The sequence below is a fragment of the Vicia villosa genome, linkage group LG4, assembly GCF_029867415.1.
Source record: "Vicia villosa cultivar HV-30 ecotype Madison, WI linkage group LG4, Vvil1.0, whole genome shotgun sequence".
NCBI lineage: Eukaryota > Viridiplantae > Streptophyta > Magnoliopsida > Fabales > Fabaceae > Vicia > Vicia villosa.
Genome location: NC_081183.1, coordinates 183,063,619 through 183,135,707, shown reverse-complemented (window position 1 = coordinate 183,135,707; position 72,089 = coordinate 183,063,619). Strand labels below are relative to the sequence as shown.

The 72,089-nt window shown below is 32.9% G+C and overlaps 1 protein-coding gene and 1 long non-coding RNA gene across 4 annotated transcripts in view; one reads left to right on the top strand and one right to left on the bottom strand.

Annotated features, from left to right (window-relative positions):
- Positions 1 to 45,026: 45,026 nt before the first annotated feature.
- LOC131600493 (uncharacterized) lies at positions 45,027 to 49,469 on the bottom strand. The gene is made up of 3 exons (XR_009283157.1): positions 49,173 to 49,469; positions 47,300 to 47,380; positions 45,027 to 45,426 (listed from the first exon to the last, which is right to left on the bottom strand). It is a non-coding gene; the product is annotated as an uncharacterized LOC131600493 (long non-coding RNA).
- A 19,698-nt stretch (positions 49,470 to 69,167) lies between these two features.
- Positions 69,168 to 72,089, top strand: part of LOC131596304 (glyceraldehyde-3-phosphate dehydrogenase B, chloroplastic-like) — a 6,490-nt gene continuing 3,568 nt past the window's right edge. Inside the window, exons 1-4 of one of the 3 annotated variants that reach the window (XM_058868917.1) lie at positions 69,168 to 69,413; positions 69,508 to 69,713; positions 69,810 to 69,927; positions 70,080 to 72,089. The exon at positions 70,080 to 72,089 is cut by the window's right edge and continues 2,163 nt beyond it. The gene's annotated coding sequence lies outside the window, so the exon portion shown is untranslated. Of the gene's footprint in view, positions 69,414 to 69,507; positions 69,928 to 70,079 lie in introns of all 3 variants that reach the window. The other 2 variants (XM_058868916.1, XM_058868915.1) reach the window with 2 other exon arrangements.

The window sequence follows — 72,089 nt, the reverse complement described above, 5'->3', positions numbered from 1 at the left end:
TCCAAGAAATAATATTCATGAAAACATTGTGGTGGAACCAGAGATTTTGCATAGTATGAATAAGCTTAGAGGTAAAATAGGCTACTTTGCTATAAAGGTGGACCTAAGTTTACAATAAGATGAACTGGGAGTTTGTTGAAGAAGTGCTTATAGAGCTTAACTTTCCTCAACATCTAAGGAAAATCATCACGGCCTCCATTACTTCTGTCAGCATGAGAACCAATTGGAATGGGAAAAAGGGAGAGTATTTCAAAACCAAGAAGGGGCTCAGACAAGGAGACCCTTTGTCGCTTTACCTTTTTGTCTTATGTATTGAAAAAACTCTCCCATATGATCATGGATGTGGTGGATAACAAAGATTGGGAGGGCATGAATATGAGTAGGAAAGGACCTCAAGTATCACATCTAATGTTTTTTGATGACCTGCTTCTCTTCGGGAAAGCAACAGTGAACCAAATAACAAGCATAACTAAGGTTCTGGCTAGTTTTTGTGGTGCCTCTAAGAAAAAGTTGAATGTGTAAAAATCCAGCATTTTGTTTTCTAAGAACACACCTATGCATATCAGATTAAGTTATGCATGTCTATGGGCTTAGAGAAATAAATGATATGGGCAAGTACTTGGGAGTGCCTCTGACAGGACAACAGCCAAAAGCAAAACACTATCAATACCTAATAGAAAAGGTGAGTTCAACATTAGCTTACTATAAAGGAAAATAGCTCTCCTTTGATGGGAGAGTCACACTTGCAAAATATGATGAGCAATAGAATTCCATCCAGCTGTCTGAAGGAAATCCAAAAGATTCAAAGAAATTTTATCTGGGGTCACAATGATGATGAGAAAAAAATGCACATAATAAGTTGCAAGGAGATTGCAAAACCAAAAAATATTGAAGGGCAAGGTTTGAAAAATCTCAAAGACATGAATGATGCTTGCATTGCTAAGCTTAAGTGGAAAATCAAAACCAAGGAAAATTCTTTGTGCTGTAAAGTTATGTATGGAAAATATGATAGGAAGAACATGAATGCTACTGAGATGTCGGCTCAGGTCTATGACTCAAGCTTATGGAAGCAAATTGTAAACATATGGATTTTCTTGATAAAATATCCAAGTGGAAATTTGGAAGTGGTAAAAATATTCATGTGTAGAAAGATTGCTGGATAAAAATAGGTGTTAGACTTTGTGATCATCTTACAAGCCCAAGTGTCAACTTAGATTGCACTGATATTTCGAGTATCATGACTAGTGATGGAGACTGGGGCTGGAGGCTGATACACAGTATCCCGCCTCATGAGCTATTGGAGAGCATTACAGCAATTGAACCTCCGAATCTAATAAGCAACCAACATGATTTATGCACGTGGGGGAGGAACTAACACAGGATATTTTACAATATCCAATGCTTTTGATCTTATTGCAAGAATAACCAAAGAAGATATTATGGAACCATGGTGGCACATTTAGAAGTTGAACGTCATTGAGAGAATTAGAAGCTTTATTTTGATGTTCCATAAAGGCATAAAAACCAATAAATGCCTTAGTCAGTTAAATATAAAGGATCCTTATTGTGATGAATGTAATGGAGAAGAAGAAACAATTTTGCATGTTATGAGAGACTTCAAACATGCAAAAATAGTGTGGCTGCAAACGTTGAAAATGCATGATAGAGTTATCTTCTTCGAAGCAAACCTTTCAAATTAGCTACATATGAATTGGCAAATGCCACTTGGAGGAATTGACAATTGGTACAGTTTGTGGGCGATGACGTGTCACCAGCTCCGGTATTGGCATAATCAAAATACTTTTGTGCCAAACTTTATTGCTCTGTATAGCTTAGTTGAGGATATAAAGGAATCAATTAGGTGCTACAACCAAAGCATGGTGCTGCAGAAGAAGGCCATTAGTATATAAGCTATCAACATAGACACGAAGTGGGTGAAACCCGATAAGGATTGGATTTGCATTAATACTGATGGAGCGGTAGCAAAGAACAACGCCGCTGGATGTGGAGGATTGGCTAGGAACAATGAAGGTGTTTGGTTGAGTGGTTTTCCCAAGAGTATTGGTAAATGTAGTGACCTAACTGCTGAACTTTAGGGTGTACTGGAAGGTCTTAAGCTAGCTCTCAAGAAAGGTTATAAGTGGATTGAAATCCAGGTTGATAATCAGAAGGTGGCTACAACATTTTACGAGAAAAGGTAAACAAGTTAAAGGATATGCATTTACTTCGCAACATCAAGAATGTCATGGCTGCATTCACAGGGGTCTAAGTTGCAAAAATTCATAGGAAAGCCAACATGTGTACAAACACCCAGGTTAAACACGGTTTGAAGTCTCATCGAAAGGGCATACAATTTTTTTAGAGTGTTCGAATTTTAGGCTCCAAGTCTTGTTTAGTGACTCCATTAGCATTGGTTGAATTTTGTTTGTTGTTTTGGACTTAGCACAAAACAATTAATGATTTTCTTTGACTTTGTTTATATTCTGCATCTAATTTTTATATAATAAAAATTTGTTTTTTATAGTTTTTTATTTCTCCATGGCTGTTGGCCATAGCTGTTTTAAGTTTATGTAAATTAAACATCTATAATAATACTATTTAATCAGCCGACAATGGTATATGGACCCAGGACCCATAACACATTGACTCTAAATTTAAAAGGACTCAAATGGTTGCCAATAATTTAAGAGTCCAATAAAAACAGTAAGCTTCACAATGTCAATCCACGCTTCATCTTTGGTCCCAATGTATAATTTTTTTTCCTACTTTACCATTTTCTACAATTTTCATTACAACATCTTTCCTCAACAAGTTTGGCCATTCATGGGAAATTATTATAAGTTCTTCTTGAAGCAATAATAGATCATGTATGACAATACTGACCAACTCAATTTGTTATTTTGTTCATGTGTTTAATTGGTTACTTTAGTTTATAATTAATACAAGTTGTTGATAATTCATTTTAATGAATTTAAAATATTAATTTAAAGCTTGAATATCTTATAAAGAAGATTTTTGTCGCTATACATGAATCTTAGCAAGGAATGAAACATTTTTTTCCTTTCAAAATTGGCCATGACACTTGTCATAGAATTAATTAGAAAATATTGTTGTCAATGTCAAAATGTCCTTTTTAGAGGCTTTTTTAGGAGAAAAAATTACTCTAAATTTATTTGTATTTATTAAAATTGAGTACCTATCATTTAAAAAATATATATCAGCGGTCCCATATGACTTTATGTATTATATGTAGGCAAAAGTGTGTAAAACGTACTTTACATAAATATTTTATGCATGTTATAATCATTTAATAAGGTTTTTTCTTCACCCACCTCCTAACCTTCTTGCCCACCCCTGGTGAATTTACCACAATACCCCTTGTTTCGGAAGTTCATTTCCGAAACGGTACTTTTTTTTGGAAAAAAGGTATTTTCGGAAATGAACTTTCGAAAACGTGTTTTTTTTAATATAAAATATTGATTTCGGAGATGCATCTCCGAAATAAAGTCACTTTTCAGAAAATGTGGTGTTTCGGAAGTTCATCTCCGAGCGCACCCCCCTTGGAGGAATTCGGAAATGCACTTCCGAAAATAGGTCTGGACAGAAGAAAATGAACAATTCGCTTTATTTAATCGGGTGAAAATTACAACGATAATATTACATAAAATTAAAGTTACATATTGTTAAACACGGGTAGGTGGGGATGAGAGAGTGGTGGGGAGAAAAAAAGGCTTCCAAATTTCAAAAGGTTTATTTATTATTTTAATAAAAATACGTACAACTGAAAGTAACAAATGACGGAGGAGGTGTAACCGGTGCCGAAACATATGACGGAGGAGGTGGATGTCCGGAGGAAGAAGACCCGGAGGTACGTCCACCGCGAGACAAAGGAGCCAATCAATGTAAGCTATAATTTATCATTATCATCAGGGGACGTCATTACAAAAAATTGGAAAAAAAATCTTATTATTTTTAATCTTGATTTTTTAGAAATGACGTCCCCAGATGATAATCATAAACTATAGCTTACATTGATTGGCTCCTTTGTCTCGCGGTGGACGTACCTCCGGTTCTTCTTCCTCCGAACATCCACCTCCTCCGTCATATGTTCCGATCCCGGTTACCACTTCCAAAAACTAACATGATAAATCCAATACAAAAACACTGTGCGATACAATCCGAAATCAGAACAAAACAAAACAAAAACATGTTATTCTGCCCGACGAGCGTTACAAAATACACATCAAACAAAAAAAAACACGTTATTCTTCCCGACGAGCGAACTCCTCCGAATGAAGATAATTATACCAATCCTCATCCCACTCAGTCTCAGAACCATCAGCGTTGATCACGACTCTCACGCCTGAAGACTGAGCTTGAGCATCCGGGCCCCGGGCCCCCTGGGAACGAGAAGTAGAGCCGGTCGAAACCTTCTTCTTCTCCTTCACCTCCTTCACCTCCTTCACCTCCTTCACCTCTTTCACCTCTTTCTTTGAAGAATCCTTTCTTCCCTTAGCGCCCTCTCTAGAAGACATGTTCCTGTAAACAATTGAAATCGATTAATATGCGAGACAAAATAAAAAACAAAAAAATTTGAACTTCTGATATATTTCCTGCAACTTCCATGGCAGACCCCTAAATCAACCTTCAAACCAAATCAAAATGCTTCTAAACAACCTAAATACTACTAACAACCTAGCCATATGTCATTTATGCAATTAAAACCCTAAATAACATGCATTTGAATAATAGATCTAAAAATTTCAAAGCTTACAAAGTGTTAGGATTGAGGGCTTTTGAATGTTGTTTAGCAGTGTGATTGGAGCCTTGATGCAGCTTTGGAATTCTGTTTGCACAAATTTTCGCCTCTGCCACTTTTTGTTTTGATTTAGGGTAAATGATTGGGGGAGGGGGAGTGTTTTGATAAATCTGCAGAAATCGCAGTATTTCGGAAGTGAACTTCCGAAATAATTGTTTCGGAAATGAACTTCCGAAGTAAGTCAATTTTTTTAAAAAACACGCTTTCGGAAATGAACTTCCGAAGCAGGGGTAGTTTTGGTTTTTCGCAGGAGGTGACCACCCATAGGGAGGTGGGTAAAGAAATTTTCTTTAATAAAGTTATATGTTTAGATCAAAAATCGAACTTTACCATTATTTTCCTTTAAGAAAAAAAATTGTTAAGAATCTGTAAATGATCCTTAAACCAAACTCACCAAAATGTTATTTGATCAAAATAAAAAGAAAAATACTACATATCCGGAACGGTTTAAGGGCTAGGCAGCCAAACCTAAAATTTTAGACCTTCAAGTTTTAAGTTTTTATTTCTTTTCAAAAAGTATAATTTAGTTATAAATATAATGTATTATAATTTTGATAAATGTTTTTTTTAAATGAATTGATAGAAAAGAATGATTCAAAATTTTTATATTTTAATAGTGGATGATTTGACCCATGCTTTAAAATTACGACCATTTATAAATCGGTTAGTAGATTATCCGATAAGATTATAGAACTGTAGTTGCAATTAATTTGGCGAAAATCGGTGGAACCTAAACAATTTACCGGTAAGATTAGTGAATATGTGAATTTTTTCGACAGGTTGATATTTATCACATATCACAAACTGTCATACAAATATGATATTTATTCATAATAAGATAGAGCATTGAAATAGTTTTTTAGCATATTCAACAACATCTCATTTTGAGTTATGGAACTCAGGATGCTTATTTCAATGGCAACGCAATTTTGTTCGCATCTACAGGTTTCTCTAATGGTATGTTTGGATCATAAGAGAAAGTGAAAGGATAGAAAATGAAAGGAAAGAAAGTATAGGAAGAGAAAGAGAGTGGAAAGTGGAATGATTATTTAGTTGTTTGTTATAAGAGAAAGTGAAAGGAAAGAAAGCTACATAATGACAAAATTAACCTTAATTTTTTTTATAATAGTTATTTACTTAATAAATTTAATTAAATTTTAAGTGAATCTTTTTAAATATTATTCAAACAAAATTGAAAATTGTTATTTTCAAATAAAGTCCGATATTTTTTTTTATAAAAAATAGAGGTAAATGATAATTTAATTTTAAAAAACACAAGAATATGTTAATTTAATTTTTTCTTTACTTGAAAAAAAAACTTGATTAATCAACTACATTTTAATCTTAATGCACTATATGAATATTTGGCTTAAATCTATAAATATGTCGCTGTTTTAAAAATGATATGCTGCTATAATATTTATTTTTGTGGCAACATATATATAATATATTATTAATTAAGGTTCTTTTTGTCTTTTCAAAAAAAAATTGGCCAAAGATTCTTGTTTCCACTCAATCTTGGGCGGAAAGATTTTTTGTGTGGGTCCCAGCTAAATCTTTCCTTCCTTTCCTTTTTGCAGTGCTTCCAAACGGTAGAAAATGGATCTGTCTGCTCATTTTCTTTCCTTCATCATGTCTTTCCACAAATCCAAACATGGTGTAAGTGAGTCAAATTTTGCTAAGCAAGAATGACAAACTTTCACGAAAATTAGCATTCTAACATCATATTTAGCACTCCAATCCATAACATATCCATTCTTACCATGTACTACCATATTTGAGGAACCAAAGCACATAAAAATCAACACATACAAGTTAAATAATCATACCACTATCATGTTATTACAAAACCCCACATGAGCACACATATTCATAACATATTATGATATCCTAAATTTAACTCACTAAAACTTGTTTCTCCTTATTTATTTTCATTGGCACGTCATTTAAAATACGTCTGTATGTAAGTGTGATCAAGATTATAAAATGCATGTATATTTCAAGTTAATCTTTTAGGTTTAGCATCCATAAGATGTGAGGTCATTAGGTTTCATTAATTAAATGGGGGTATACATTAAATAAAAATGTGTATTTAATTGAGCTTATTATTCATAAAATATGAGGCCCCATTTCAAAATTCAAAATTTATTTTTAAACATGGGTTTTATAAAAGATTTTTTCTTTACCCACCTCCCTATGGGGGCCACCCCCAGCGAAATTCCCAACTTACCCCTGCTTCGGAGATTCATCTCCGAAGTTTTTTTTTTTAGATTTTTTTAGATTTCGGAAATGCATTTCCGAAATGCATCAAAATTCATTTATTTTTTACAATCAGGTAAGAAAACCATTACAGGACAAAAATTGTAATCAACCTGATTTGAAATTTCGAAGTGCCTTTTCTTCCCCCCCCCACCACTCTCAGACGGTTACCTTCTAAGAAATATGGTAACACTTTCCTACTTAAAAGCCTACGTAACAAAAATTGGGAAGCTCCACAGCCACGCGCTAATTCCATTTTGTTACTTACAGTACGTAGTACGTATTTTTATTAAAAGAATAAAAAAACCTTTTGAAATTTCGAAGTTCCCTTTTCCTTCTCTCCACCACTCTCAGACGGTTAACTTCTAAACACTTTCCTATTTAAAAGCTTCTCACCCATTTTTCTTTCAAAATATCCCAAATCATTTTCGATCCTAAGTCTTCTTCTTTGCTTTAACGTTTTCTATCTCTTGTTACTGCTTTCATCACAATGTCTCGTCGCGGTGGAGGAAATCATCCCGAAAATCGCCGGAGTCAACCATCTCCTGCACATTCTCAACAATCATCCGTCAATGCTGCAGGATCAGGCCGTGGTGGTGGTGGCCGTGGCTCTCGCGGTGGACATACCTCCGGTTCTTCTTCCTCCGGACATCCACCTCCTCCGTCATATGCTCCGGCCCCGATTACCTCTCCTCCGTCTGTTGTTGCAACTCCGGTTGTTCGTCCATTTGTTTCAGCGCCGTTTGTTCCATCTGTCGCAGCGCCAGTTGCTTCCTTGAGTTCGGCTCTGATCTCCATCGAGAGCCTGACTGCCGAAGTTAAACAGAAGGCTACTCTAGAGTCGGCTCCGTCATCTCAGAAGGCGGTTAGGTTCCCTAACCGACCTGGTTACGGTCAATTGGGAAGGAAAATTCAAGTTCGTGCTAATCATTTTCAGTTGCGAGTGGCTGATAAGGATCTACACCACTATGATGTAAGTATAGTTTGCTCATAAGTTTTTTGTTGTTGTTTATTATGTTGGTAAGTTACAATGTGGTATGGATTTCTAGAGGATCAGGACTTTCTAACCTGTTGCAGCGTCTCCTCCATCGTCTTCATCCGATTAAATAAAGCGAATCGTTCTTGTTTGTTATTTTTCTTCTGTCCAGACCTTTTTTCGGAAGTGCATTTCCGAATTCCTCCAAGGGGGGTGAATTCGGAGATGAACTTCCGAAAACACCACATTTTCTGAAAAATAACTTTATTTCGGAGATGCATCTCCGAAATCAATATTTTATATTAAAAAAACACTTTTTCGGAGATACATTTCCGAAAACACCTTTTTTTTCATAAAAAAGTACCTTTTCGGAAATGAACTTCCGAAAATAGGGGTATTGTGGTAAATTCACCAGAGGTGGCCAAGAAGGTTAGGAGGTGGGTGAAGAAATCTTCTTATAAAATTCCTTGATTTATTTCCAATATTTTGGATTTTGTAATTATTTGTTTCTATTAAAAATATAATAATTTATTTTTAAATTATTTATATTTTAATAAATAGAAAATATTTTCTGATGCTTCATAGACTTTTAATTGACTTTTTATTTCAAATAAATAACATAGAACAATTGGTAAAGAAGTAAGACTTTTAAATAAAAGATCAAGGGTTTGAATATTGCTTGGTGCAATTCCGTTATTTTTTGGCTATTTTTCTTAAACCTTTTTCAACCTTACAAATAAGATCTAAAGACTAAATGAGTCCCCTTATAAATAAGATCTAAAGACTAAATGAGTCCCCTTGAATACAAGAGAGACAAATCGTGTCTAACACCTTTTCTTGCCTAATTATCCTATTTACCCAAAATCTCAATTTTTAAAGTTTTACGAGTTGAACTTTTACGCATGCATGATCACATAGAAAACTCTCACGAGTCTTAACCCTTAAACCCCCATCTAATCATTCCCATGCATGATCACGTTGCAAACTTTCACGAGTCTTAACCCTTAAACTCCCATCTAATCATTCCCAAGTTCCTACCTAAGGAAGACTAACTGGGAGTCACTTTTAAAATGCACATTATGAATTGAGAATAATAGAAGGTGGAAGGAATGATGACTAAGCTCTTCATTCTTGCTATTACTCTTCATTCTTCAAGAATCCACTACAAGTACTTGAGATTGATGAAAAAGATGAACTTCCTCTCCTTCTCCCTCCAAGGCCCAACTTCTCTCCCTCTCCATGCTCTCTCTAAATTCTGATTTTTCCAATGCTTTCTCTAAATTCTGATTTTTCCAACCCAAGTGAGAGAAGTGAAATGGAAAATGAGAAAAAATTCTCATTCCTTAGTCTTATATACATGTCTTGCACTTTTAACCATTTTACCCTTGGCACTTAGAAGGATTTCTAATATGCGACTCTTAACTAATTAAGACATTTGACATACTAACTCATTAGTTAGTCTCACTAACACACCATTGGTATGCTAACTCTTTTAGTATTAGAAACAGAGGCATTAAATTAGGGTTCAAAACTTTGGAAAAAAAACAGAAGCTAAGACATTTTGATGTCTATGGTGCAATTCTCACCCTTGAAAGCAAGATTGACTTTCAACCTAATTTTTTAGTAAATATTTTGAGGTAACAACTCATCGGTAATATTTATTCTTAAGATGAGTGACTAAGTTTCTAAAGATTAGATAATAGATGAACCTCTTATGAAATTACTTGTATGTAACATATTTGTGTTATTTATAGTTATTAATTTATAAGTTGTTGAAGTATTTCTTGTGTTCATTATTTTTATTTATTGACTTATAGATACAATTTATTTTAAGAAACAACTGAGTATTGAACACAATTATTGTGGCTATAATTAAGATTATTTTTGGGTATGTAATGAGTTTTGAAATATTCACACTAGTGTAAAAATAGTAATATAATTTTAAAATTTACACCCGATATACTAAAAACGGGTGTAAATAAGAAATATAGTGGCAATTTTGTAAATAAAATATCATTTAAAATTTATCACGTAATAATATATACCCGATTTTTAAAAAACGGGTGTAAATTAAAAATATTATTATAACAAAATCTCTATTTACTCCCGTTAAACTTAAAACGGGTGTAAATTTAAATAAATTAAAAAACTAATTTATACATTAAGTGAACATTAATGAGCGTAAATTTATTAATTCAGTATTCTGAAAATAAAATATTCAAAACATATTAACAATTACAGCAATATTTTCTCATTCTCTCGTCGCATCCGTAACCTCTCCTCGCATCCGTAACCTCTCCGAAACCCAAATCTTCATCGCTCATCACACTCACAACCTCTCTGAAACCTCAACCATGACCTCTCCGAAACCCAAATCTTCATCGCTCATCACACTCACAACCTCTCTGAAACCTCAACCATGAAATCATCTTCATCGCTCTTCTCATCTCACATTCATTCTCTCTACTCTCGTCGCTCGACAATTTGCTCATTTCACAAGGACATTGCACAGGTCAATGAATGTGGGTAGCAGTGATGACATACACGATGAAGAAACCTGGCAAAATTTTCAGTGCTGAGTTTGGATTCGACCAGAGCTTTTTCGCGGTTAAGATTTTGCATTTGAGCCAAATTTTTGGTACATGTTTGTTTTGATTTCAAATTGACTTTTGTTTTAGTTCAGAATTTGAACTACGTTTTATGTTCAGAATTGGTTGCGTTTTGGAATTTTTGCATTTTTACAGTTTCGATTCAATTACGGGTTCTACTACAGTTTGATTGTGATTTGATTTCGGTGCAAATTTTATTTTAAATTAAAATTAAAAGTATACATCATCATAAAGCTAAATTAGATGAGCACTTACTAGAAGAAAAATATAGATTATGTCCTAGTCGCAAAGTGTTCGATGAAATGTCTCAACCGGATTCATTCGTTTTTTTGCTTCAGTTTTGATTTCTTATGTTGTGATGTTGATGATTAAGGAGCTCTTTATTTCAAGTTTTTTATACTTTATGGTGGTCATGTTATACATCAAGGAGTTATATCTTTTGTTTTTTTCTACAATATCTCAGTTTTCTTTAGTATTAGATACACTATCCCTTAAGGTCACGGAGAGAATGAATACATAGGTGAAAAGTTTCTATTGAAAAAGAAATACATCAGAAATGTGAAGTTCCATAAATACCTTTTTGTTTTTTTAAATAAAGCTTTCTACTTTTGTATTATTAACAATAGTCCTGAGGGCTGATGTTAATAGAAGAAATTTTCTTATCATATTTATATACAGAATTTGTTCATTAATGGTGTCTTTTTTTTACTACTTCAGGGTGCACTTCTTGCGAATTATCCTTGGGACGGTACCGATGATAAAAGGTGGTAAATTATTCTAGTATAAGATGTTCAATGACCTGGGCTCTTGTATTGAATTTGTCTATATTTGTATGAATAAATTACAGGACGTTCTACTATGGATGTCCCGACGATGAAGCATTTCGATTCTTGGCAAGTATATATAGCCACTCCCACTATAACATGTCTTCAAGCAAGGAATTTGTAGATGGGATCACAAAGGGAGCAGCATGGTATGATTATTTGAAAGTAATGCGTAGAAGTTCATTATTGGAGTCTATGTTCTTTCAATATATGTTCATAATTACTAAAGATATCATTGCAGGTGCCCTTTATACGAAGGAATGCAAGACTGGAACTATATACATGCTGGCTGTTTCGAATTGACCTTGGAAGTTAGTGACAACAAATGGCCTATTGCTGCAGAGGTCTGTGAGACCTTCGAATCTGAGCTACAAAATGAATTGCAATTTCCTACTATTTGGAAATACAACAAAATGAATTGTGTTGACTTCTGTTTACTTATATGAATTGCAGCTTCCTATTATTTGGAAATACAACAAAGTGAGTATGCTTAATCTTGTTGTAAGCCCCGTGAAGGTATTACTCTGTTTCTGCATTTCTGCACTGTATTTGAGTTCTATTGTTTTGTTTTCTTAGCTGATTAGGTAAAGATTTTTTCGGCTGTATTGGTTTTTGTTGCAGCTAGCATACACTAAGAAATCACGGTACTGGCCAAAATCATGTTATCATAATACAGTTAATAAATCTAGTGATGATGAACAAATGGATATTATATTTACTCTAGGTACATTTCTATGTAACCTATCAGTTTTTCTAAAGAGCAAAACTTGTATTTGTGTTGAGTTGACTTCCATTGTTTTTTGGCTTTGCCAATCAAGGTGGGACTGGCTTTACCTCACGAGATGTAACAGGGACGCACAATCTTGGCCCAGGCTTTGCAAAGCTATGTTAACGATGTAGCTTACTATTTGGTTAAACTTGATAAACCCAATAAACATGAAGATTTCATATTTATGTTTTTGTCACTGATAATCCATCCCCTTGTAATTTCCCTCACAGGTTTTTGCAATTGACATTCATCCTGGTATGTTGTTTTCATCTTTGTTTGAAGGATGTTAGTTTCTCGGCTTAAGATATTGAAAGCTCTTTGTTTATTGGTTATTGCTTAGTTATTACTATTGTTGAACTTTATATTTTATGGTTTTTTATACAGCTGCGAAAATCGGGGAAGGGATTTTATTAGATCATGGGACAGGCGTGGTTATTGGTGAAACTGCTGTTATTGGAAACAAAGTTTCATTTATGCAAGTGAATGTCTTTCTCTTTTTTTGTACTATTTATTATCCAATTATTTGAAGCCTTTAATAATCGTAAATAAATTAGTACTTTCAGAATTTCATAAACCACACGTTTGATGAATTGACTCTTGCATAAGAGGAAAATAGAACGTACCATTATATTTTTCATAATGGTCATGTTAACTTATATTCTACTAATGATATATATTAATAATTTAAAATAAATTGAAAATATAAAACTTTAAAAATATATTTTATATTAATTTTTTAACATATTCCATAATGTTTACATATTTTTTGGATCACTTTGATAAGATTAAGGCGATAGAAGATTGATTAACTGTGGGAATTATTTGGATAGCAGTCATGTGGAATTTGTGGGTGATGAGAAATGCCATCCTTTTTAAAGGCGAAATATTTAATTTCGACGAGTGTTTCTCTGCCATCGTTCTTAGTTCCTGAAAATGATTTAGAGTAGTTAATGACTCTTCTATAGCTTGTAATTTTCACATTTGGAACATCCTTCCTCTATCCTGTGTAAAGAGGTAATGGGTTGCTTTTGTATCTTGGTTATTTGTGATTAATACCTTTATTTAATGAAAAAAAAACTAACTTCTAAATAGATTTTAACTAACAGAAGTAACACCTAACAAACACTTTAACATAAATTAACCACAACTGTTAATTACTTTGAATGGCTTGATCTTGCTTTGTGGCTTGAACTTAAGACTCTAACACTCCCACAAGATCAAGGGGTTTACAATAAATGACCTTGAATTTGTTCTTCAAATCTTGAAAGACTATTTTACCAAGGGGTTTTGTAAGATAAGTAACAAAACCCTTATGGCTTTTTCAATAATAATAATAATTTGAACGTAGTAGGTGAAATGTTCACACACACTACACTTGAGTCTTAAAAAAATGCTTCGAGAAGTTTTATAGTATATTTTGAGAAATGAGAAATGTTTGTTTTTTCCTCCCTGCCTAATTCCTTTGATTCTCACTTCATTTTAACATATTATGGCCGATGTAGGTTTTGAACTCCCATGCTGCGAACAATGTTCCCACATCCACATTAGCCATGGTAGGTGTCAGAGGAACATTCAAAGGAACATTCAAAGCCACCAAGACTGAAATTACCGGGACATCCCAAGCTGATTGCGCTGTTCTCATCATTGATTCCACTACTGGTGGTTTTGAGGCTGGTATTTCAAAGGACGGTTAGACCCATGAAGATGCTCTCCTTGCTTTCACTCTTGGTGTGAGGCAAATGATTTGTTGTTGCAACAAGGTAATTTTCAGTTTCAGCTTTTGAATAATTCTATATTCTCATAACTAATTTATAGAAATACTTATTTGTTATTGCAAATAGATGGATGCCACTACACCCAAGTACTCCAAGAATAGGTATGAAGAAATTGTGAATTACATCCAAACATATATCTTAATTACATCCAAGTTATACCCTAAGGTGGCTTTTACATTGTACCATAATTTGTTATTTTTCAACACATATTTTGTCCTTTTTCTATTTCTTCTTGCCCTCTCTAGACTCAAATCCTGTACATATTAGTTGGTCAAAAAGGGACGTATTCTAGAGTAATCTGTAGGGACAACATCCAAGTTATTTCAACCTGGACCCAATAGCAAATTTCATCTACATGATTCTGGAAGTAAATAATTTAACATTATGAAAAAATATATATATATATATATTATTTATAAAAAAAAAACTAATTGTATATAACTAATTTATAAGGTCTTATCAATCATATTGTGTATGAATGTGTCAGTAGTAGTCATATATGAGTACATTGAATGGGATACTGAACTCTTTTAAGTTTGAAAAAGTTTTTGAATTTGAAAATATTTGGCAATGTGTTATTTATATTAATGGAAAAGGGAAGAGAAGGTACTAGTAAAAGGTAAGTTCCTTTGAATTAAAGTTGCATAAATTTTGAGTGGGATCACATATATGCTGCTTCAATTGTCTGGTTAAGTGATAAGATTGCACATGCTTTGCGTGAGTGGGCTGACACGGCGACACTATAAATGTTTGGTGCTTTCATTTCAAGACTGATAACTCCAAAGACAGACTTAGATTTTCTCACCATTTTGTAGGTATTAAACATTTACAAGTTATTGGTAGGCTTAAGAATTTGTTCAAGAGGTATTGCAAAATGTGAGCTTCTTAAATGGTATGTTCAAGAGGTGAGTGATTTGATTTGATGTATGCTTTTTTCAATGAGTTTTATGATTTGATGATGTCTGATTGATTGTAATGGTAGGGTGATTTTGTTGAAGATTTTCAACCGTTGTGTGAAGTTCAAAGTGATAAAGCGACTATAGAAATTACGAGCCGGTATAAAGGAAAAGTTTGTAATATTCTTCATGTTTCAGGTGACATTGTGAAGGTGAGATATGAAAACTTGTAAATCTGAAAGATTTGATCATATAGGCTCTTAAAGAGGCTTTTGAAGTCTTTTGCAACAAAGGTGTTGCTGGAAACTCTAGTGCAGAACTTCTTGCCACTTTTTGTGATAACATTCTCAACAAAGGATGTTTTCATTATATTATGGACTTTGGCAGTATATGTTCAACAAGTTAGAGCTTCATGTACTCATTTTAGGGATTGACAAGGCTGGCAAAACGGTAAAACATTTTGCAACCTCGTAGTTTTTAAGAAATTAGAGGTTTGTTGTGTGGCTCTGAATTGCTATATAATGAATAATTTTGTAGACTTTGCTTGAGAAGATGAAGTCGGTGTACACGAATGTAGAAGGTCTTCCTCCGGATCGTATTGTGGAAAGCAATTGCTTCTCCAGGGCGTGGTATTTTGGCCAAGGATGAATCCAATGCTACATGTGGAAAGCGGTTGGATTCAATTGGACTAGAGAACACCGAAGCTAACCGTCAAGCATGGCATAAAACTATATATGAAGAAAGTGTTATGACTTGGTTAAAATATAATTTTTATGTGTATGATTTTATAGTACTTGAAATATTATGAATGCACATGATTTTGTATACTTTTTGGTTAATATTAAAAATATTTTGACTTAGTTAAAATATGATTTTTATGTGTATGATTTTATAGTATTTGCAATATTATGACTGAAAATGAAATATAACTAAATGGTGTATATGAAATAGGGTGTAAATATATTTAAATATAATATAATTGTTCATTCATAAATGGCATATTTACACCCGATTTTTATTAAAATAGGGTGTAATTAAGAACGTATCTACACCCAATTTTAGTTAAAACAAGGTGTAATTAAAACGTAATTACCCCCAATTACACCTGATTTTTATTAAAACAGGGTGTAATTAAAACGTAATTCGCCCAATTACACCCGATTTTTACTAAAACAGGGTGTAATTAAAACGTAATTACGCCCAATTACACCCGATTTTTACTAAAACATGGTGTAATTAAAATGTAATTATGCCCAATTACACCCGATTTTTACTAAAACAGAGTGTAATTAAAATTGTAATTACGCCCAATTACACCCGATTTTTATTAAAACAGGGTGTAATTAAAAACGTAATTACGCCCAATTACACCCGATTTTTATTAAAATAGAGTGTAATTAAAAACGTAATTACACCCGATTTTTATCAAAATAGGGTGTAATTAAAAACGTAATTACGCCCAATTACACCCAATTTTTGTTAAAATAGGATGTAACGTAGAACATATTTACACCCGATATTTTTAAAATAGGGAGTAATTACGAACGTCTGTGGATATACACCCGATTTTTATTAAAAATAATGGGTGTAAATTTAATAAAAAACGTAATTCATCGTCGTTATCTTCTATAACATAAACTCAACAAATTTATTTCGGGGTTATTGTTCCCCTCAAATCAAATAAATTAGATAAATTTTAAATTCAATTTTTCATCAATTAAGTCTTTTTAAGACTTCTTTGTATTCTGTTTTCAGAACCCCCTATCCCTTCTGGCTGACTGGGCACTTGAAATCCTCAACCAAGAATCGAACCTGCTACCAGTATGCTAATGATCAATACCACAACCAACTGAGCTACACTTTTTCGTTGTAACTATACGTTTTTTACTTACTTTTCTTATTAATCTTTTAACTGAATAATATTAATTACTAAATTTTTTATAAACTATTAATATATATATATATACTTTTATATAAAATATATTTATATTAAAACTGTATATATAAAATGAATAATTTTAAAAAAAAAAACTGTACATATGAATATTTTTTTAAAAAAACCGTACATTTTTATAATTTTGTTTGTTTTTATTTAACTTATTTATTTAACATTTTTATTTAACCTTTAGAGTTTTTTATTTAACGTTTTTATTTAATTTTTAAATTAATTTTTTTAAATGTAATAACTAATATAAAAAGTTAGTATAACTAATATAAATTATAAAAAGTTAATATAACTAATTTTATATAACTAATATATTATAATTAACCTTTAAATTATAACTAATTTTAATATAACTAACCTTTAAATTATAACGTTTTTATTTATTTTATATAACTAATATAACTAATATAAATTAACTAATTTTTAATTAATGTAAATTATAAAAAGTTAGTATAACTAATTTTTTTAGAAATTTAGAAATTTGAGAAGTTAATATATTTTATAAAAAAATAAAACGTTAATATTTGTTAGGGATTTATTAATTATTGCTCAGTTTTATATATACAGTTTTAATATAAATGTATTTTATATAAAAGTTATATATATATATATATATATATATATATATATATATATATATATTAATAATTTATAAAAAAATTTGTAATTAATATGTACAGTTGGGAAATATATTAAGTATATATACCTTAATATAGTTTATATACAGTATTAACTTATATAAAACTTATAGTATATATTATTAACTTAATAATTTATAAAATGTATTAATATGTACAGTTGGAGAAATTTTGGAAAAATTATAATTTGTAAGTTTTACAAACTCCACATGGATGTCACCTTGCAAAATATCCCTCGCCCAGGCAGCCAAACAAAGGAATCTGTGTTTTATAAGGGGAATTGTGTACTAAGTCTTCATGATAATGTAATTCCTTTATTACATGGATGTCACCTTGCAAAATATCCCTCGCCCAGGCCAAACAAAGGAATCTGTGTTTTATAAGGGGAATTGTGGGTTCGATTCTTCTCATTGACAAAATTTTGGAAAAATTATAATTTGTAAGTTTTACAAACTCCACATGGATGTCACCTTGCAAAATATCCCTCGCCCAGGCAGCCAAACAAAGGAATCTGTGTTTTATAAGGGGAATTGTGTACTAAGTCTTCATGATAATGTAATTCCTTTATTACATGGATGTCACCTTGCAAAATATCCCTCGCCCAGGCAGCCAAACAAAGGAATCTGTGTTTTATAAGGGGAATTGTGTACTAAGTCTTCATGATAATGTAATTCCTTTATTACATTTATATAAATGGATACGAAATGTAAGTATTATTTATAAATTATTATTAATTTTGACTATCAAATATTGTGAAAATTTACAAAGAGGAAAAAAAAAAAACACACACACACACATATATATATATATATATATATATATATATATATATATATATATATATCATAAAAATTATCACATTCAATTACTTTTTAATTATTAAAATAAATTCATAAAATTATATTAATAATACATAGATGGTCGGTTGAAACCAATACATAGTTAAATATACATATAAAGCAGCATATATTGCAGCGGTGTTTGAAATTTTGTAAAAAAAAAAAAGAGATATTAGTATAATGAAATATTAAATATACCAATAAAAAGTAACATAATAACAAAATAATGTTGCTAAGAATAGAGGCGGTAAAAGAAACACTACAAGAAAACTGACCTATTGTGACACCAGATTTAATGACGCTTAATTTTTGTCACTACATGTTACTTTTACCTACAGTCATATTACTTTTACCTACAAATATATCTTATTTTATTAATTTTTTGAATAATTTTATACATTACTTTTACCTACACCGATATTACTTTTACCTACGACTCTATTTTACTTTATTAAATTTTTAAATAATTTTATATTATAAATAAATAATAATTTTTTATAAATTATAAAATTATTATTTTCATTAAAAAAACGTAAAACTTAAGGTTTTTTTTTTCATTGTCAAAACTCACCTTTATTAATTACTAATTATAAAATATATGTTTTTATACTAATTAGGACAAACAGGGTAGTATTGTCATTTTCATTTCAATTTCAGCTTGCAACTTGCTGGTGAAAGCGATGTAAATCTGAAATCGTAGAATCCACCGTCAACTCTCTGTTCAATCGCCGCCACCGTGAACTCTATGTTTAATCGCCGCCACCGTCAACTCTGTTCAACCGCCGCCACCATCAACTCTGTTCAATCGCCGCCACACAATTCGACTCTTTCTTTCTAAGGTTTTCTCTCGCCCTCTCAAATTGCACCGAATCATAATTGTTCAATTGTGTTATCGTAATTGAAATCATTGGAAACCATAACTATATGTATTCACGATTGTTTTCAATTTATTGTGTAGTTAATTTATGTATCCTGAAATCAATTTACGATTTCGATGGTTTTTATTTTCTTCATCATTGACATTGTAGTGGTTGTTGTTGTTTGATGATTTGTGAAAGATGAGAAAAATGATTAGAAATTTTTATTAGGTTAAACCATAGTGAGAGTATTCTAAAAGTCATGTCTTATTATTCAGCTATGTCATTTGGATTCAATTCCTACATCTCTGCTTAATTTTCTTCGGCTTCTGGATTTTACTTTTGTGGGTATTGGTATCAATCATAATTTGGTTAAGCTTGAAAAAGAGTATGGGATTAGATGCAGAAATGCTGTGGAGCTTGGACCTTTTGGACCTCTGGTTGTTACTCTCATGAAAATACCTCGTTTGAGTTTTTGTCGTGTTGATGAATTAGCTTTTGCAGTTAATAAGCATGATCTTAGGAATTACAGGCCTTTAATAACTCTCTATAAAGATTGGGGTCAGAGTAACTTTGGTAAAAAACTTGCTACTATTAATGTTTATTCTTATTACATGATTAGGAACACATTGTTTAGTGCTGATAGTTAATCAAGTTTTCCCTTATCTTGCAATGGTTTAGTTGCTTTTTCTATTCAATTTGATTGTTGTTGGATTCCAATACTGTTTATCATCAATGATGATTTTATCTTCTATTAGAATTGTTTGAGTTGGTAGTACCTTATATTAATCTCAACAAATTAAAAGACAAGCAATAAAAGAACTTGGTTAAGTTCTTTAGGATTTTGAGTTTTTAGAATGTACTACTATCTCTGATTGGTTATAAGACTGTCATGTTGCAACATCCAAATAAACGTTATAATCCTTTCAAGTGTCTTAAGCCTCCAGATCATGTTCCAAATATTAGAATATATGTTGGCATTGAATTTATATCAAAGGCACTAGAAACATTGAAGTTTCCACTGCTAGTGCATGTCCACATACAGACATCTTTCCCATAAACTTTAGTAGAAATTTTTATTAGGTTAAACCATAGTGACAGTGTAGGTGTCGGTATCTGACACGGTATCATGTGATTATGTTAAATTTTTCATTTTTTAAAATTATTACTGATATCGACGTGTAAATATAGTATCGACGTGTAATATTGGTGTTAGGGACTAAATTGGGCCTTACTATTATAGCTTACTATTAAGATGTTAGGTACTAAGTTGATGTTTTTTTTAATACTTTAAAGCTAAATTGATGAGTTTTATATACTATTTTAATCCAACTGTTGACGCAAATTTGGTCCAACTATTTTAATCCTAAGCTCTCAAATAGGTTATTAGCCATAGTAAACGTGGAGTTTCCCTCTCTTTTCTTAATCACCACATCAATATATTTTACAATTTTATTGTACATTAAGTTATGGTATACATGAAAAATTGCTTCAATGTGTATCAGAATTTTTGCTTGCCGGATCCATGAGTGGTTGTAATTGGTTGAGTTTATTTTGATTGTGAGATCTTATAGAATTCACTTGGAGCCTCCTTTAATGGTGTAGGCCGCAAGATATTCAGATCCGCGTGATGCATATGCTGCCATTGCTGGAGAGTCTTTGATTGAGATCAATTTAAGTACTGTAACAAAGGTCAAGAAAGGAAAGGGAACTTCTGGTGTATCTGCTACCAACGGTCTAGATGTTCAGCTGAAGGAGTTCTTCTCTTGGACTTTTAGAAAGCATACTTTCTATCTTCAATGTTTTGCTAATTCTAAGTTAACATGTTATTTAACTACAAAGGTGCAGTTCAGAATACACTTAAACTTAACTACATCTGTAAAGATCCAAGTAGGGGAGCTACAAAATGAAAAGAACATGTACCTACATCTGTAAAGATCGAATTGATTCATAAACTAGCTTCTTCTGGATTATCTGTTATCGAGGCAACGAGTTTCGTATCGCCCAAATGGGTTCCACAGGTACAATGACTATACATTATGTGTCGTATACTGATGTTTTTCAAGAATCCTTTCTGTCTGATTTTCTGTCTTTTATTTCTCCGCCTTTTCTAGTTGGCCGATGCAAAGGAAGTAATGCAAGAAGTTCGTCGCCTGAGAGGCGTCGGATTGTCGGTTCTGACTCTGAATCTAAAGGTATGTATATCTCGACTAACCATAAAACGAAAGGTTTTTATTCAGAATGTTGATTGATTGGTTACTTTTTGTAGGGTTTTGAAGCTGCTATTGCAGCTGGTGCAAAAGAAGTAGCTGTTTTGAAGCTGCTATTGCAGCTGATGCAAAAGAAGTAGCTATTTCAGCATCACCAGATCTGGTAGTTACCGCGTTGTAACTTCTTGGTAAATTCTCGAACCTTCCAGTAGAATCTATTGGGTTGGTGTAGTTGAGGTTGTTACCGCACTTTGTTATGCTTCTTACGTACATGTCTTTGGCTCTTCCTAGTAATATCGGTTTTGTTATTATTCTCACCATCATGTTTTGTTTTTGTTCTTTCCCACTTTTCCTCGTGGCTTCAATTCTTCAACTGAAAAATATAAAAAAAACAAACAAAGAATTTGTGAAATAATGAATAAAATGGATATAGGAGGAGTTGGTGAAATAAAGAGAGGATTTATTTATTTGTTTATTTAATGAATGAATGAATTGTGTTACTAATTTGGAAGTGTTAGGAGGGAAGGTGGGTATGAAGACGTGAATTATATTCAGAGGATACCTGATAAGATCTTACATGTTAGCATTTTACTATTAATAATAAGAATGATTGGACTTTATGTTATATTATATTAAGGTAGGTGTTGGATTAGATGGAACGCTAATGTTACTTGAATTCGTAGTATTTTGTTTTGACTTTTTTGTACAAGGATACGTAAAATTAACCTGAATATTCATTTATTACTATTAACAAAGTTAATGTTCTGGTATGAATCGTCATTATATTTAGAAGAAAATTCATGTTATATTGTGAAATAGTTCAATAGACCATTTCTGAGATTGATTTATCACGTTTCTTAATTTTGTAGTATGTGTGAATTTCTTAAAGGGTCTGAAAAGAGAGAACGGGTGCGTTGTTCTGGCAAGCTTCCCCGACATGCCAGTTTTAGCTCCAATTCTGATAATAGAGTTGCAACATTAGAGAATTTGCTTGGAAATCTAATTTCTATTCTTCAAGTGCGATTTTCTGAAGATCCACAAGTTAACGAGGTTTTACGAGCTATAACCGAAGAGGTTTGATTTCGTGTCACCTATTGACCACAATCCGGTGAAGTTCATCTCAAGATACTCTTCACCTCCCTTTGTCATACTGATGTTTACATGAAAGTGAAGATACAAGAATATTAAAATACAAATATATGTGATTTAAGTATATTGAATGAAACTTTCTACGTTGAAATATTTGAATTTAATGTAAAATGGGATAATTTTTTCATTTTAGTGATTTAACTATGCCACGGTTCTTAATATATTTTAAAATATTTATAATTAATCATTCAATTTTAATATTAGTAATATAATATTTGTCAATGTAAAATTATAAATTTATTATATTTTCATTTAATAAAATTTTTGTTTATCAAAGTTTTAGTGGTAGCAAAAATAATATTTTTATTTAAAAAAAATGAAAATTTATATAAGTTTTAGTGACACCTAAAAAGTCGTAGGTATAAGTTTTACTAATTATAATACTAGGATAACATATAGTGACAGTCTATAGCTGTAGATAAAATTTTGTCTGTAGCTAAAAGTTACAGTGACATCCAAATTAGCGTCACACCACACCCCCTTAAAGTTGACGCCAAAGGAGGGTGTCACTAAAAGTTTTGCAGACATTTAGCTACAGATTATTGACTTTTAGTGACAACTTTTAAGTGTCACGGAAAGTCAATTTTCTTGTAATGAAACTATAATAAATATTTATAAAATAACATTATATGCTTAATATATAAGTTTTTTAATATATTATTATTATTATTATTATTATTATTATTATTATTATTATTACCATTAATATTATTATTATTATTTAAAATAAAAAGAACAAGAGATTTTAAAAACTCATGTTTGTCCTATATTAGGTAGGACTAACAAGGTCTTAGTTAAAGACTTTACTATTAAGTTTAAAGTACTTAGGCATTCTTTTCTTAATTATGTCTTTGGAACTCGAACATATTCTTGCCATAATTTCTTTGCTAAATGTTTCTTATAATTTATTTTGATGTATGAACAGTTTAAATGACTGTTAATTTATTTTTTTATGACATAATTTATTTTAGTATTATTTTATTTTTATTTGTTCCACTATTATAATATGTGAAAATACTTTATATATTAGAATAAAGGAGTACAATATAAAATAGAAATATCTTTCGCAATTTCTTTTGACCCAAAGACACAAAAGAGAAACAGTTTTTTATTCACACAAAATGTAAAAAATAATTAAAATAATAGCTAAAGCTTTTTGTAAAAATAAATAAATTAAAATAAGAAAACATGAGTATTAGGGTTACAAAAGATTGGAAATGACTCCTAAAACATAGTTATTTTTTAGGAAATTAAAGTTGAAGTCCATTTCATTCAATCAAATATATTTTATAGGTTGAGGATTAGTTAATTTAGAGAAATCAATAGTGTTATACTTTTATTTAAAACAATTCAGAGAGTTATATGCATCAATTACATCCAAAGGTGTGTGTAAAAACAAGAAATCAAATTGAAATATGAAGATGAAAAAAAAAACAGAAAAGAAGAAGAGAGGAAAACATGATTGTTGATTGTGAATTATTAAGCATAGTAGAGATGCAAGATATTATAAATGCTTTTGAAAAATAAGTGAAACTACAAAATAAAATGAGGTATCATGCTTTAAAAATGAATAATTTTAACTTAAAGTCATACAAGTAGTTTGAGGATAAAAAAACCGATTCTTATATAATGAAATAAGTATATTGTTTGTGTAACTTATCAAACATAATTATAATATGTGTTGAATACGAAATAAATGCTTAGAAATAAAATGAAAGATGACATACAAAATGCATGCATATAAAAAAGAAAGAAGAAACAACTGTGATTTAAAGACGTGAATCCAAAGGATATAAATCGAATAACACAAATAAGGTTATATGACTTATAAAGATTTGATGTGCCAAGGAAGATTGTTGTCGTTTTATAAATTATATTATATTCGATTACACATGCTTATTTTTAATAATTTGTGATTGATTTTATGTTAGTAGCACTGACTTTATGTTAGTAGGACTTATACACTACAATGGGAAAGAGCTTTAAAAGTGTTTTTTTTTTTTGGCTTTAAGAACGCTTAAAAGCGCTGCCAAAGCCAGCGTTGTCGTAGGTGACGACAGCGCTTTTGAAAATCCAAAAGCGCTCTCGTAGTCCCTCCTATAGCAGCGCTTTTTTTAGAAAAGCGCTCTGGTATCCCCCTATAGCAGCGCTTTTTCCAGAAAAGCGCTCTCGTAGCCCCCTATAACAGCGCTTTTATACAGAAAAGCTCTCTCGTAGCCCCCTATAGCAGCATTTTTTCCAGAAGCGCTTTCGTAGGTTGCGCTTTTTTTATCTTTTATGTTTTTTTTATCTTAGGCAGCGCTTTTAGTTATAAAGCGCTTTAGTAGGTAGCCCTTTAAGAGCGTTTTTGAAAGCGTTGTCGTTGCTAAACGCGGTATTTTAAAGTGCAACCTGTAATTTAAGCCTCCCTGTTCGACCTGTAATTTATATTTATTTTCAACCTGTAATATTTTCGACCTGTAATAAATTTTCAACCTGTAATATTTTGAACCTATATTTATTTTCGACCTGTAATATATTTTCAACCTGTAATATTTTCAACCATAGGTAGGACAATATATATATATACTAATATAATACCATTATAATCCAAAATAATATATATATATATATATATATATATATATATATATATATATATATATATACTGTAAGTACAAGCTTACACTCACCAAGGAGAGTTTTTGACTCATGGCAAACAAATACAAAAGCACAAGTGTTTGACTCAAGGAAAAGCAAGCTTTGGCCACCTTTGCATCTGTTAGGTCGACCTAGCTCATCATCAGGTCGACCCAAACTGATGTAGAAAAATGATATCTCTGCTAGGTCGACCTAGCCCACAATTAGGTCGACTCAAACTGAAGCAAAAACCATATGTCTCTGCTAGGTCGACTCACTCACTATACCAGGTCGACCAAAACTGTAAGAAAGTATCAAGAATGGGTTTTAACTGATTTTAGGTCGACCTAAGCTCCACACAGGTCGAACTAACTGACAACAATTTCAATCTTGCTTAATATACCTCATTTAGGTCGACCTAATCATTGAAGCAGGTCAATCTACTTCCTCAAAAAGTGCCCAATTGGATGTTTGCTCTGCACCAACATATCAGCTCCTTATATATCCTTTTGTGTTAATTATTTCTGCCGAACATTCACAACTGAAAGAGACACAAAGGCTTCTCATCTTCGTTCTTATTCTCATCTCCGACACAACTACAGACAATCATTTTTGCGTCGAGGGTTTGCGATCAAGATCGATAACGTCCATGGAACGGAATTGTAGATTCCTAGTGGGTGAAGATTTGTGGGGTTGTGGTGCATAAAATCCGTGGATTTTGTCCTCCAAGATTGGGAATCTTGGGGGTTTTTATCAAGAGACTTCATCAGAGATTCAGCTGAGTGCGAAGATTGAAGAACAAGGGTTCTAGAGAGTCAAAGCATTGCAGAAAGTGAAATCAAAGTGAAGCTCTTAGAGATACTTGATCAGGTTCAAGATCAAGGGGAAAAAGTTTCAAAGGATTCGCATATTTGGTTTATCGTTATCTCTTTGACTCTTCTTTGTACAAACTGTTTTCAAACTAAATGATATATTACCCAATTCCCTTTTGGAATTGGGGGCAGACGTAGTCGTAGCGAGGACGATCGACGAACTTCCTGAACAAATATCATGTGCTTATCGCTTTTATCTTTTCGTTTACGTTTCGCTTAATTCTGGTTATAATTGCAAATTGATCAAAGGTTCAAGTGTTAAACTTGTGTGATAAGATTCTGCACAAACATCACAAGCCACCACACATTGAATCATTATCAATTTGGACATTATTACGAAGTGTTCGATTTATTGCTTCAACTAATATCGAGTCATTGCAAACATAGTTAATCAAGCAAGTAGTTAAACGATTTTCATTAGATTAACTGATTGGTTCTCTAAGCGATATTTTCATTACTATATCTTAACTATTTCGTGGTTTAAAATCATATACAATACTTCTAGTAGCCGTTCGGAATAGACGTGAAATGATCCAAATAACGCTTTCGCAATTGTTTTTTAAAAGAAATCCGAAAATATACTGAGGTTCTATTCACCCCCTTCTAGAACCTAAAGCCTAGCGTCTAACATATACATCATTATAGTTCAATTCACATGTAACTAACTCATGTCAAACAAACTAAATCAGATAACAATAACTAAATCTGAATATAAGCCTGAAATGTAAAAAATCTGACGAGCGCACGGTCCTAGTCTTGCAAAGTATGAACATAACAACACGGTCAATTAAAGGCTCCAACATCTATACTTCAAATTTTCCAAGAAAACAAATTGTCATTCAGTAACATCAACAATATTATTAGCAACAATTTCATGTGATTTACAACTCAATCTACCAATGTAATGTGTCATCAATTCAGTCTCAAATCAAACTATCAGCACCACTTAACAACAAAAACAAACTTGATTCATATAACAACGTCATCATCGTCAACTAATATTAAGCAAAATGAACCAATATCCACCAAAGAAACTCAAACACAAAGTCATTATCAAAATAATGTATTCATAAAACTGTTCACACAATAATGTATTCATACCTATATGAATAGTTGCTGAATATAAAATTGACACAATTCCTCTTTGAAGCAGCATAGAAGTCATCAAAGTACTACATAACAAAAAAATAATATGAATGATTTAGTTAAATGTAATAAATTATAAGAAATTATCTTAAGTTATAAATCCATACCGTGATTGGAATCTCTAATTGATTTGTTTGAATGATTTCTTTCATAAACCTCAAAATAAAGTATCAGTAATCTGAACTGTTTCGTTGTTGCGGACACTACATAGAGAAACAAATAAAATTTTATAGTTGTCTTGTTTTATCAAGTAGCATAACTATTATAAGCAAAATTGTGAAAATTAATGTACCTGCACTTTGATCCAAGTTATGTTGTTTGATTTAGTCCGGGATACATGTGCGTCTCTTTGACTTTGGAACACTTGTATTGATCTAACAAAAATATAAAATCATATATTTAGATCAATCTCGCAAATAATTAAATATATAAATATACACAAATATTTAGAACGATCCCACTTACGTATCAATCATTTACTTCATAGCCGGATAATTGCTCCACTCACCATCTACCGAATTCAGAATATATACCACTTCTCTTATAGGATTGATAGAAAGCAACAACCAATGTGCTCTATAAATTAAAACAAAAGTTTATATGAAAATTTTGCTACGCAAAAGAAACAAAGATTAGATGAACCAAGAATGAGAAACTAACCCTACTGGTCGGGTATTATACGCCAAAAGAAATAGACTTTCTGTATTGTCGGTGGACATGAATCTATCGACTAAGTGTTGTCTAACTGATTCCGTTTCCGTAGCAATTGTCTGTCCGCTGCAATGGGCGGAAGACACGAAACGGAATCTGTTTGACAATGCAGTCCCGCGCAACATTTTGTCATACAACAACCTTAAATAAAATTATAATAAACATTAGATTATTTTCATTGAAATGTGTAAATAAATTGTTCAACTAATTAAATAATACATCAGATGAGTGAATATTATCGGATGTACGAGTGAATATTAACGACGCATAGTTGGTCATGCGAAAAAATCTCATGCATGTCATCTAGTGCAATATTTGACAGGAATTCAATACCAAAGATAACTTCATCCATATTAATTTCACGGAAAGCACCATCCGTCAAATCTGACATATCAACAATTGTTTCGAGCGTCATCCGGTATCGAGGCACAAAAGCACCACCTTTTTTTGCCCCTGGCTTCGGAGGACCCTTTTCCTTGGGTGGTACGCTACGAACTTGCTGCGTCACTTGTTGTAACCCCCGAGCAGATGCCTAAAAGTCATATAACTCAGGTAAATTATAAAATCATACAGTTTTAGATTCAGATTATATATTAACACTTTAAATGTACCTCTTTTAGTGATGCAACAGATCCGTCCTCCTGCAAAATCCATTTACCCTTAATTGCGGATTTTGTAGGAGCAGTCTAAAATTAAAATGTAAAAAATAATTAACGTAACGGTTCAGAATTGACATTCGAAAACTAAATGATTCATAATGGTTTTCAACATACCTCATCACCAATGATAATGAGCTCCGAGGGCCATGCAACAAATGACCCTATTGCATCTCGCAGCAATGTTGTCTCTAAGACCATGTCAGGTACCGGTAACACCGCATCACGATCTAATACAACATCAACTGATACTTTCAGGTATCAATCCGGCAGCGGTCTATGGTGAAGTAAATCTCCCAAAGTGTTGTGCACTTTTCCCTTGCCAACTAGGCGATAATTCGGTGTCGATAGGTATAGTTGGCAAGATGAAATGCCCTAAACCAATAATAAGTATAGAGTCATTATCATTAATAAAATAGAACAATTGTAAGAAAAAATAATTTATAATTACCTCGGGAAATTTTCTTTGACAGTTGATACTAGCTTTATCACTAGTTTCTTTCACCGATGAAGTATTGCACTTTTCTCTCATATACATCTCTTTATCTCTTTGCAATTCAGAGACTTCACTACAACACGGAACAGCTTTCACAGCGCTTTTTTTGGCCTTTAACAGCGCTTTAAAGCGCTGCCATAGCCAGCGCTGGCGTAGGCTACGAAAGCGCTTTTAAAAGCGCTCTAGTAGACCCCCCCTTTAAGAGCGCTTTCCTGGAAAAAGCGCTCTGGTAGGTCCCCCTATTAGAGCGCTTTCCTGGAAAAAGCGCTCTGGTAGACCCCCCTTTAAGAGCGCTTCTTAGTAAAAGCGCTGGCAAAGACCAGTAAAAAAGCAAAAAAAATTAAAAAATTACGCAGCATACAAAAGCGCTTTTGGAAAGCGCTCTGGTAGGCCCCCCTATGAGAGCGCTTTTTCCAGAAAAAGCGCTCTCATAGGGGGGCCTACCAGAGCGCTTTCCAAAAGCGCTTTTGTATGCTGCGTAATTTTTTAATTTTTTTTGCTTTTTTACTGGTCTTTGCCAGCGCTTTTACTAAGAAGCGCTCTAGTATGTGGACCTTTAAGAGCGCTTTTAAGAAGCGCTGTAGTTGCTAAATGAGGTATTTTTATGTGCAGCCTATAATTTAATCCTCCCAGTCGACCTGTAATGTTTTCGACCTGTAATATTTTCGACCTGTAATATATTTTCGACCTGTAATATATTTTCGACTAAATTATTTCAGCCATCAGTAAGACAATATATATACTAATATATACCATTATAATATCCAAAATTATATATATACATCATTACAAAATTATATATATACATCATTACAAAATCAACAATATTATAGTTCAAATCTGCATGAAAAATAGCTTAATATAAAATTGACACAATTCCTCTTTGATTTCTTCTAACTTTAGCTTCGAGTACCCAGCAGCACGGAATTCGTCAAGGTACTATAAAACAAAAACATAATATGAATAATATATTTAGGTAAATGTAATAAATTATATGAAATTATCTTAAGTTATAACTTTATACCGTGGGAGGAATCTCTAATTGATTCGCCTGAATGATTTCTTTCATAAACCTCAATACAAAGTATCCGCAGTCTGAACTGTTACGCTGTAGCGGACACTACATAGAAAAACAAATAAGATTCTATATAAGTTGTCTTGTTTTACCAAGTAGCATAAATATTATGAGCAAATTTGTGAAAAGTAATGTACCTGCACTTCGATCCAGGTGATGTTGTTTGATTTAGTCCGGGATACCTGTGCGTCCCGTTGACTACGGAATACTTGTATTGATCTAATTAACAAATATATAAAAGCATATGTTTAGATCAATCCCACAAATAAGTAAATATATAAATATACACGAATATATATTTAGAACGATCCTACTTACAAATCAACGATTTCCTTCATGGCCGGATAATTGGTCCATTCACCCTTTACCGAATTCAGATAATACACGACTTCCCTTATCGGGTTGATAGCAAGCAGCAACCAGTGTGCTCTATAAATTAAAACAATAGGTTATATGAAAATATTGCTATACACTAAAGAAACAGAGATTAGATGAATAAAGAATGAGAAACTAACCCTACTGGTCGGGTATTATACGCCCAAAGATGCAGACATTCTGTATTGCCGGTGGACATGAATCTATCGACTAAGCGCTGTCTAACAGATTCCGGATCCGAAACAATTTCCATTCCGCTGCAATGGGCGGAAGACACGAACCGGAATCTGTTAGACAATGCAGTCCCGCGCAACACTCTGTCATACAACAACCTTAAATAAAAACATAATAAACATTAGATTCTTTTCATTGAAAAGTGTAAATAAATTATATTGTGGGACTAATTAAATAATATATCGGATGAGTGAATATTACCGGATGTATGAATGCATATTACTGACGCCTAGTTGATCTTGGTTAAAAATCTCTTGCAAGTCATCAATTGTAATATGTGACTTGAACTCAATACCGAAGACACTTTCATCCATATCGATTTCCCGTAAAGCACCATCCTTCATATCGGACATATCAACCATTGTTGCGAGTGTCGCCCGGTATCGAGGCACAAAAGCACCGCCTTTTCTTGCCGCTTGCTTCGGAGGACCACTGGGTGGTACACTACGAACCTGCTGCGTCACTTGTTGTGACTCCCGAGCGGATGCCTAAAAATCATATAAGTTAGGTAAAATATAAAATCATGCATATTTTGATTCAGATTATATATTAACACTTTAAATGTACCTCTTTTAGCGATGCAACAGACTCCTCCTCCTGTAAAATCCCTTTACCCTTAATTGCGGGTTTTATAGGAGCAGTCTAAAAATAAAATGTAAAACATAATTAATAAACGGTTTAGAATTGACATTCGAAAACTAAATGATTCATAATCGTTTTCAATTTACCTCATCACTAATGGTAATGAGCTCCGAGGGCCATGCAACAAACGATCCTATTGCATCTCGCAGCAATGTCGTCTCTGAGACCATGTCAGGTACCGGTAGAATCGCATCACGATCTAATACAACATCCACCGATACTTTCAGGTGTCCATCCGGGAGCGGTCTGTGGTGAAGTAAATCTCCCGAAGTGTTGTGCACTTTTCCCTTGCCAACTAGTCGATAATTCGGTTCCGATAAGTATAGTTGGCAAGATGAAATGCCCTAAACCAATAGTAAATATAAAGTCATTATCATTAATAAAATAGAACAATTTAAAAGGAAAAAAAATTATAATTACCTCGGGAAATTTCCTTTGATAGTTGATACTAGCCTTATCACTAGTTTCTTTCACCGATGAAGTGTTGCATTTTTCTCTCATATACGCCTCTTTATCTCTTTGCAATTCAGAGACTTGTGCTTGCAATTCCGCCAACTTTTGCAACACTTCTTCATTTGAAGGATTTCTTCTCCTAGGACTCTTGTAAAAAGAGGTTGGAGTCACACCATGACCCTTACCCCTCACCCGACCGGGATACTCGGGAGCATCTAGTACTCTACTAAGTACGCTCTCCTCACCGGTGGATGCCGATTGCGACAAGGTCTCCTGTAATTCATTTACATTTAAATAATTATTAGTGGAGATAAAAAGTCATTTGTATATTAAAAAACATTTGATTTAATTAAAGACATAGTATTATACTTACACATTCAGTATAAACTCTCTGAACATCGGGATCGACAGCGTGATTCTTGCCCACACGAGCTTCCTTCCACAACACATGTACAGGAAGTGAAGCTTCCTCACTTTTAGTCTCCTCCAACTATGCATTGACACAAACGATAAAATCGTCAATTAAAACATGCACATGTAGACAATTAATTAAATCGAATTTCTATTTACTTACAATTTTATCCTCTAAGCGTGCATATCCCAAACGCCCTTTTTTGTATGGATACGCGGGTTTGGATGCTCTCTCCCTATTCGTGGCACTCTTTTTCTGAAAAGCTTCATCTCTTTGCTTTACAAACTCAGCCCAATCTGCTTCATCAATGAAGGTCGCATACTTTGTTGGCCGTCCCGGTGCATTTTCAAGAAATTTTCCATCTTTATCCTTAAGATAGGTGTTTGTCAAAAAACTTTTCCACCCTCTATATCTCTTGCCGGCCAAACTAAGTATGTAGCTTTTACGTTCATCTGGTATCTCAAAAGTCCTCTGCAAAAAAACGTACGCATAGTGTGTTAGTATAAATAATTTAAACAATTTATCGTCAAGATAATAACAACAATTAACCATATATGATATATACCTGAAGCTCTTCCCAAATCGCTTGTTTTTTCTCCTCCAATTCTAAATTTTTCGTTTTCGATTTCCAGGTAGCTATGGAGACCGGAATATGCATACGGACAAGTGTACCAATATAACTTGTCAACTTTGCAGAATTAGGACCAATTGGTTGTTTATCAGAATTCCATTCCAATCGGTATACTAATCCTTGGTCTCTATGTCGTATGATACTCCTCATAATAGTGATGCCTCGTGCAACCTCTTTTGCTTCAGTATCAGGTGGAGCATTTGTATCCGAAGCAACTCTTTCTTGTGAGTTTTCTTGTAAGTTTTCAGGTGGGTTTTCAGGTGGAGCATCTCTATCTGAAGCCATTGAACCTGTATCAAACAAACTAAAGCACATTAGTACACTATTAATAAGCTAACAATCTATACAAGTCAAATGGAAGTCAAACCATGCATGTACAAGTAAATCGGAAACGAAATCGGTACAAATCAAAATAAGCGTAAAAAAGAAAGTTATCGGAATTGAACGAAATTTACATGGCTATGGTAAAACGTCGCCACGGACTCAAAAACAAAGTCGGTTTTCCGAAATTCAGACCCTAAGCCCGACTTTTGATTACGGGCAGAAGCAAAACCGATAAAAAAATAGTCCCGAAATGTAAAGATAAGTGCATGAGCAGCTCCGGAATCGTCAAAATAGTATAGTTACATGTAAAGAAGTCAACAAGCGGATACATGGTTCAAAAGTTATGTACAAAACGAGAATATGCACCAAATTGAATAAAACAAATTAGTCGGACTATGTATACTATTACCTTTATCACTAACGTCTCTTTCTTTTCTTGGTAGGTTTGTGTACTACGCGTCTCTTAACAATGCGGACGGTTGGATTGATCCAAATACCCTCATTATGATCATTTCTAATACAAGATTCATTCTCATTTTGATCGTTTCTTGTACAAGATTCAATGCCAACACCAATATCACCTTGATCTTCAATTTTTTCATCAACTATTTTGTTAGATAAAAGCACTATAGACCATTTCGTACTTGTCGGATCATTGACATAGAACACTTGTTTAGCTTGAGAGGCTAGAATGAAAGGCTCATCTTTGTACCCTACCCTATTGAGATCCACTTGCAAAAATCCTGACTTATCCATTCGTACGCCACTATTATTTTCAACCCACTTGCAACCAAATACAGGAATGTGAAACTTCGCGTAATCAAACACCAAAATGCGCTCGATAACCCCAAAATATGACAAATTTGCAAATTTCGGATTTAAGTCATTCGCACTTGATATGTGCATAGCTTCAGCTACCAAGGTTACACCACTATTTTGCATAGTACTTTTATCATCCTGTTCTTTGGTATAAAATGTGTATCCATTAATTGCGTATGCGCTATAAGAAAGTACAATTACAGATGGACCATAGGCTAAACATCTCAACCTTTCTGTTACTGAAGCAGGATCTGAACGATACTTTGAATAAATATGATCTCTAAACCACGGTATGAAACTTCGATTGTGCTCTCGTACTATCCAGTTCTCATTTCTATTTGGATTTAACTCTCGGAGAACAACTTTGTGCATTTCAACAAACGGCTCAACCTCAATCTCATTGTGCAGAACATACAAGTGCACTTGATCCCGTTCGACCATTGATACTGTCACAACTTTATTTCCAATTAGCCTTTTTCCTTCTTTTTTTTCGACAATATGAGATTTGGGGAGTCCAATTGATTGAACATTTGACAGATATTCAGTACAAAACTCAACCGCTTCTTCAGCAACGTATCGCTCGGCAATACAACCCTCCGGTCGACTTCTGTTTTTCACGTACCCTTTTAATATTTTCATATAACGTTCAGCAGGGTACATCCATCTCATATAAGCTGGTCCGCACAGTTGTGTCTCTTTCACAAGATGAACGACTAGATGAACCATTATGTCAAAAAACGAGGGAGGAAAATACATTTCAAGATCACATAAAGTAACAACTATCTCATTTTGCAATGTTGGTAAGATCGCGGGATCGACCACCTTACTGCAAATAGACCTGAAGAAGAAACACAGCTTAGTTATTGCACTTCTTACTTTTTCTGGCAGAATAGAACGTATACCTATTGGTAAAAAATGTTCCATTATAACATGGCAATCATGCGTCTTCAAACTCTTTAACTTGAGGTCTTTCATGGACACAAGTCTTCTAATATCTGAAGAGTAGCCTTCTGGAACTTTTACTTCACTGAGGAACTTACACAATGTTTTCTTCTCCTTTCTAGATAGAGTGTAAACAGCAGGTGGCAGATATGTTCGTCTTCCTTTCGTCACGGGCGCCAATTCAGTTCTCATCCCCATGTTTACCATGTCATTCCTTATGTTAACGCCATCCTTAGACTTTCCTTGTATATTGAGTAGCGTACCTATAACGCTGTCAAATACATTTTTTTCAATATGCATAACATCCAGGAAATGTCTTACGTACAACGACTTCCAATATGGAAGTTCAAAGAAAATTGACTTCTTCTTCCACCCACCCTTGACAATTGAATGTGCAAAAGGCTTGCCAAACTGAGTGCTCACATCTTTCACCTTTTCAAAAATTTGATCACCTGACAAAAAAGGCGGGGCTGTACGATGTTCGGCCTCTCCATTGAATGCTTTTCTCCACCCACGGTAGTGATGATTAGATTTTAAGAATCTACGATGGCCGAGAAAGACATTCTTCTGACAAAGCGCCAATCGTGTCGTATCGGTTTCATCTTCACAAACAGGACACGCCTTTTGACCCTTGTTGCTGTACCCGGATAGATTTCCGTATGCTGGAAAATCATTAATTGTTCCAAACAACATCGCCCTCAAGTTGAAACTTTCTTTCCTATACCCATCGTAAACCTCCACACCTCTCTCCCACAAAAACTTTAAATCTTCGATTAAGGGTGCCAAGTATACGTCTATGTCATTCCCTGGTTGTTTAGGCCCAGAAATTAGCATAGATAACATCATGTACTTACGCTTCATACATAGCCACGGAGGTAAGTTATAAATCATAAGAATCACAGGCCATGTGCTATGCGAGATACTTTGAATACCATGCGGGTTCATTCCATCAGTAGACAATGACAACCGAAGGTTTCTTGCTTCTTTTCCAAATTCAGGATATTCAGTATCAACTTTACTCCATTGTGGTGAGTCTGCCGGATGTCGCAACTTTCCATCAATAATTCTTTCATCTGCATGCCAAGTCAAGTGTCTTGAATCGGTCTCACTACGATACATGCGTCTAAATCTCGGAATTATAGGAAAATACCATAAGACTTTAGCAGGAGACAACTTTTTCTTATATCGAGGGGCACCACATTTAGGACACTCATTCAACGCTGCATACTCGTTTCGAAACAAAACGCAATCGTTTGGACATGCGTGTATCTTATCATAGCTCATTCCAATAGAAGACATCATCTTTTTGGCTTCATACGTTCGATTGGGAAGAACATTATCCTCTGGTAGCATATCTTTCATAAGGGCTAATAACTCTGTGAAACTTTTATCCGACCATCCATTGTCCGCCTTTAAGTTGTACAACTTTAACACCGCAGACAATCTTGTGAATTTTGAACAACCATCATACAACGGTTTCTCTGCATCGCTTACCAACCTCTCAAACATTTTGGGACAATCCGCTAGATCTTCTTCCAGCGCTTCTGCAATCTCTTCGACTCGATCACAATCGTATGTGTCTGTGCAATCGTCGTTTGAAGCATACTTCCTATTACACCTCGACCCAGCATTCCCGGTACTTTTCTCACCATGCATTGTCCAACATGTATAACTTCTATCAATTCCAAACCGTAGTAAATGAGATCCCAACTGATTCCCGTCAACCTTACCCCCGGCATAACAGCAACCCAAGCAAGGACACGGCATTCGAAGCGGGTCTTTGGAGTTCGCAACCGCAAACTCAACAAATTCCCATACCCCTTTCTCGTACTCTTTCGACAATCGGTTTGAATTCATCCATGTCTTATCCATGTCTTAATTAAGCTAAACAAATGCTTCTTGGTTTCTCTATCAGGTACTAAGGAATTCTGTCAAGATAATAAATAGCTATCATCATAATAGAATACCTAATCAGAAAACCTAATCAGAATACCCGAATTCTTAAAGAAGACATTACCTTATTTCAAGGTAATATAAGTCCACAAACCAAAAAATTGGTTGAGAGACACTAAATTGATATTAAATAGAACCATAAACAATAAACTATAAGCAGAAAATAACAAACTATAAGCAAGAAGAAAGGGATAGTAACCTGAGTTAGACTTGATGTGGGAGATGGGTAGATTTGAATCGGCGTTGTACAAGTAGAAACCAGAGACTTCAAAGTAACTGTAAAATTAAACACACACACCATGCGGTTAAATACACCACTACTAACAAATATCAAAATAAACCCAATCTAGAACTCAATTATTTAAAATGATATGAAATCAATTATCAATTAGCTAGTAACTACAAACAAGAGAAAGAACAGATGCATACATGTGTACCACGGCTTGTTCAACATACGTTGGTTCGTAAATGAGAGGCTAGTTCATTAGTCCTAACAATTAACCTCAACTAACAGTCTAACTTTATAACTAACTTACAACATAACCACCAGTAGGATTAAGTGATAACTAACGGTCTTTTTAAAATAGAATCTTAATTTATTTTCATACATTACTTTTAATATGAAATGAAATAAATATCGAATTAGTAATGCTTTGAGATTATAAGAAATCAAATTAGACAAAATACATATTATCACTTTCAAATATATATGCATTTATACAATTAAACAAACTTTAGTAACAAAGGTCTCCATTTTTCAAAACTCTACTCCTTTTAAGAAATGAAAGAATCCTCACTCATATTTTAGAATCAAGTAAAACCATAAAACATTAAAGTGAACGTAGTTTCTCTTAATAATCATTTGGTGTAGACAAGTTATTAACCCTCAATTGAACTACCCATTACAATTCAAATAACTCAATGATATGACAAAGAAGAAATTATGCAGCAAGTAGTTCATGCTTTCATAATATACTATAGCTTTCATTTCATATCATATACTATAGCTTTCATTTCATGCTTTCATTTCAAACAACCCATTATAATTAAAAACGAAAATGGCACTAATGTGTTCTATTCTTGACAAATGTGTTTGCAATTTAGATATAAAAATATCAAAGTTCTGTTTTTAGCTAAAATAATGGCACTAATGTGTTCCATTCTTGAAAAATTGTGTTCTTCAGCACAACACATTCAGTACCCAACAACAAAGCAACAAGAAATTGTGTTCATGGATTATAACCTATTAAGAAACATAGCCAGTCGAACAAAAACAATTAAAAATAAAGCAAAAGAAAACAAGGTGACATACATGAAGATGAAGATGACGGCGGCGGTGGAGGCGAGATGCTACACGGCGGCGGCGGCGGTGAAGAACTTTGAGTTGTGGGAGACAAAGTGGGGGAGACGAAGTGGAAGAAAAAAGATGGGGGAGACAAAATGGGTTTTCTGGGTTTTCTGGGCAAGTTAGCGTCAATGGGAGAAAAAAGATGAATTAGGGATTCTGAACGCGTAATATCAAATTTTAGTAATAAGGCTACTAAAGCGCTTCTGGAAAGCGCTCTCATAGCCTGGTCTATACCAGCGCTTTTGACAAAAAGCGCTCTCATTAAACACCCCTACCAGAGCGCTTTTGAAAAGCGCTTTCGTTCCCCCCACGTTCCCCCCACCTACCAGAGCGCTTTTGTAAAGCGCTTTCGTACCCCCCACCTACCAGAGCGCTTTTGAAAAGCGCTCTCATAACCCCCCCCTACCAGAGCGCTTCTTAAAAGCGCTTTCATACCCCCCCACTATTAGAGCGCTTTTTTAGCGTGTTTTTTAATTTTGTCTTTAGCGAAGCCTATGCCAGCGCTTTTCCTAAAAGCGCTTTCGTAGGGGTGCTGCTAAAAGCCAAATTTGGCGTAGTGCTTGTGCTTGTAATTCCTGCAATTTTTGCAACACTTGTTCATTGGTAGGATTTCTTCTCCTAGAATGTTTGTAGAAAGAGGTTGGAGTCACACCATGACCTTTACCCCTCACCCGACCGGGGTACTCAGGAACATCTAGTGCTCTACTTAGTAAGCTCCTATTATCCTAGTCCTCACCGGTGGATACCGATTGCGACATGGTCTCTTGTAATTCATTTACATTTCAATAACTATTAGTGGAGATAAAAAATCAATTATATTTTAAAAAACATTTGATTTAATTAAAGAAACAGTGTTATACTTACACATTCAGCATAAACTTTTTGAGCATCGGGATCGACAACTCGATTCTTGCCCACACGAGCTTCCTTCCACAACACATGTACTGGAAGTGAGGTTTCCTCACTTTTCGTCTCCTCTAACTATGCATTGACACAAATGATAAAATCGTCAATTAAAACACATTTAGACAATTAATTAAAACGCATTTCTATTTACTTACAATTTTCTCCTCAAAGCGTGCATAACCCAAACACCTTTTTTTGTATGGATACGTGGGTTTTGATACTCTCGCACTATTTGTGGCACTCCTTTTCCGAAAAGCTTCATCTCTTTGCTCTAAAAACCCATCCCAATCTTCATCATTAATGAAAAGCTCATATTTTTTTGGCCGTCCCGGTGCCTCTTCAAGAAAGTTTCCATCTTTATCCTTAAGATAGGTGTTTGTTAAAAAATATTTCCACCCTCTATATCTTTTTCCGGCCAAACCAAGTATGTAACGTTTACGCTCATCTGGTATGTTAAAAGACCTCTGCGACAAAACATACGCATAGAGTGTGTTAGTATAAGTAATTTAAATAAATTATTGTGAAGATAATAAAAACCATATATGATACCTTAAGCTCGTCCCAAATCATATTTTTTTCTCGTCCAATGCTTTGCTTTTCAGATTCCATTTAGGTACGGAGATTGGAATATGCAAACGAACAAGTGTACCAATATAGCTTGTCAACTTTGCAGAATTATAACCAATTGCTTGGTTATCAGAATTCCATTCCAAATTATATATTAATCATTTGTCTCTATCTCGAACGATTCCCTTCATAATGGTGATGCCTCGTGCAATTTCTTTTGATGATGTATCAGGTGGAGGATTTGTATCTGAAGCATCTCTATCTTGTGAGTTTTCTTGATTACTAGCCATTGAACCTGTATCAAACAAACTAAAGCACATTATTACACTATGAATAAGTTAACAATCTATACAAGTCAAATGGAAGTCAAACCATGCATGTACAAGTAAATCGGAATCGAAATCGGTGAAATCAGAATAAGTGTCAAAAAAAGAAAGTTGTCGGAATTGAACGAAATTTACATGGCTATGGTCAAATGTCCTCACGGACTCAAAAATGAAGCCGGTTTTCCGAAATTCAGACCCTAAGCCCGAATTTTAATTACAGGAAGAAGCAAAACCGATAAAAAACAATCCCGAAATGTAAAGATAAGTGCACGAGCAGCTCCGGAATCGTCAAAATAGTATAGTTACATGTAAAGAAGTCGACAAACTGAAACATGGTTCAAAAGTTATGTACAAAACGAAAATATGCACCAAAATTGAATAAGTATTGTAACAATTGGAATACAAATTGAAAAAACTATACAAATTGAATATATAACAATCGGCACAAATTGAATAAAGCACATTAGTCGGAATATGTATACTATTACCTTTTTCACTAACGTCTCTTTCTTTTCTTGGTAGGATTGTGTTCTACGCGTCTCTTAACAACGAAGATGGTTGGATTGATCCAAATACCCTCATTATGATCATTTCTAGTATAAGATTCATTCTCATTTTGATCGTTTCTTGTACAAGATTCAATGCCAACACCAATATCACCTTGATCTCCAATGTTTTCATCAACTATTTTGTTAGATAAAAGCACTATAGACCATTTCGTACTTGTCGGATCATTTACATAGAACACTTGTTTAGCTTGAGAGGCTAGAATGAAAGGCTCATTTTTGTACCCCACCCTATTGAGATCCACTTGCAAAAATCCTGACTTATTCATTCGTATGCCATTATTATTTTCAACCCACTTGCAACCAAATATAGGAATCTGAAACTTCGCGTAATCAAACACAAAAATATGCTCGATAACCCCAAAATATGACAAATTTGCAAATTTCGGATTTAAGTCATTCGCACTTGATATGTGCATTGCTTCAGCTACCAAGGTAACACCACTATTTTGCATAGTACTTTTATCATCCTGTTCTTTGGTATAAAATGTGTATCCATTAATTGCATATGCACTATAAGAAAACACAATTATACTTGGACCATATGCTAAACATCTCAACCTTTCTGTTACTGAAGCAGGATCTGAACGATACTTTGAATAAATATGTTCCCTAAACCACGGTATGAAAATTCGATTATGCTCTCGTACTATCCAATTCTCATTTCTATTCGGATTTAAATCTCGAAGAACAACCTTGTGCATTTCAACATACGGCTCAACCTCAATCTCATTGTGCATTACATACAAATGCGCTTGATCCCGCTCGACCATTAATATTGTCACAACTTTATTTCCAATTAGCCTTTTTCCTTCTTTTTTTCAGTAATATGAGATTTGGGGAGTCCAATTGATTGAACAGTTGACAGAAAATCAGTACAAAACTCAACCGCTTCTTCAATAATGTATCGTTCGGCAATACAACCCTTCGGTCGACTTCTGTTTTTCACGTACCCTTTTAATATTTTCATATAACTTTCAGCAGGGTACATCCATCTCATAAGCTGGTTCGCACAATTGTGTCTCTTTCACAAGATGAACGACTAGATGAACCATTATGTCAAAAAACGAGGGAGGAAAATACATTTCAAGATCACATAAAGTAACAACTATCTCTTTTTGCAATGTTGGTAAGATCGCGGGATCGATCACCTTATTGCAAATTGACCTAAAGAAAAAACACAGTTTAGTTATTGCGCTTCTTACTTTTTCTGGCAGAATAGAACGTATACATATTGGTAAAAAAATGTTCCATTATAACATAACAATCATGCGTCTTCAAAATCTTTAACTTGAGGTCTTTCATGGACACAAGTCTTCTAATATCTGATAAGTAGCCTTCTGGAACTTTAACTTCACTGAGGAACTTACACAATGTTTTCTTCTCCTTTCTAGATAGAGTGTAAACAGCAGGTGGCAGATATGTTCGTCTTCCTTTCGTCACGGGTCCCAATTCAGTTCTCATTCCCATGTTTACCATGTCCTTCCTTATGTTAAGGTCATCCTTAGAGTTTCCTTGTATATTGAGTAACGTACCTATAACGCTGTCAAATACATTTTTTTCAATATGCATAACAACGAGGAAATTTCTTACGTATAGCAACTTCCAATATGGAAGTTCAAAAAAAAATTGACTTCTTCTTCCACCCACCCTTGACAAGTAAATGTGCAAAAGGCTTGCCAAAATAAGTTCTCACATCTTTCACCTTTTCAAAAATTTGATCACCTGTCAAAAAAGGTGGGGTTGTACGTTGTTCGTCCTTTCCATTGAATTCTTTTCTCCACCCACGGTAGTGATGATTAGAATTTAAGAATCTATGATGTCCGACAAAGACATTCTTCTGAAAAAGATCCAATCGTGTCGTATCGGTTTCATCTTCACAAACAGGACACGCTTTTTGATCTTTAATGTTGTACCCTGATAGATTTCCGTATGCTGGAAAATCATTAATTGTTCCAAACAACATCGCCCTCAAGTTGAAACTTTCTTTCCTATACCCATCGTAAACCTCCACACCGTTCTCTTACAAAAACTTTAAATCTTCGATTAAGGGTGCCAAGTATACGTATATGTCATTCCCTGGTTGTTTAGGCCCAGAAATTAACATAGATAACATAATGTACTTACACTTCATACATAGCCACGGAGGTAGGTTATAAATCATAAGAATCACAGGCCAGGGGCTATGCGAGATACTTTGAATACCATGCAGGTTCATTCCATTAGTAGACAATGACAAGCAAATGTTTCTTACTTCTTTTCCAAATTCAGGATAATCACTATCAACTTTCATCCACTGTGGTGAGTCTGCCGGATGTCGCAACTTTCCATCAATATTTCTTTCATTTGCATGCTAAGTCAAGTGTCTTGAATCGGTTTCACTACGATACATGCGTCTAAATATCGGAATTATAGGAAAATACCATAAGACTTTGGCCGGAGACAACTTTTTCTTATATCGAGGGGCACCGCATTTAGGACACTCATTCAACGCTGCATACTCGTTTCGAAACAAAACGCAATCGTTTGGACATGCATGTATCTTATCATAGCTCATGTCAATAGAGGACAACATCTTTTTGGCTTCATATGTTCGATTGGGAAGAAAATTATCCTCTGGTAGCATATCTTTCATAAGGGCTAATAACTTTCTGAAAATTTTATCCGACCATCCATTGTCCGCCTTTAACTTGTACAACTTTAACACCGCAGACAATCTTGTGAATTTTGAACAACCATCATACAACGGTTTCTCTGCATCTCTTACCAACCTCTCTAACATTTTGGGACAATCCTTAAGATCTTCTTCAAGCGCTTCTGCAATCTCTTCGACTCGATCATAATCGTATGTGTCTGTGAAATCGTCGTTTGAAGCATACTTCGTATTACACCTCGACTCAACATTCCCGTTACTTTTCTCACCATGCAAATTCCAAACTGTATAACTTCTATCAATTCCAAACCATAGTAAATGCGATGCCAACTGATTCCCGTCAACCTTACCCACATAACAGCAACCCAAGCAAGGACACGCGGGTCTTTGGCGTGCGCAACCGCAAACTTAACGAATTCCCATACCCCTTTCTCATACTCTTTCGACAATCGGTTTGAATTCATCCATGTCTTATCCATGTCTTAATTAAGCTAAACAAAAACGATCAAACTTTCACTCTTCACAAGTAACCCCTATAGAGAATTCACAAAGTTAGTAAGTTCATCACTTAACGATTAACGAAATTGACATCAAGAATATTCCACATGTCGGAATAATGATCAAAGCTCTTGAGCCTCTATCATTTCTTCTTTGAAAGTAGATAACATGACTATAGTTTTTGTTAGAAATCATAAGCCAAGAAATTGATAGTGCATGAAAAATAGAAGAGCAACTTATTATCTTGGAACTTTGTATCCTATATTAACTCTCTAAACACATAAAACTAATGAGGTATCAAGGAGCTTCGCTTATGTTTGTAGTTTACCATTAAACAAAATATTAAAATCAAGTGGTTACAAAAAGTAGGTGCATGTGATCATATTATAACACATCATAATGCCAGTATAATACGTTTCAGTCAAAACGCAAAGTATAAACGAAATGAATCCGGAGCAATAAAATGCAACATATATAATCACACAATTTCAGACAAATTCATCATAATACCAGTAATTTGAGAAAGAAATTTACCTCAGATGTTACCGAACTCAAGAAAACGCCAAACGTCCAACTAGACCGGGAAACGATCAAACTTTCACTCTACATAAGTTACCCCTATAGCAAATTTACAAAGTTGGTAACCACCAAGACAAAATCTATTGAAAGAAATTTGAAATACTAACTTTCCTTTTAATTTTCAATCAAACAAAAATAAATTTATATGTATAATCGATTGAAAAAGCATTATAATCGATTAAGCATCACTATTATAAGAAAAATCTTTTTACAAGGTAAACTGTTAATTAACCTACACTACGCCAAATAAGCTATTTAATAGCATTTTTTTTTGTTTTTGATAGCGCTTAAAAGTGCTATTAACCGCGCCGCTATTGTAAACGTTTTTTGTTTAATAGCATTTTAAAAACGCTATTAAAGTACCAATTTTTAATAGCGTTTTTTTCTAAAGCGCTATTGAAGTATGCATTTTGTGTGTGTTTTGATATGATTTTAATAGCACTTTCAAACTAAGTGCTATTAAAGGGCACATGTTTAATAGCGTTTTCAAACAAAGCGCTAATATATAATTCATGTTTGATAGCACTTTTAAAGAAAGCGCTAATATATGACTCTTGTTTGATAGCACTTTAAAAGAAAGCGCTAATATATGACCCATGTTTGATAGCACTTTCAAAGAAAGCACTAATATATGGTACACTTTTTTTTTTTTTTACATAAAATCATTCTATTGGTGTGCAAATATCAAAAATATACATTTAATTCAATACCAAATAACACTTTAAGTTACTCATTGCATACATATTATGATCCATCAATACCAAATAACATATTAAACCAAATCCTCTTGTTTACAAATATCATAACATATAGAGAGTATTTACTGTGCTTAAAAAAAAGAGGGCATTTGCATAGCCAAATTTGTAAATGCATGCATTCCATCTAAGAGTAATTTAATCTAAATCCTAAAACACAAAGTCATATTATCAAAATAAAACACCTAAAAAAAGAAACGACAACAAAAACAGCACCAAGTAGTAACCACACTTCAAGAACCAAAAGCGTTGAACCCACGGGTACAATCATTTAACTAGGAAAAATAACCGCTTCTTGTTTTCCTGTATCATAGAAGAAATATTGATTATGTATTGTACAATAAAAACCAACTCAAGATATATAAAATAATCAAACATTTAATGTGGATCTAACAAGTCTTCTTCGAATTATTTAATGTAACAAAAAGAAACCTGCGAGTAAAAAACTAATCAAACAAAGCCATACATATAATTTATATTCTTCTAACATATTTTCTTCTTGGCTATGGGTTCCTGTCAGGTTGTTTTATGAAAACAAATGTGCTATGAGTTCAAAAGCTTAGTCTTAAGGGGAAATAATCTGATTGGAAAAATACCTAGTCAAATTGGTTCTCTTCAAAAGCTTCAAAATATTCTTATTGATAAAAACAATTTGTCTTAAAAAATCTCACCTTCTGTAAGGAATCTGTCATCCCTTATTCTTTTTGGGTCTGACTATAATAACTTGACAAACTCTAGTAATTTGGAAGGACTCAATGACACTTCCGACACTTCCTAGACTTCCGAACATTTACATTCTCCTTTCTAATTTCACACATATTAATATTAATTTACAAATATTTAGGATACAAGCTAGCTAGCATAAGTCAATCTAACCACTTAGTAATTTTTCCAAACTCATGGTCAATCTAACAAATTACTTAGCAATTACACGTTCAACAATATTTGACTTTAAAGGTACTTCCACACTTTTGCCAAACTCATGGTCAATCTAACCATTGAACTAGCAATTACACACACAACAATATTTGACTTTAAAGTACTTGCACACTTTCCTAAATGACAAAATCAGGAAGCATTGCATTTGTAGCAGCGCAATTATACATACAAGTACAGTTTATTCTAACAATATCAAAAAGAAGATACAACACAACACAAGAACAAACTTCTTACTGAAGTAAAAAAAAGTTTAGAACATCAAAAGAGAGAGTTCCTCATCCAGGGATAAAACAAATTAATTCAATCTATATATAAAACTAAGAGCTGCCACTGCCCTCTGCTCTTAGTGGAACTTTATTATATAAAACTATAAATATATAAAAAAAAGAATATCATAAATCTTAGGTGGGGCCAAGTGATGTTCAAGTAGTAGATAAGGGGAGAAAAATAGAACCTTGAGGCTGTGAATGGATGAAATGGAACACCTAAGTTTTGGCTTACATTTTTGCACTTCATATCAACATGTATTCTTTAGCTTCATTTCTAACAATTTATCCATTCTACTTTTTTTTAATAGATAAACAAAGTGTATTTATTTTTAAATTTATAGTAGTTTTAGTTGTTGAGAAAAGAAGAAAATAAATTTTTAAAGAAAGTCACTGGATGATTAATATGATCAAATGGTTAGTTTAGTTAAGGTTAGGGGATGATTAATGATTATAATAACGTGTCATAACTCATTAAATTATATTTGTATATGTATGAATTTGGAGTGAAGTTAAAACAAAACAATCCAATCTCTCCAGATAATCTATGCTAGAACTAAATAATCCAAATTTAAATGATCACTCTCCATGAACTAAATAGATTATTTAATGATTCATACAATTTCAAAAACCATTCCTTGAATTTCCATATACCTCTAGCTTATAAAGGTTGTACAAATTCATGAATCTGTACACTACAAAAAAATTGGGATAGTCATTCATGTTATCTCGTGGATTGTCAATGTATAGTATTCCTCCATTACTGGACCTTCTCAACACACACAGGGTAGTCCCACGGGAATTTTCTAAAAAGAACTAACTGATATTAGAGATGATAATGCTTTGAAAGGCACAACAGGTAGTCATGCTAGTTCTAGAGTATTTGTCTATTAGAACAATGCTTTTGGACCTATATTTGAGGCTTCTACCATAAACTCAAATGAAAAAGTCAAAAGAACTAAAATCTAAACCTGGAGACTTGGAATCAGATTGTTCTTCCGCTATGTCCCTGGCAGCCAGCTTCGCTCTTCGATCAACAACTTCAAATAAATCTGATCAAACAAGGTCACAAAAAATTACATGTCAGATTTTATTTTAAGCTCGAAATCGGTCATTTGTTGAGCAACAAAAGAAAGATAAAGAAACATTTAGTACATCACTCCAGCAACAACCATGTGCAACATGAGAAAGTAAAACCTGGAGCTAGCAGTAGTAGATGTATCATGTAACAGAACTGACATTAAGAACATTATGAACAGAATTGAAAAAATTTCAATGTAAAAGAATTGAAAGTGACATAATTGCAAATGAATAAACTAGTATAGGATAATTAGTAACTTTCTACACAATCAAAGTTATAAACATGTCAGTATAGAAACTCATGTTCTAATGATAAATAATAACTAGTATAGGATAATTAGGGACAAATAATGACTTTTTGCAGTTATTAACATGTCTCTTTTATCTACATGAAAGAGATTCTGCATCACTAACTTTCTGCGGCAATTAAAAAGATAGTGACTTTTTCATTTAATCAATGACTGTTGTTTTATTAATATAAAATTATCATATGAATATGACATTGTTCTCTCCCTACAGTTCAGGTACCAAACATGTTTATTTGATGTATCATTTTCCAATTCTTGGCTAACTTTTGTTTTATTACTATAAAAATATCATATGAATATGACACTCTCTCTTTCAGTTGTATTTGATGAGGATTTTGAGGGTGAGCTAGCTAACAATAATGATGCAAGGCTGGAAGTCTCTTTATTAGCTAGGAGCCCTGATCCTGAGCTGACAGAAGTAAACCAAAACCTCTTGACAAATGCAAATGGTATTACGATGAGAGAAAAATACAGCTAAAGAAGTTGAGTCTTTTCTAACTAGAGGGGATTAATTTTTGCAGTTATACGTAGAGGATGTCCGATTTCTATCGAAAAATGTAAGGTTAAATTTGAGAGAAACTCAGCCAGCGCTAAATAGTTTTTGTCATTTTTAATCCGTGTTAATTTCTTAAAAAGAGATAAAAACACGCAGTAGACTGGTATAAACCAGTTTTGAACTTTGTGAACTAATTTTCCAAATTGATGGTCTGATTCATATAACTTCAAGTGGAAACAAGTTGATTTTTATGGTTCAGTTGACCATACCCAAGCCTAGTTCTTGGTGCCCAAAACTTAGCTTCTAATTATTATCAGAAGGTTGCATAGCATACTAGCACAAAAGTAACATCAATTATGAGTGAAAGAGAATTGTGAGGTATGCTGTTTATGATTGTTTGATCCCTCCCTACTAAACAATATAAAAAGCATTTCCGATTCATATAAGTTTACTTTGTCAACTCAACGCATGTTGCATTGATAGTCTGAATATGTTCCATGCTTTTAAAGACATCAAATTTGTATGAGTTACAATAAGTCAAGGCATAAGGCATGCCAAGACCAAAACTGATACATACCAGAACTATTACAGAATACCTAAAAATTGAGTGGAAGAACAACAAGCTCTGTTTCCCCTAATCCACCTCCCCTGCTTTCTCTGTTTTACTTCCTAAAATCAAACTCATGCCTCCATGTGTTCATACTCCTCGAACAACAATGAAATCAAATGCGAAATCGAAAAATACTCCCTTCCCTAATCAAATCTCAACTCCAACTTCAGAGATACATCATCAATCTTAATTAAATTTGACCAAAGATTCTAAACCCCTAGAGCTACCAAATGGAATTAAACAGCATACAATAGCATTTTCAAACAATTGATAGAGGAATTTGAATTAATAATGTACAAAGAACATGATAGTGTCAAGAAATCAAAGAGATGGTAAGAAAAAAAACTCACGCAATCGAAGTGATTCCGGTCCGGTTCTTATCTTGTTATCTTTATGCTTGCTCTTCACCTCAACTTCTTCTTATTCTTATTCTGAATGTGTGTGTTTGTTTAATTTCAAAGGCTGGAAGTTGGTGATGGATGAACGTAGTAGAGATGAATCGATGGTGAAGCGTTTGAGAAAAGGGGTTTCACATGGTGATAGGGTTTCACCGGTGAAAGGATGAAGCTCTGGTCGGATGGGTTAACGAATATGGTGATGAAAGCGAACGGCTTCGATGGTGATAGGGTTTCACGAAGTATGTTTTGGTTTTGAAGGTCACCCAAATGCGCCAAAATGAAAAGTCACCCTTTTTTTTATTTTATAAAAATCAATAATAGCACTTTTAAAGTAAATGTTATCTTAGTTAAGAACATTAATAGCATTTAAAAAAAGTGCTATCTTTTTTTAAGTTTAATAATAGCATTTTTTCCTAAAGTGCTATCAAAATCAAATTCTCAGCATTTTATGATAGCGCTCCACGATAAAGTGCTATTATAAATTTTTATTTTTCTTTTCAATAGCACTTTCCTCAAAAGTGCTATTAAATTAGGCGCTACAAAATATCAAATTTGGCGTAGTGCTATTTGGTTTTAATATCTTTAAACACTCATGAAGTATCTCAATCTAGGACAATTACTAAGGTTAGTCATCACTCTAGGAAGGAAGTGATTTACGATGATTTTGGTTCAAAATAACGTAAGTAAGGTTATTACTAATAATAATATCTAATAAAAAATTATTACTAAGTTAGTCATCACTCTAGGAAGGAAGTGATTTATGATGATTTTGGTTTAAAATAACGTAAATAAGGTTATTACTAAAAATAACATCCGATAGTAAGAAACAACTAATAATAAGTATAATAATAATAATGATTAAAATGTTAATATTATCTAATTCTAATAATCATAAAAACTACTAATAAACTTATTCCTAATATTAATATATAACTTTTTTCACAAGTAATAAATAATTTTTTCCTATATGTGGATGATCTGTATATCACTGGAAGTCATCTACTTGAACTAGAAAAGGTAAAAGATCACATGAAGAAAGAATTTGAAACGAGAGATTTAGGAAGATTGTCATATTTCCATGGCATGTAATTTGTGAATATTAAAGAGGGAATGATCATGCGGCAACATAATTCTGAGAAGGAATTGTTGGAAAGGTTTGAGATGATTGGTTGCAAGGAAGTCATGAATCCTTCAAAAATCAATGATAAGCTGGATAATTATGTAAATAAAGAAAAGGTAGAGGCCAATTTGTACAAATAAATAGTTTTCTATCTAATATGCTTATGCAATAACATGACAAATATAGGTTATGCGATAAATAAAGTGAGCAGATTCACTATCATGTCTAAGATATCAGAACTAGTAGCTCCAAAGAGGATTTTTCGGTATCTAAAGAGAACCATGAAGTTAGGCATACTGTTTCTAGCAAGTGGGAATGCAATAAGACCATAGTTTATTGAATATAGTTACTCTTATTGGTGTAGAGACATAATGGATACGAGAAGCACATATAGTTATGTGTTCTTGTACAATAAGGCTTCCATCTCATGGTGTTCAAACAAGCAACCAATCACCACATTATCCTCTTGTGAGGTAGAATCTATAGCAACTCATTTACCTTATGTTAATCACTTTGCCTTAACTTACTATCGAAGGAATGTCGATGTGAATTATTAAGACTAATGAAGCTAATGATTAACAACGAATCTTCAATAAACTTGGAAAAGAATCCAATGTCACATGAAAAAAAAGAAAGCACGTTGAAATTAGAACCCATTTATGAGAGAGAAGGTACTAAAAGGAATTGTAGAGGTCATGTATTGTCCTATAAATGAGAAATTTGCAGATGGCTCACTCAAGCCTTGAAAATTTAAAGATTTTGAATACTTAAGAGATCAATTAGGACTAGTAGGAACATAGAGTTATTGGGAGATGTTATGATAATTATAATAACTATAATTCTAAGAAAGATAATTATACCTCATTGAAATAATACCATGATTGCACACATAATTAGTTGTGTTGTTTTGAGTCTTAAATAAGTGGAATAAGAGCGCTAAGGTCGATCTACCCCTTTGTATTCACACTAATATTGAAAAACCTTTAAATGCTATGCTCATTGGATGCAAAAGAAAGGGGATATCATCAAGTGATTCATGACACTAATCTCGAAGCCATTGAGCGAAAGACAAAAACTCATCAGGGAGAACGTACACTTGTGGGGGGATGATACACATGTCTTATTAACTACATATTATCGCTATATCGATGAAAGCCCTTATTTTTCATCATTTCTCTCCAATTTCTTCCAATCTAATTAGAGGTCGTGGGTTTTAATCAAGTCATAACCACGTATTCATGTCAAATTATTTCAGTATGCTTCTTCTTTATAAGATCAACTGCCTTCTATAAGATAACCATGTCATAAACAGGATAAATACTTGATTTTAAAAATCACTTATTTATTTAGAAATAATTACAACTAACCTATATAGAGGGAATTCAAATAACAGGAACAAACTTGGAGCAAGGAGGAAGACACAACTATCTTCGCAAACAGAGGAAACTGTGAGCATGCTTCGTGGTGGCCGGAAATCTTCACGTCGTTCTTGCGGAGAAAGGAGAGGAAGCTGCATTTATATATAAACACTAATGTTATCCTATAATCAATTATTACATAGGGAACAATAATCATGTCGTTCTAGATTGACAAACTGATAAAAAATCACTAACAAAACAACCACAATTGCAGCATCTTAAACACCAATAATAAAAAATGACATTCCATGTACTCACTTCAGCTACAATTTTTGTTTCATAAAAATCTATCAAACTCAAATCAATCTCATTATCACCAAAACACTAAGTCAATTTGTATCTTCTAACCTAACCTCACATACTTCACTTTGCTACAGGTAGTTGCTGTTGTCAATTCGAGGTTATTGTTGATGGTTGTAATGGGAATCTGAACTTTCATAACTAGCTTAAACAGAATCTGAACTTTCAAACTAATTTAACTCAGTGAGTTAACATAATTAACTCACTGAGTCTACTGCAACTAACCCTAAACCAAATTTAACAACCTCTGAACCTAAGCTACTAAATCCATACCTGACTGACTCACAACCTCTGAACCTAAGCTACTAAATCCATACAAAGAGAAAGAACCTTTACCTGTATGTGTCTCTCGATTAATCGCTTCTTGAACAAAAGCCCAGAGTTGAACAAGCTGCTTTTGGTTTCTTTGTTGAGCAGGAAACGACGAGAGAAGACGATGAGAAGAAGACGACGAGAACAAGCCTGGAGTTGAATAACATAAGCAGAGAACTAATTAAAGCTGAACGATTTTTGGGTAAATGAATTTTTGAGAAGAAGCTGAAAGATTTTTGAGAAGAAGTTTAACGAGAAGGAGAGTTTGAGAAGAAGGTACTGCAATTTTTTAGGAATTTTGATTGTTGTTTGTATAAGCCCTTTCTAATTATTTTAGGAATTTTGTTTTTTAGAAATTAATTACCTAAGCCAACATTTTTGTAAAAGCGCTTTGTTAATATGGCCTTTACCAGCGCTTTTAAGAAGCGCTTTCTTAAGCTTGTCCTTTACCAGCGCTTTCTTAAAAGCGCTCTCTAAAGGGGGGTCTTTACCAGCGCTTTTAAGAAGCGCTTTCTTAAGCGTGGCCTTTACCAGCGCTTTCTTAAAAGCGCTCTCTAAAGGGTGGTATTTACCAGCGCTTTCTAAAAGCGCTTTCATAGGTCAACTTTACACAGCGCTTTTCATGTAGCCAATTTCCGTGTTTTTTAATTCTTACTTATGGCAGCGCTTTTCAGACAAAGCGCTGTCTTAGGGGTGCTGCCAAAAGTCATTTTTGGCGTAGTGATAACTCATTAACTCGGCCCAATACACCTCCTTGCGCTCAATATTATCGAACTTGATACACACATAAACGAAGGGTGGCATGAATGAATATGCATGATATATTTGACCTCACTCATATTTATATAACTGATTTGTAAAAGTGAGAAATAGGTTGTTGTTTTAATAAATTATATTATATTTCTGGTTAGTGTTAATGTTCGATTACATATGTCTATTAAGAGGAAATTCTTCGCCATACTTTATCCGATTGACCCGTTTTCTTCAGATGAGATTTTTTTTTGCAAGCCGTGTTATCACTCCGAGTTTCTTCACACTTCTCCAAATTCACTAGTAACCACCTTGCCTCCATTGTCGTCACTGCTCCGACTACCTTCCGGCGACGTTACAAAAAGCTGACGCCACCATCCGACTCGCGGCCCTTTGATCCGGCCGTCGAACTTTTAATCATCGCCAGACGAAGCCACATGTGCCCCTACGCACCGCCAGCGTTCCTACGTGCGGGGCTTCTTGCGCCATCACCAAACCCACGCATGGCCACCCGTATGCCAACCGATCCGACCGTTTTTCTGGCCGCCCCACTCGACTCCCTCCTCCACTAACAGATTCGATCTCGTTTTTTCATTTCGACTCTAGGAAATTAGTGCTCCAGTTCAAACAGTCCCTATTTTTGTCTTTATGCCATGGGTGATGCTGATTCTACCTCGTTCACTAAAGTTTCACTTATTCCATGTGAAAAACTCACCAAATTGTCTCTTGCCGTAGATATGTGGTTTCATGGTTAGGGATATGAAGATCACCTATCCACAAAATTGTTTGATGTTCCAGTCACCAAACTCACTAAATGGAAGAAAACAAATGCCTCTTTGTGCATTGTGTTATGGTTTTTCACAGCATCTAACCTCCAAGCGCAATACCAAGCCTTCTCCACTTGCTATGAGGTTTGGGATAAGGCCAATAAAGTCTTCTCCAACGATGTCCATTACCTATATAGTGTCATCCTCAAACTCGACACACTGAAGTTGGAAAATATGGATATGCAAGTTTATGTTAGTAAACTTGATGCATTAAAAGCAAGTTACACGACCCTCTTGTCTTATGGAAAAGATGCAATAACTCATGTCGAACAATAGAATAAATTTTTCATGGTCATGGCACTTAAAGTACTACCACTAGAATTTGAGTCTGTTTGTAACCATATTTTATCAGGTACCACTGTTCCTAACTATGATGCAGTTAGTGAACAATTGTTGTGCTTGGCCACACCTTATGCGTTTGGTCCGGTTTCCCCTCCATCCATTGTTGCTCCGACACCGGGTGACACTTATGCCCTTGTATCTTTTGGCAACAATCATAATCGCCTTCGAGGAGGGTCATCCAACTTCAAACCTCGCACTACAACAAATAACGCTTTTCATGACAAAGCTTTCACGACATCCAGAAAAAACCGAAGTTATATATATATATATATATATATATATATATATATATATATATATATATATATATATATATATATATATATATATATATATATATATATATATATATATATATATATAAACAACTTGTTACATTAGTTTTTATAAACACCAAGGTGATATACCATTTAGGACATGTTTCGAATCCCAGCTAATGCACTTTATGTTTTTACTTTTTTACAACTATAAAGTAAATGATTTAACCCTTTGTTTTTTTATACCCCGAGGGATAAAATTATCAGATTTTACTATAAAGCACTCACAGAGCACCTTTTACCCTAATACTATCTTATTTGTAGCCGCCCCATTGTTGAGACATCATTTTGTAGGATGGGTTGCAAAACTGGAAAAAATGATCTTCTACCTTGAACAATTTTTTTTAGCTTTTGCAATCCATCTCAAATAATGGTGTTGTTGTTGTTGTTTAAGGTTTTGAATAATTATGATTTATTCCTAAAAGTCTTTAATGATGGATTGCAAGTGCTGAAATAACATTTTTCAATTTTTGGAACAAACACCTGATTAGAATTTGGATGCATTCCAAGCATGAAAATTGTATACGCTAACAAAAGTAGTGATAATCATAGCATTAACATTCAATCTTGGTGAATGCATGTCTGACATTCAAGACAGATCTCTACCACCTTGTATGAGACCTGAACATGCTGCATTTTTTATATTCTCGGTAAACGACCTTGATATTCTGTGAAGATTTATTGCATATAATGTATTTTTGATATCCTGGGTAAACAATGTAACCTTTTTAAAATAAAAAATACTTTAACCCCTCAATTTTGTTTTAAATCGAAGGGTTAGAGTAAAATAATTTTTTTTCCAAAAATGGTTATATTGTTTAACCAGAATATTAAAAATATGTTGTATGTAACAAATATTCGTAGAATATCATATTGGTTCATACAATATATTTTTAATATTATTGTAGCGGTGAAAAAATAAGACCGAGACCATTGGATTGACCCAGCTCGTATTTTAGTGAAAGTCGTCACCGCGCTTTATTTTTTCCAAAGGAAATGGGAAAAGAATGAAGTAAAATCCAAAGAAGTTTTAAAATCAAAACTAATAAAATAAACAGAGATCTTAGGTTTGAGGGTTGGTTATGCAAGGGGAAGGTATTAACACCCCTCACATCTGTAGTACATTACAGGAACCTCTATGAAAATATATATTATTGATTATTGTTTTTGTTTTGTGAAAAAATAGTGGGATGGTCAGAAAAGAATTTTATTATGTGCTCGATAAGACATCACATCTTGTGCCTACATACCCATTTAGTGAAATTGGGAAGTCAGAGCATTTGTAGTTCTCCTTAAAAGGAAAATAAAGAGCCAAAGTGGCAAAAATCTTTTTGGGTGTTGAGCATTAATAACACACAACTGTTTTTTTAAATGCTAAATTTTAACAATACAAAGAAAGTTGTTAACAAGGAGTCAAGCTTTAATAATACAAGGCAAGGATAAGTTACAAGAGTGGTGGTTGAGCTTAACCATACAAAACCAAGTTTAAAATAGTGGAGGTGCTAAGCTTTAACAATACAGAGTAAAAGAGAAGGGAAAGAGGGTGAGTACCTTGACAAATTTAGTCAATATTATCTCAATACTTTAAATTTTAAGCAATAATGAGGAATCATATATCTCAAGCAATCATTAAGAGTAAGCATCTCAAGTGTTGAGTGAGACATGGTATGTGTATCATGGTTACAATAAAAGTGAGTTAAGTAAAGATATCAATGTATACAAATAAAACTCAGGTATAAGGGTTATTGAATGAGAGATAACATACCTCAATACCAATCATATCATGTATGTATGAATATGGTGTATATGATCAAATGGATGAGTATATATAGATAAATATCTCATGCATGTGGGGTTAATAAACAATATATATAAATGGTAGAAGCATTTTAAAAAAGTATATAATACAAGTATATGGATCAATCAAATATATACACAAGTAAATAAACAAGGTATGATCAATCAAACAAGGATGGATAAAGCCTCATTAGGTGTCAAGTATAAACATGGTATAAGACAAACATTTTGGTTCTTATAAATGTTAGTTACCAAAATGTGTTAATATTTAGTGTAATTTTTGGTAACTTTCGAGTCTTTAATTGTAAAGTATTAGTTATTTCATTTTGATTTTGTATAGATAATCGTATATTCATTTTATCTTCGAATAGTTCTTATCTGCTCATTGTTTGTAATAAAATTGTAGGTTTGCTTTATAGATGGAATCTTGAACCATGGAAAATGCTTAGAAGATATTTTAAGATAAAAGCAAGGGATTCTGATTTTTACTACCCCATTAAGCACGATCTTAGCGCGCTAAGCACGCTTTTGAAGAAAAGAGAGAAGTAGTTCCAGTAACTTCCGCGCTTAGACTGGGTCACAGCGTGCTTAGCGCGATTTTGGGCGGTTTAACATTTTTGGTAGTGCGCTAAGCGGGCTTTATGGCGCTTAGCGCGGTCTGCGAATTTGTGTTTTTCTATTTAAGGAATAGAACAAAATTTTTGTGAGTTACACCATTTTGAGAGCCAAGGAATCCTAATACCAATGTAGCAACATAGAATCAAAGAATCAGAGCATTGATCATCGAGAAATCATCGTCGATGCTTGCTAATCTTCCTTCCTTCCTGTGCAAGCTACCATATCTATAGATAGCTAAACCATTTCGATATCAAGGCTTTGATGTAATCTTCCTTACCTTTTGTATGTTTTTCTTGTGAATATTGTGTATGAACAAGTTATTAATCAATATAGATGATCTAGTTTGTTTACTCTTGAATTTCTAAGGTTTAAATGTTTGTGAAATACAATATTTCAATCTTGATCTAACTCTATCAAACATTAAGTCTAGACGTAGAATTAATGGTTGATAATCACTTTGTATTGGTTTATAAATGTTATTTGTATTGTTCAATCGATTGAGAAATTGTTGGTTGAACAATACGGTAAATCTTGCTATAACGTTGCATAAACGAATGGTATAGACAAGCGATATGTGAAGTATTGATTGATAACAAATTCATACGCATGTTCGTAGGAAGACATACAATATTAGGTCGATTAAATCAAGTCTTGATACTTTTCTATAAACTTAGAACTTTCCGTATTTTAATCCTTGCTACTAAACTTGTGAATGATTTTTTACCAAACCAAACCTAAAGTAACTTTAACTCAAGAAAATATAAACTATAGAACAGCGATAATATCGCACCAATCCCTGTGGAAACGATAAACTAAAAGTACTCCAATATACTTTCAACAATAAACATTTAATCACACAAGTTTTAAAGTTTTAAGATGTGGTTGATTTTATTAAAGTATAATCATGTATATCAAAGTGTGATCATGACAATAATGAACAAGTAAATATTAACAAGGTGTTGCATCAAAATCAAGGGGAAAAATCATGGGTCAAAGATTAGGGTTTTTTAGTATAGAAATAAAATTTTATTCACTTAGAAACAACTAAACCCTAGGTGAAAATTAATTGGGATCATATTATCATTATTATAAGAGGCTAAATTCAACTCTAGTGGAATCTCACATGTTCAATTAAGTCTTTTGATGAAGAAATTATTTGAAAAATATTTGAGAAAAGACCTTTTAAAAGTTATAAAAGTACTAGTTTTGATTTAATTAAATAGTAATTAAATAAATATATTTTTTTTGGATTTTAAAATATATTTTAAAAGTATATAGGATAAATAAGGAGTGTACAAAAAATCAATTTAAAATAATTAATTTTGCTAGGTTAAATAAATAATCAAAGTTGTAAAATAAAATGAATAAAACTAGTGATTAAAATTAGTTTTGTAGCAAAGGGTTTTGAACCCATGCCCTATGCTTCACATATCACAAGTCTAACCATAAAAATCCGAAAAAACAAAAAAAAAAAACAAAAAGGTCTAAGGAATATTCGAACCCATACCTCATGTAACACAAACACACTCCTTAACCAGAAGGTTTACACCCTTACCATTAAATAAACGCTTCACAATAAATATATTATAAATAAAGTGATAAAATCAAATTTTGCCACCCTTGTGTCGCCCTTATTTAGGACTTTCACAAATATGCCACTACAATAATCAAATTATCATATTGTAAGTCTAATAATTATTATTTAAAAGGTTAGTAAAATAAATTGATATACACCATATTTTATTAATATTCATATTTAAAAAATTCATTTTCTGCAAAAGTGAAAATTGTTGATATAATTGTGATACTGTTGTTGTGGTCACTGAAGAGTTCATGTAAATATGAGTCTACCAAAGCGGTTTTAAATGAGCAACACTGACAAACCGTTGTAATATTCCCTAAAAAACTGTTTTCTAAATTATTATAATTGCAATGGTTTTAAGATTAAGAAAAATATTGTCGTAGAGAACTCTAAAAATCATTCTCTAAAGAAACCTAAAACAATGTCATCTACAAGGGCCACCGTTTGGTACAAAAACCATTGCTAAAGCCTAATGCAACGCCTCAGTTTGCCACGACTTGAAAATCTTTCTCGTAAATTTAGACAATAATTTTGTAAGATATGGCAACAATTTTTTGCATTTTTGTTAGACAAAAATGTTGTAGTGCATAACTCTCAAAACTCCTATTCCATACAATTTTCGATTGCCTCAAACTCAGTGATTTTGTAATATGAATAAAATTAAACTTTCCAAAACATCCTCCACCTAAATTCTTTAAGGAGAATACTTATATACAATTTTTTAGTTGTAGTTTGTACTATTTTCTAATGAAAATATGACAAATGTATAATTTTTTCTTACACAATTGCAATTTTCTCTTACATTTGTCATATTTTTATTGACAAGTAGGATAAACTACACATAAAAAATTGTACGTAAGTTTTTTCCATTATTTAATTCTTTTCACTTCATTCTTCTTTTTCTTTTTTCAAAACTCTCCTCTGCCTTTACTACAAACTCCCAACAAAACCTAAACAACCATTATAATCCCTAATTTTATGGGAAGCCATGCAAGCGTTTAAGATTAAAATTTTTGGAGAAGAAAAAGAAGCTAAGGCATTTTGAAGTCTAGGGAACAATTCTCACCCTTGAAAATAATATTGACTTTCAGCCTAATATTTTAGTAAATATTTTTGCATTAACAACTCATCCGTAATATTTATTTTTAAGATGAGTGACCAAGTTCCCAGAGATTCAGGGGCGGTTCTATAGCCCAGCGAGCCCGGGCACGCGCCCGGGCTCAACCCCTAATTTCTTTGTATTTTCTCCAATTTAATAGTCGATTTTTAAATGAAATCAAGGGCAAAATTAATAAAAATAAGAGTGTGAAAATTAAAATAGATAAATACCCAATAGTCTAGGTAGGCCCAACCCAATTAATTATTTATTATTATATTATATATATTATATAGGTTAATTCATATAGTTAGTAGTAGACTAGTAGTACCTATTTGTAGTTTTATACGCTGTAGTACTGTACCACAATTGAAATTTATAATATAGATTCAATTTCATTTTCATATGGTTAAGTCATTGCCAATTTCTTGACATAGAACCGCCCGGGTACTATACTGCAATGTTAATATAAATTACTTGACATATTATATATTATAATAAAATAGTTTAATGTTTTTTTAAATCTAAAATAGTTTAATTTTTTTCTTATTATATATTTGTTATTTATGTTTTTTAGAATTCTCTTTTAACTTTGTTGTTACAATTTATTTATTTTATTTTATTATTCAGTCTCGTCAATTTGTGTGTTACAAATTGTTTATTTATTTTCTTAGTATGGTATAGGAATTATACATGGATTGAATACAGTGAGTCGAAGGATGCAATTTATTGTTTCTATTGCTTTCTCTTTAAGGCGCCCGGGAGGGCCGAACACTTTGGTTACAAAGTCTTCAACAAAGACGGATTTAAAGATTGGAAGCATGCATCTAAAAGCTTTAAAGATCATATTGGTAGTCATGATAGTAAGCACAACTCATGTATGAAGCACTATGACGATTATAATAAGGTGAATTCTTATCTACCCAACTCAAAAAGTTGGGTAAAGTTACCTTCAATGTAAAATGTCTTGGAAACAACTAAAAAATATACTATTTAATAATTAATTAAATAAGATAAAACTAAATGATGCAATATGATTGGTGGAAGGTACACTACCCAACTTTTTGAGATGGGTAGGGAAGTTGTCCCCTTATAATAATCAAAGACAAAGTGTGACAAGTATCTTTGCTAGAGCAACTAGGGAATTAGAAGAATTGTATAAGATCCGTTTAACTTGTTCTTTAGATTGTACTAGATATCTCATAACACAAGGCATTGTTTTCCGTGGCCATGATGAAAGCTCTACTTCTCTAAACAAGGGAAATTTTAGAGAAATTGTGGATTGGGTAAAATCTAATGATGAAAAAGTGAGAGATGCTTTTGATCGTGGTCCAAAAAAATGCACAATGACTCCCGGTGACATTCAAAAGGAGTTTGCAACGTGTTGTGCACATGAAGTTACCAAGGTGATTATGGAAGAGCTTGGTGATAGACACTTTATGACTATTTATATATTGTCACATGTAACGTGCAGTTAAATTTTTTTGCCCAGGCTGCATAAAATTTCTAGCTCCGCCACTGCAGAGATTAGATCATAGATACACCTTACTTCAATGTAACATATTTTTATTATTTATCATTATTAATTTATAAGTTATTCAAATATTTCTTGTGTTTATTATTATTATTATTTGTTGACTTGTAGATAAACTTATTTTAATTTAAAAAATACAATTTCAAATATAATCACTGGTGCAAACAATAATATGTTAATTTGAAGCATTTATTTTGTAGGGGTCTATCTAAATCTCTTTAATTGAAGGATTTAATGGATATGTATGTTATTTTTTATTAAAAGTTTATTTTAATTAATAAACAAAAGTGGCGTACTTATCAAAAATAAATCTTAAATAAGAGGCAGGAACTTTTCAGAATCTCTAACAAAAACACATATTGATTCAAGGCTACAACATTTTCACTCCAAAATCAATTGATTTACAACTTCACCGGACTTTCATCCTCTTCTTCAATTTATTTTCTTCAACTATCTCCTTTACACTTATCTCTCTGTCTCTCTCTAATATTTTCTCTCTCTTCTTCTTTTTATCATTTTTCTTAATACACTTGATTTTGATGAAGGAGAGAAAAGGAGGGAAGGAGAGGATCCATGATGCAACTTCACCAATCTTTCATAACTGCCGCTCCACGATTTCATTTTGCCTTTGCTTTGAGGGAGAAATTTCTAATTGCTTTCCCAAAACCCTAAAATCTTCAAGTGGTTTATTTCATTGATTTTTGATCATTTTGTATCAATTATTTGTGATTTTAGTTCACTGACTCTTTTTCTATTTTGTTTCAGTGATTTATGAATTTTTTTTAATAATAAAAGGATAGATGAAGAATTGAGATTCACGGAAGGTTAGTAAGGATGTTAGGCCATAAACATAATGGTGCAAAAGCTTAGAGATGAGGATACCATGTTATTTTGAGGGAAAGGAGAAAATAAAATTGCAAAAACAAATAATCATAATTTTTTTAATACCCTATGCTATTTTTTTTGAAAAGGCAAACAAAGCAATATTATTAAAAAGAATGGCACAAGAAATGTCACATAAAAGTGTACATCATCATGTTGCAATAATCAACAGACTTAAAACACCAAAATACATTAGCAGCTTCCAAGACATTTCAGCCAACAACCGCCAGAACTAAAAAACAACAGATCAATAGATAAATTCATCAAATTGACACTGCAAAGTTACTAAGACACATTCAAGTACCAAAACAACAGAGGAGTATATCGGTACAACCTACGAGAATCAACAGAAAAATAAAAACCAAAATGCTACCCCCTCTTTCGCAAAGCGAGATTAAACTATTAGCTTGAGTGAATGTTGAGCTGACTCCAACAACTAGCAGTGAAAATGGGATAAATGAGCCACCAATTAGTTGCATGGAGTTTCGGTACCTATGCTTAGATATATAGAGATAATGTACTGAGCCAACAACCAATTACCTATTCCATCCCCTGAACTTTGCATATGGATAGTTGATAACATTAAATATAGATATAGATTACATGTTTCCCCATGGCTGGTATGAGTAGAAACTAGGAGGCCCTTTATTGATGTTGCTTCCACGATTGATGATGTGGCATTCAGATCGCGAGACAATCAAATGCAAGGTTGAACCAATTACGAACTCAAAGATCTCGCAATCTGAATGCCACAGCAAACTTGGTTTCGAAGATTCCAACCTTGCATTTGATGATACACCAAAGCCAAAAACAGGTAAAGATACTGCTATAAAAATTGCAGCAGGATTACCCCCACACCAGATTATCCTCACAACCCCGAAAACTAGCCACCAATAGATCTTTTGACCACAATCTCCCCCCTGGAGTCACTAGCAGGCCCTTGAGAGGATAGACTGATATCCCCACCTCGATTGCCACCAAACACAAAAACCAAAGTTGAACCGCCTTCAACATCACAGACTATACCCTTGCTGAAGAATCAACGCCTCTTGACTCTGAAACTGGAGAGACACCAACCTGCATCAAAAACACAATTGAGGGAAGAAACAAACTGCCACTGATTTAGACGGTATCGCCTAATCGAATTGGATGAGTTAGGAGACAGATTCAAGACATTCTAGAGGGGACGATAGCCATTTAGCAATTGAGAATAAAAAACCTCTAGATTTTACTCTCAACCAGATCCAGGATAGCAGCTTAATTTCCTCAGATTGACTTACATTGATTTGTTTTGAAAACTTCCCGCGTTTCTGGCGTTCCAAATGCACAATACTCCCGAAGACCAGACAGTGCATAAACCAAGCTTCTGTCTCTTCCTACCCTGCAAAACTCCAGAGAAAGAAATAAAGTTGACAGGCATGTGATTGTGAGTTACAGTAGACACCCCTAGCCACATAGAAAGAGATGACATGTAGACTCGATCGAATCGCATCTGCCTTCACATAAAGCTGCATCGATGCTTATGATGCCTCTTTTCCTTAAGTTTTCTTTTGATGGAATTCTGTTTTGGATAATTTGTCAAACAAAAACAGCTGCTACGGAACACTTTATTCCACACCTTATCAAATAATGGCTTATTACTCAAGCTGCTACATTATGATAATATAGGGTATGCTGATTTTACAGAATAACAATTCAATGTTATTGCCAGCCATACTATGCTGTCGATTTTCCCTGTCCTAAGTGATACTGACCCGATTTCCTCAATTAGGCAATGAAGAATATCATATTTCCATGTAAAAAGCTCTCTTCTCCAACTAAAATACACTCTGCTCTTAATTTCCATAGTTCGCAAACATGCCAAATATGGCCAGTACTCACTAATATACCTTTTACTTGCATGTTATGTTTTATTATATTTGTATATTGTTAATATTAACTTTATATCCTGGAATACTATTGTTGTGTATTATTTTAGGTTCCTCTTAACAATATGTTTGGGTATTTATAGCTTTTCGATAGATAACTCATGTGGATATTCTGCCACCCAATAATTACGAATATTTCATATTTTGATGGTAACTTATACTTGGTTTTTGATTGCATACTGTCTTTTTCCTTCATGTTTTGATGGCAACTTACACTTGGTTTTTGATTTCATACTGTTTTTTCCTTCTAATAGTTACAGTGACATGGTGAATTCACAATGGAATATAAGCAACATTTACATGTTTCTTATGATTTGATAATCATGTGGCTTAATGATACGACCTTTTTGAAAGTACCTGGTCCTAAATTTTTTTAAATTAATTCTTCTAGTAAAAAGAATCGTTACTATAATATAGGGATATAGGTTTGTTTCATTTTCCTGGGATAACCAAATTCTGAAAACAAATTAAAGTGTCTAAAATTAACATTGTTGTTTTTATAGGAGGGTTGGCAAGCAGACCCCCAAATCCGCGGGGCCCATCCGAATCTGAATCAACGAGTGAAAATCTGAGTTGACTGAACTCGGGTTCGGGTGCCACCCAATATTTCGGATACGAGTTTCGATAATGTGAAACTCGCGCCCGAAATCCGAAAAGTTATAAAAAAATTATAGGAAAAATGTATTTTATGTATTTTTCCACCCAAATAGTCTTTGATTCGGATGATGATTTTGGGTGCGGGTTTGAGTAGTGAGAAACCTGCACCTGACCGTTACCATCCCTATTTGATAGTGTCCCTATTATTTTAGGACTACTGAACAATTGCAAGTAAGAAAAGAATTTGGGGTGAATTTTAATTACTATTTCCTACCGTTAGAGAATCGGGTATGATTTACTTTTTATTTGATTATTATTGGCTAACTACTCATTTGATCTGATCAATGTAGCAAATTCTAATTAATATAAATTTATGATTACGTAGGCAATAGAATTTAAAAAACATACATTTATATAATTAAGGGGGAAACAAAGTTTGAAAATATTTATAAAATTTCTTATAAACAATGTTTACATGTAATACGTCAAATATATCTGATTAAGAGTTCAAATATATCGGATTAAGAGGAATAAGTTGTGCTCCAGGTCCAATCTTTATCTTACAGTTGCACTCCAGATTCAATATTTATATTGCTGAGGACGTGATCAAAATCACTACCATAGAATTTGATGAACTCCCCTAAACTCTAGGGAAAGAAGGTCAAAGACTATCTATTCTGATCCGGTAAGATCAATAAATAAAAATAGAAATAAAATTTATTTAGAACCATCTGGTAGGATCAATAAATAAAGATAGAAATAAAATTTATTTAAAGCCTAAGTTATTTAAAGTTGAAATCCATGAATATTATGAATTGTCAATTGAGATATGTATGTTTTTTTTGTTATGTCATATCTCATTATAATTTATTTATTTTTTAAGTTTAGAAGTTGTTTTTAAATAATTTTTTTTTTAAGTTCAGAAGCTGCTTTTATTCTAAAGTTAAAGTTAAGAGATTTATAAAAAAAAATTTAATTGCTCTATGAATATATTTTTTTCTTTGAAGTTGTGTATTAAGTCCTCATGATTATTTCATTCCTTTGTTAGTTATTTCAGTAGATAGAAAATGTAACTATTATTTATAAATTATTACTATATTTGATTATCAAATAATCTGAAAATTATATATATGTGTGTGTCATTTTATTAAAATAAAATTTCATAAAAAATGTCATTAAATAATTTTTCAAAATATTTAAATATTAAATTATTAAAATAAATTCATAAGGCTTTTCCCTCATTAGAGAAGGCCCTCTGAAGTCAAGGGGGAGTGCATTAATTCTTGGAAAAGAGGGTAAAATTATATTGATAAAATTATTTATAAAATAATATTAAATGGTTTATATATAATCTCCTTATTATATTATAGTTATTTAAAATCAAAAACTGCTTTATATAACCAGAGCTTTCAAAAACTCATGTTTGCCTAATATTAGGCCTAACAAGCTCTTAGTTAGAGACCTTACTATATAATTAAGCAATTATAATATGACTGTTGATTTAAATGACTATTAGTTTGGCTTAGTATTATTAATTTAAATGACTCTTGATTTATTTTGATACAACATAATTTATTTTAATATTATCTTTATTTTTATTTGTTTAACTATTATAATATGTAAAAAAAATTATATATTATTAGAAGAAAGAGTACAAAATAAAATAGAAATATCTTTCGCTATTTATTTTGATTCAGCGATACGTAGGAGAAATTGTTTTTTACTTCACATAAAATGTACAAATTAATTAAAATAATAACTAAAGCTATTGTTAAAATAAATAAATAAAAATAACAAAATAACAGTATTAGAATCACTAAAAAATAGGAAATGACTCATAAAACATAGTTCTTTTTAGAAAATTAAAGTTGAAATCTATTTCATTCGATCAAATATAATTCATAAGTTGACGGTTAACTAATTTAGAAGAATTACTTTTATTTTAAAATAACTCAGAATTTGTATGCATCAATTACATTCACATGTGTTTGTAAAAATAGGAAATCAAATCGAATACGAAGATGAAAAGAAAAAGAGAGGAAAACATAATTGTTGATTATGTATTATTAAATACTAGAGGCGTAAGTTCCATATTATCAATTTTATTATAAATGCTTTTGAAAAATAATGTGAAACTACAAAATAAAATGAGAGATCAAGTTTTAAAAGTGAATAATTTAAAGTTAAAGGCATGCAAGTAGTTTGAGGGTAAAAAAATTGATTCTTATATAATGAAATTAGTATAGTATTTGTGTAAATTATCAAACATAAACATAACTATAATATGTGTTCAATACGAAATACATGCTTAGAAATAAAATGAATGGTGACATACAAAATGCATGCATAGAAAAAAAAAGAAAAAAAAAAGTAATTTTAAGAGGAAAACCCAAATAATATAAATGAAATAACACAGATAAATTATATGACATATAAAGTGTTCATGTGTCAACGAAGATTTATGTCTTCTTTTTAATAAATTATATTTGTGATTACATATACTTATTTCTAACAATTTGTGATTGATTTCATAATTTTATTTGTTGTTGTTGTAAGTTGTTAGCATACTAATTGTTATATGAGTAGGATTTATAACTCATTAATCCGGCCCAATACACCTCTTTGATATGCATGTGATATTGTAGTCTAGTTTCACCTCTATGATTTTTATAAAATTGACTTGTAAATGTGGGAAATATTATTTTATATAAAGTCCTTACAAATTTTATTTCTGTGGAATTTTGAGATTTTCTTAATTCTATAGATACCTATTAAATCCTTTAATATTATTTAATCATTTTTTGTGTGCACATGCACAAAACCATAAACTTTACTTACATTTAATTTCTTATTTCTTATTGCAATGGATACATATAATTGAACCGCAAGTTGTAATCTTGACGTTGATATCCAAATCGATTAAGGTTGGTTATTTTTGGGTTGTGGACTAGAGATGGTGGATGAAATGAATTTTCATTGACTTTCTGAAGCTCGCACTTCATTTCACCCAGTTGTTTTTCTAATCTAACTTTAGATGATTCTATTTTTTGAAGCTTTGTTTTCAGTTTAGTAATGTAAGATATAGAATCACTCGAAAGTGAAGTTTTATCTATCTTTGAAACATTAGGAACAACTTTGCAAAAAGCCCAAAATTTCTTATTAAGTTTCTCTCTTCTTAGTCTCCCTACTAGAAATACTCGATTTACCTGCGGATTTTGCTAGGACTTTATTAAATAAAATAAAATTTCCTGCGGATCACGAATTGGCAGAAAATTCCACAGACTACCTGCGGATTTTGCAGCAGAAAACATATTTTCATCAAAAAATCTAACTAAAATACAACATCCGCAGGTAATTTTGCAAGAATTTTCCTACGGATACCTATACAAATCCGCAGGTAATTCCGCAGTAAAGTGCATGCGGATTTCTGTTGTAATAAAACTAAAGTATATTATAAAGTCGCAGGTAATTCCACAGGAAAATTTCCTGCGGATTTTGCTGCAAATTGTACATATTTAAATATTTTCTTAAAATAATAGTAATTTTTGTTTAAATTTGTAAAAAAAGTTAATCATTATTTTTTCTATTTTATTAATTATTTTTATAGTGTTTTTTATTTAGTTTAATTTTAATCTTTATTTTTTATATGTTAGTAATTATTTTTATGATGTATTTTAGTTAACTTTTTATTTTAATTTCAATCTTTATTTTTAATAATAGGTATGAAAATTTTAAAAAAAATAAAATTAAAAAACTACAAAATATTAGAAAAAAATATGATAAAGATTAAAATTAAAAAAGATATAAAAAGTTGAAATTTTTTTATGTGGTTTAGAGCGGGGCTTAGAATCGAATCCTAATTTTGACATTTATTGTATCAAGTATCTACAACTAAGACACTAAATTCAATTGTTATTTTATTGAAACAAAATTTATCTATAGTTTACCAAGATTATATCTTAAACAAGAGTTATTTTCCTGTAACATAGTAGTAGCTCATGACTCAACTTCAAACAAAATTGAAAAATCTAAAAAGCCTAATAGTATATCAATTCCTTGTTAAACCTTAGTCGTAGCCCGTTCAACTCCGCTGGTGTTCTGTTGCCGCAACCTCGTCGGAGCACGAGCACCATCGTCTTCTTCATCTTTACACCCTTGAAATATTTTTTGGTTTTAAAGCTTCTCATTTGAATTTTTTTTATAAAGATAATTATTATTTGTAAATTAATATTTTTTACTATAATTTAGTGTAAAAATATTTATTAATTATAAATAAATTAATGTATGTATGAATAAAAATTATGTATATTTATATATATTCTTATAGTTTATATAGAAAAGTTAATAAAATTTTAATGGTTAATTATTCAATATTAATATATTAATTAATTAATTAATTTTTTTATAGTCTACTTTATTTTAGAAAAAAAAATATACACGGACAACCTCTTTATTTTATCATTTTTGCCTTTTCTTATTAATGTTACAAATTAAAAAATATTAACATAGAGAATAGATAAAGGAAAATCTAACTGTGTTTCAATCTGAACCTCTCTTTCTCTCTTCTCGCCGTCGTGAATCGCCCTGGGGTTTTCAGCCACAAGAAAGTCGCACTGAATCTCAGTCTATCCTCCATCGCGAGCCCACTCCGTCGACTGCTCCTGCATCGGCGAAGATGTTTTTTCTAGCGGAAGGGTTATGGGAAGGTGCTGTTTTAATATGGCCTTTCTTCTTCTGGGGCACTGCCATGGTAGCGATGCTGCTTGCTTTCAGGTTTCTTTTATCACTCAATGTTTGTTTACTCATTTTCAATTACGTAATTGTTGATTTATTGATTGATTGGTTTGTTTCTTTTGTAATGAAACAGGGATTTCTCGCCGAAGGGTTGCAGAAGACTTCAGCTGGTTTGGGCAGTGTATGCTTGCAGAAGACTTAGTCAATTGAACGGCTGAGTTATATGTCGAAACGAGTGAAGTTAGTTTATAAAGTGTTGTATGCGTGTCACATTGATAATTGGATTACAGGGAAATTTGATTTGACTTCGGTTTATGTTGATTTGGATTTTAGATTGCAGTGAGAGCATGAATTGTTGCCATTTTTTACTATCTAGCTTGGATATATGGCAGTTTATTATTGATTCACAAACTTTGACAGTGGATGTACTTGCAGCTTTGTTATTTGGTGAGTCCATTGGCATTATTGGAGCTGCTGGGCTTGTACGTATATGAACACGCGCAGGTGAATCCTGCAAATGAGAGAATGCTTGGAGGTGGTGGTGCTGATGGAGGTAAATCACTTTAATTTCTATACGTAATTTAAATTTTGAGTTTAGTTTGTGTTAATACGCTAACTAGTTTCTTAAAATGTAGTAGATGGTGCTTTATAGTTAGTGTGATAGTGAAAATGATCTTGAGTGATGGCTATTTATGCTGGTTTCAGCTATACACAGGGCTGCAGGTTTGGATCTTCTTAGAGCATGTCGGAATGTTCCAGAAGTCAGGCCCGGAGTTCGCTGTCCCATGGGGGAAGCAAGGATCACACCGTGAGTTCTAAGTTTTACATATGGTAACCTTTTTGATGTGCATGTTTTATACTTATGTTTGGTTGGAATAAGAAAAATTATTAAGAAACATCTTGAGATTAACGGATTGGATAAAAACATTGTATTGGATAGAACACTATGGTAGAACTTGATCCATGTAGCCGACCCCACTTAGTGTAATAAGGCTCGGTTGTTGTTTGGGTGGAATAAGCACTTACGCTTAAGAGTGATTCACTAGTTTAGTGTCTAAACTCATGGATTGTAGGCTTTGGTCAACTTGTTTCTTGAAATTAATGAAATTTTCAAGTGTTTCTATCACAAATCTTTTACTAGATTTATATAATAGAACCCAAAAATTAAGTAGCCAATTGCATTACTCTATTTGTGTTGGTTAATTCAGTCTTGAAGAGACTAATGTGTAGCAACCTGCCCTAAAAATTAATATTTTAGAGTCGCCACCTATTCTGAAGGGCGAATAGGAAACCCTACGCAGTATAAAGATTCAGGGTAAGTTATTATAATCAGGTCGAGGGAAGGTGTTAGGCACCCTCAACCCTTTCCTAAGATTTGCATTATAAGGCTAAGTTTATGGCTAACATAAAGAAAGGTAACAGACAGTTAATAGGGGAAAAGGCAGATTATCAAGATTAAAGGTTTGTGATTAAAGAAATAAAATCGGGAAAAAATGAGATTTATGGGGGAGGGGACTCGCCTTGTTGCCAAGTGCCTACGTACTTCCTTATGGAGGATCAGAGTCTACGTAGTTCGGGCACAGGGTTGTACGCCTTTGAATTAGAATCTGTGGTTTGAAATTGTTTTGAAGGCTTTTTGAGTGGCCTATCGTAGTTTTGAATTTGTGTTTTGCAAGGCATTCTGAATTGCCTAGGATAAAAATCCGTAGTGTCGTGGTTTAGTGTGTTTTGAATGTTTTAAGTGTTTGGGCGTACAACCCTGATTTGATATGGCACCGTTAGATGCGAGGACCAATAGATTTGGTCAGTATAGCTAACGGATTAAGGGGCATTGCTGGTTACTCAGATCCATAGATTGATCATCGCGGGCAGCAAATTAAATGTGTTTTGAATTTTATGTATATTTTTATCTCTCGTCTAATGCGACTAATAGATTTAGTCGGGTTGAGGAGAGAATTTAAATAAAGGATTAATTAAATTATTTTATTGCTTTATTCAGATATTTGATCAGTACGACATAGAGAGTCGACTAATTCGAAGGCGGGATGAAATAGATATTCATCCGCCATTTACCCGTTAAAGGGGAAGTTAGAGTTTATTGTTTTTATTATCTTTATCTCTCATCTACTGCGACTAATAGCTTTAGTCGGATCGAGGAGAGAATTAGTAAGAATTATTGTTTTGCCAAACGGTAATGGGATTGGGCAAACCCTAACGCCTTGGATAAACTTTCCTAGGGTTTTTATAATTTAATAGTTAATAAGTAATTAAATTAATTAAGTCGAATAATCGACAAAATCGAATAATCGGGATGAACGTCAATAATCCTAATCCTAATTTTAACCCTGATTATATTATTCAAATCCTAAATTAAATTAAATAAATTAAACATAATTTACATTTAACCTAAATAATAAAACTAGAAAGTAAAAATATATGAAAAAACTTGGGCCACGATCCTGTGCAGCATGTTCGTGAGTGCCTATGGTATGCACCTCATCTTCCTGGGCGTTGGATCAGATCTGAAGAAGATCGACTGGCTGATGCGTGGGGGGTGTATGATAGGCGCGCGCCGGAGAGGACTACTGGATCTGTAAGAAACTGAAACATGCAAATTATTAAAAATACAAGGTCGCGTGTGGGGTTCGAACCCCGGTTCTCTTCCTCACCAGCCAATGCATCTTGCCAAGTGCGCCACTCCTTGATTCTGTTAAT